The sequence below is a fragment of the Nelumbo lutea genome, chromosome 6, assembly GCF_056320005.1.
Source record: "Nelumbo lutea isolate HS-2025 chromosome 6, American lotus-T2T, whole genome shotgun sequence".
Classification (NCBI taxonomy): Eukaryota; Viridiplantae; Streptophyta; class Magnoliopsida; order Proteales; family Nelumbonaceae; genus Nelumbo; species Nelumbo lutea.
This window is the reverse complement of record NC_142689.1, coordinates 71,819,376-71,891,464: the sequence shown is the minus strand read 5'-3', so window position 1 is coordinate 71,891,464 and position 72,089 is coordinate 71,819,376. Positions and strand designations below refer to the sequence as shown.

Sequence of the window (72,089 nt, the reverse complement as noted above, 5' to 3'; positions counted from 1 at the left end):
CTTACATCCATGGCGGAACACTTGGCTTCGATCTTCGGCACCGAGAAGGACCGGGTGAACTGCCCCTTCTACTTTAAGATCGGCGCGTGTCGCCACGGCGATCGTTGCTCTCGTCTCCACAACCGCCCCACGATTTCCCCCACTCTCCTCCTGTCCAACATGTACCAGAGGCCCGACATGATCACCCCCGGCGTCGATGCACAGGGCCAGCCCATCGACCCCAAGAAGATCCAGGAACACTTCGAGGATTTCTACGAGGACATTTTCGAGGAGCTCAGCAAGTTTGGAGAGATTGAGAGCCTTAACATTTGTGACAACCTCGCTGATCACATGGTAGGTAACGTTTATGTCCAGTTTAAGGAGGAAGACCAGGCAGCCGCGGCATTGCAGGCATTGCAGGGGAGGTTTTACTCGGGGCGGCCCATTATTGTTGATTTCTCGCCGGTGACGGATTTTAGGGAGGCAACGTGTAGGCAGTTCGAAGAGAACAGTTGCAACCGAGGGGGGTATTGTAATTTTATGCATGTGAAGCAGATAGGTAGGGAGTTGAGGAGGAAGCTGTTCGGGAGGTACCGGAGGTCCAGGGGAAGGAGTCGGAGCAGGAGTTCAAGCCCACGATACCGGAAGGATTATCGTGGCGAACACCGTGACCGCGGGGACTACCGGGTCAATGGGTATCGGGGCGGAGACAGGCATGGAAGGTATGATAGTGATGGAGGTAGGAGGTATGATAGCGATGGGGGAAGGCGGCGACATGGGAGCCCGAGGCGGAACAGGAGTCCGGTTAGAGAAGGAAGCGAGGAGCGGAGGGCACGGATTGAGCAGTGGAACAGGGAAAGGGAGGAGAAGCAGTAATTTCAGTTTCGAGTTTCTGTTTACTTACTGCTTGTTTCTGTCTGTGGAGAAGCTGATTGGGAACTGAGCTGGTTTTGTTCATTTTCTACAAATTGGTAATGACTCGAGGCTAAAAATACTGTTTATTATGCTCATTGAACATTACAAGTGGCTTTTTTTTTTCTTTCCTTTTTTCCCCTTTTACATGATGAGTGATAATCAGGCAGCTCATATAATGGTTTGTATGGGTAATGGATAGGCTATTAGAATTAGATAAGAAAATATCTTCTAGATAGTTCAGAGATCTTCTTTCTTTCGCTGATACATTTATGCTAGAATTAAGACTTTATGTTTGCTTTTATATCAGTTACCAAAATTGGTAATACCCGTTAAGCTACATCAAGACCTTAACGATGTGCCATCTTAGATGGCAGTTACAGTTAGCATTAAAATGCACCTTTTTAGAATCCTACAATTACAATCTTATCTATTTTCATGTCACGTTGCTGCCAACTGAGACCCTGTTGGATATTCTGGTTTGAATATCAAATTAATGGAACCATTTGGTTATGGAGTTCTGGAAACCAGTGGTTCAAAAAACCATATCCTCATGGCATCTGTTTTTCATAGTTTATCCTCATGTCATCTTAGTATTTCAAGAGAATGACTGATTCAACTGACTTGAAATTTTAGAAACATTTTTTTGAAAAATCAATTCTAAGCAATGAATTTGTGTAAAAATGTTAAGGAAAACTAGAATAGAATGGTTTCACTTCATTTCCAGCAGCTTCCTTACATTGACTTAGCTGCTAAAATAAATTATATGTTTTGCGTATTGCATTCTCAACGCGGCCTTAATCTGAAGTATTTGGGGTGGTTTTGTATAAATCCTGATTCACCCATAATATGGATTTCTAACCTCTTTTGATGTAAATCTACTTGGTTGCTGACGGAATAATAGGAATAATCTTGACTATTTTATTCATGGATTCGTAACTTCTACAGCTACCGACTGTTTGATGGATTCATGTAATATCTTTTCAGTTGATGTTCTTGTAAATCTACTTAATTCCCAGTTCCGGACGCTCTTTTGCTATGTTGGCAACTCTTGCCTCAGCTCAGCTCAAATCCTATTTATTTATCTTCTATCAATGTTGCCTGTTTGATCTGCTGAATTTCCTGTTTCTTCGTTATCTTTGTTTCTTTCATACTGTGTTCCCATAACCTATGAGATAGTTTTCACTTTTTGTTGTACTCGGTGATCTATTTCCAGTTTCTTTCCCCCTTATCTTGCATTTTCTTTTATCACCATCATATGGTGGTATAGGAATGAACGCAAGCATTCATCTAGTTCTTTCCTCTATTTTTGGCCGGTGGTATAGGAATGAATGCAAGCACTCGTCTAGTTTCCGAAGGTAGTGTGCATTCTAATGTTTTTCTTGACTCTTGAGATTTTAGGTCTTGCTATAAGTTTCTGATTTTATTTTCTTTTGCTATCTTCTAGAAATAAAGAGGCTGGCATAATTGAGTCCCCCAATTTCTGTGTTACCTGGATTCCCATGCCATCTGCCAAGCTGACGACATGCCATGCCCTGACTCTGATGCCTCTATGCTCAGAGCCTGTAGCCCGGAGCTTTGATTGAGCTGCTTCCACTGTGTCGTTTTGAAGAAGCTACTTAAAAGAAGTTTCGTTTCACTAGAAAGCCATTATTTTGTCTGAAGCAAAGCATATCTGGGCTTTTCCGTTTTTTTTAATCAAATATTGCTTACAGGCTATTTGGGTGCAACCCACCTTGCAAATAAGAATGTAACATCGAATCTGGCTTACATTCGTATCTTCTGAACTGAATCTGATCAAAATTTCAAAGTAAAAAATGTTGTCTACAAAAAAAAAAAAAAAGGAAAAATTCCACTTTGGGATAGTGTCAAGTTAGTACCCGAATTTTTAACATGTCACTATAGTATCTAAATTTTCAAGAAGTGTTAACTTGGTCCTTGCAATTAATTGACTGTTGGTTATCTATTTAAAATGTTAAAATTATCTATTTCAAGAAGTGTCAAGTTAGTACCCGAATTTTTAACATGTCACTATAGTATCTAAATTTTCAAAAAGTGTTAAGTTGGTCCTTGCAATTAATTGACTGTTGGTGACACTGTTCATTATCTTCTACCTTGAGACTGAACCAGTTATTTTTTAAAGAAAATGAGAGAAAAAAATTTGAAATATGATAGAGGAAAATAATAACCGAAAGCAAAGAAATAACTAGACAATAATGTGTTTCAGATCTAAAAGTAGAAATCAGTCATTAGCTTAGAATTTTAAATACCTCAATTAGTTCAGTCTCAAGGTAGAAGACAATGAACAGTATCTTCATTTGAAGGGTAGTTTTAATGTTTTTAATAGATAATTGACAGTTATTCAATGGTAGTGACCAACTTGATACTACTCCCAAAGTTCAAGGTACTAAAGTGGAAATTTCCTTAAAAAGAAATAAAGAATAGTATTAATTAATTTCTCAACTCAAAGCATCATAAAATCAATAATAAGAAAACCAATACATTGGGCAGATAATCAATCCATTCTCCTTAGCATTTGAGCCATCCAACATCAGCCCCTTCATGGGATCTGATTTTGCAATTGCCATTGTAGTTGAAGCACAGAATAAAGCGTATCCCTGTGCAGCCGTTGCATGGGCCACTGGAGCGATCGGCCAGGACTCCTTGCAAGAAGTACAGGAGCTTCCTTTACTCGTGCAAGATCACCATTTCGTCAGCTTCTCTGATGTATCTCCCCTTTGCAAAAGCGGTAAGCGATGAACAGATACCTATCGTCAGTTATTTCTTGCTGCTGTCGGAGTTCAGTTGTGCTCAAAAATTGCCAATGGTCTCTTGTTCCAGGTTTAGGGCTCGGTTGAAAAAATAGAAGGGAAGTTTGAATGATTAAAAAGTATTTTATCTTTTTTTCTAACCGGTGACCAAATCGTATACACCCACTTAACGGAAAGACAATGCTAATAGAAATGGCTTCATTCGAATAGGTGAGGTGCATGCCTCCTATTAGAGGGTATACGCTCACCGTGGACCTACAGGTACATTGGATTCATTCTCATCAGGTACATGGTGTCTTAATGTTCAAACTTTCATGTCTTTAAAGAGGATAAGTCGGATGCGACTGGTTGGTTTAATGCTGGTCATGGGGAGGAAAGCAAAAAAGAAGGCAATTTAGAATTTAGAGTATCTGTAACGTTTTTCTACAAGGTTTCTTTTTATTGAAATGATCTCTTTATTTTGTATTTTGTGTCAATTCTCACTTTGATCCTCAAAAGAATGTGTCAATTCAATACTTAAACTAGATCAATAGTTTTCAGATATTACAGAACTCAATCCAAATGTGTTCTGCATCTCTTTCTTCTCCATTCATAATTCGAACCAGTTTCTTGAAAGCCTTCATTTCAATATGATTTCATGGTGTTAAAAAAACAGATCAGAACCATTAGATATCGCCAAGAGCTAAACGCCTGGAACGCTCCACTCTACAGTAGTGTGGAGCCCCTGTTTTATCTATTTCTTCTCTCGTACCAACCAGAAAAGGAGCTTCAAGGATATGGTGAGGGGAAAAAACCCATGAGAGATGCAGTGATGTTATCTGGTTCACTGGTGTGGAGAAGCTCTCACCACTGTAAGAAACCCAATTGTAGTTTATGAACCACAGAACCTCTGATATCGAATTAATGCAAATGTAATTGAAAGAATCAATGGATGAATGAAGAGCTTGCATTTGGAATTTTACCCATTTGTCTGTGTTCTTAACAGGCTTAATTGAGTCTTGACGTCCCCGCTCACTCAGATCACTAGGTGAATCTGGCAGTTTCTGGTATTCACCCCATTTCAAGGACTAGACCATAATTGGCATGACTTGTGAAGGCCCACATCTTCCAGATAGTCTGGATTTACGTGAAAATTGTATAGAGTAAAATGATAAAAAAAAGATATAGAAAAAACAAAACTTTGATCGTCTGCTATGGCGCCGGTTAAAAAGCATATCTCTTCTTACTAAGTATATGTTTGGTCGATGCTGCAGTCAGAAAACGGTAGTGCTGATGTGTGGGTTGAAAGCACTGTTTCTTCAGAAACGGTATCTTTTTTTTTTTGTTCGAATTGTTGCTGACAGGTAGGATGTTTGTTGGAATAACAACAACTTTTTTTGCTTGGTACCAATGCTCCAGGAAATGTTTTATATATTTCTACCCATTATCTAGTGCCACATCACTGTTCTGTTGGCAACAATGAGCTGCAGATCTAGGAAACGCCAAATTTGGTGTTGCTCCAAGCCATACTTTCCCGATTTCTAAGACATGGCTTGAAGCACCATTTTCTATGAATAACGTGCTTCCTGGAACACCGTTTTTTCCTATGTGGCACAGATGTGTCGCTGTTGCTCCAGAAAATGGCAATGATGCCAAACAACTGCTAAAATCATATATAATAGGTGGTAATGGTGATGTCTTCTAGAATAAAAAGAAAATAAATTGAGTATGACATTCTCCAATAGTTTTTTGACGATATTTCCTTTTTCGATGTCGTCCTTCGCATATTAGAACCTGTAGAAAAAACTGGTTAATAAAGAAAATTATACGACGCTCAAAAGGCATTTGTGTCCTTTTATATGTCATTTAACGGTTAGTTAATGGTAGGTACTAAATTGATATGCTTTGAAAGTTTAGGCATTGGATTGATAGTTTTAAAGTTCTGGGACCAAAGTGAAACTAGGCCCAATGTACAAGGTACTAATATGTAATTTTCCCTAAATTTTATGTGTTTATGGACCCAGATTTTTCCTCAAAATATGTTAACTTTCTTTATGTTACTTTAAATGTGTGCGTGTGTGTGTGTGTGCAATCATTAGGGCTGCATTTGGTTGCAGCTCAAATTTATTTGCACTAGCACAAATGCATGGGACTGCAAATATAAAAAAAAAATGCAATTTCTTGTTTAATTTCGTTTTGGGTTTTACTTTATTCTGTTTCATGTCTTAATTTACTTCGTTTATACTGCAATCAAACAAAATAAGATAAATTTTACAACAAAAATATGTCAGAATTTACACTCAAATCATTTGCACTGTCATGGTTTTGCATCAGTACAAATTCATTTACATTTCAACCAAACACAGCCTAAGGACCACATGATGCAAGAATGATGCAAGAAATCTGGATCAAAGGACCAAGTGCAAAAAGAAGAAATAGATAAAGCCTTTTAGCCTGAAGATGTGCCACATGGTTCCCTGATCTTTTAATAAACCACACTGAACAGTGAGGGAGTTCATTCAGAAGAGCCCTACAATCAGCATATAATAATATGCTGCATTGCTGTTTAATACGCGAAGGAGCATCCATTGAGACTTCCAACAAGGAATTAATCACAATAAGAGCATCTCCCTTAAAAATGACATGATGAAGATGCAGATTTAGGGTTAGCTTCAGGCTTTCCTTTAAAGCTAATACCTCAATCTCTACATGGGAGCAAATTGGAAAGGCAATAGAACAAGCTACAATTAGAGACCCACAGTGATCCCTCTAGCTATGATTCCAGCACCACCTCCTTTAGTGTTTGAGGTAGGCCTATCAAAATTTAGGGGGTATTACTTCCAATGCAGCACTCCAATAGTTAAAACAATTGTAAAGAGACCAATGTTCCTTGAGAAAGGAGATGAACCAGTCTCTGAACTGTAAGACAATAGAGAAACAAGTGGTCCATGGATTCCTCATGCTAATGACAAATACTGCAAACCACATCAAAGTTGTTATACAGTTTGATGTGGTTTGAGAGATAAAAGACTGAGTGAGATATCTCCAAATGAATAAGTGTACTCGTGATTGGAGATGTTTGAATCTCCATAAACTTTTCCAAGTGCTCTATGTATAGGAAAGCTATGTTTGACCTGAAAGATATAGCTATTGTTCAGTACCAATGGATTGTTGTAACTTTTAAGAGGGATCCCTGTTTTTGGTATTTGAAGTTGATGACCAATTCAGAACTGACTTTCTTTTAAACCAAGTGCTTTCATGGAGCTGGGAATCTATAAGTTCGGTTCCTAATGTCATAAAAGCTTGGTGGTTTCTTCGACTGATGGGGAAGATAATTAACTTGATATGGGGACCTAATCTCCAAGGGGAGTGTTTTTAGCACACGTTCGGTTTGGTAGTGCATTAGAGTGTGATATCCTATATTCATATTGTTGTAACTTTGACTCTCAAGAGCATCACATTTTGAGAATAATTCCTCAAATCGTTTTTATGGAACATGGGTCCTCTAGACCCAGGGGTTTTATTGTTCAGTCCAAGGTTTTAAAAACCGGATTAGATATGGAACCGTTTTAGGGACCAGTTCTTGGGTTAAATGATCTGATCGTCTGGTTTGAATGGATGGTTCATTTTAGTTAAAAAGTAAAAGGTTAATAATTAAAATAAAAAACAGCCAAAAACTATTGTTTGAGTTGATGGATCGTCGGTTTGACCGCCCGAATAAGTGGGTCATTGATCAAATCAATGGTTTTTGACCCAAGAGCGGTTTTAGGGTGAAACAGAACCAATTGCCTAACCAGTTCCTGAGTGAACCAGTCTGATTCGATTTTCAAAACCATGGTTCAGTCCACTCATAAACTTTAATATAGTTGGAACAATAACTTGTGGGGGAATGAATCAAAATTCAAGGGGTAATGAATCATAGGTGGCGTCGTTGAAAAATACTAAATAAAACCCATTATTTTGAAGGGAGGGATACCCTATCAGCGATGCTTAATAAGAGAGTTAAAAAGTGGATTAGGGACATTCAATGCCTCTGCACAATCTCTTCCTATCCATACATTGTACATATGTTAAACATTCACATCAAAACAGACAAGTGAAAAAGGATTCAATGGGTCTCTTGGGCCCAATTATTTTCACTTATCTGGGTATGTGAGTTTATTTAGACAAGCATTTTCTAGGTAAAACTTGCATGGGTAAATTTGGTACCAACGTTCTCGTGCCATATAAGTTACATCGTTAGTTAGTGCAACTAAATTGCTTACCCTATGTAACTGATACCCTCTATTATGTTTGGCTTATTGTGGAACCCAATATAGTGGCATTGGAATGTAGAGAATATAGTCAATTACCCATTTAACCAATTTATCCTCCGGTAAATACCAACAAACGTATGGGGCCTTGGTGTTATTCAAGAAAGTTCACTTAGATATGGCGCTAGTCAGGGTAACCCGAGCCCCAGTGGTAGTAGAGATGTGGTAACTAGTGAGAAATTGTCAAGGTGATATAAGGCCGGCTTTTCATAAATTTTAGCCCTTCACGATTTAAAGTTGTGTGTTGACCATAGTTATTTGGATATTGAAGTGGAGAGTGACAATAAACTCTGCATTCTTGGACTATCTCAAATACTCTAAGGTCTCGTTCGCTTTTTAGGAAGTTACTTATTCATGTTCTTTTATTTTCTAGGTGAATAAGAAAATGATCATTTTATCTATAAAAACCATCATTAAAAAAGATAATTTTGCCCATCCAAGTGCTAGTGACCTTCCCCCAGGTGAGAAAGTTACTTACCCACTTGGGAGATGGGTATCACTTACCCGAGTATATGTGTCCAAGAAAATAATATTTTTGTGGACCTCACATAAATTTGAAGAAAAGAATATGGGTATCTTAGTCAATGGGAACCAAAATACCATTGACCAACTTTCCCCCTCTCAAAATCCAAAAAAAGAATGGGCCCTGAGAAAGATCAATTTCCTCATCATATCCATCACACTCTACATAAAGGCAACAGATGAATCCAGATTCAATCCTCACAAAATTTGTACTCACACCAAACTCACAACACTTGCAGCCCAGAACATTTCTCCATGTATTAAAAAAAAGTATGAAGATGTTCCAAATGTACGGCTATAAGTGTTGTAAGCACAGTGTGAGTATAAATTCTGTGAGGACTGAACCCAGTTTTGCAACAAATGTATCCGTTATGTAGATAACAGAGGTATAAATGAAGAGAGATGGTATTGATTTTACTCATATTCTCATGTTCCTATAGCTCAGTTTGGAAGGAGTACAAAGACAAATATATAGAATGCAAAACCTTGTATTTTGTATTATTTTGGATGTATTTGAACCATGGTTTTCAAAACCGGACCGGATTGGATGGTCAGACCGAAAAAACTGAGAATTGGACACCTGATCAGTTCCATTTTCCCAAAAATCGGATTTTCCTCCAAAACTGTTGATTTTGGTCAATGAACCGCTGAACTGGGCGGTTAATCATTCGAACAGTTTTGACCATTTTTTATTTTTTGTTAGAACGGGCCAAGCGCTCGGTTCGAACGGTTGGACCATTTGACTTGATAATCAGACCCCTGACCAGTTTAGTCACCGAGTCAGTTTTAAAAACCATGATTTGAACTCTACATTTTTGTATTTGTACTCCTTCCAAACTAAGCTACAGGTCTCAAGCATCAGCTTAGAGAAGAAATAGGGTTGTTTGGTAAGTCTTTTTTAGAAGATCTTCTAGCAAATGTGACAATCAAAAGACCGTTCATTAAGATGTGAGCTTTTGCATTAGGATCTTATCGGCTTAAAGACCATTCATTTAAGGTGTGTCTTTCCATGCATCTTTCCACGCAAAGACCATTTGAAGAAAAAAAAAAGGCGAAAAGCTCTATTTGGAGCTTCCCGAAAATAACCCAAAATGGACTTCTCATGTCTTTTTGGGGCTACGGCTTTCGACGTTTAGATATTTTCCCAATCAAATAGGAAAAGACAAAAATGTGGATTGTTCGACTTTTAAAAAGCCAACAACCCTTGCAAAAATATATGCCAAATGGGGCCTTATTTAAAAACCTTCAACATGATTGTTTTGTTATTGATGTTTTATAATTTCAATTCCTTTTCTAAAGTTGTACCTTGGGTGGGTGAAGAGGTTTAGGGAGGGACTTTTTTTTTCTTGACCTAGGGCAAGGTGGGTACATCTCAGCATAAGGTGCCGGTTAATGTAGGATGTAAGGAGGGATAGATGTACTCAGCCTTACCCGTGTAGAGGTGTATATTTAAGGCGATTGTCTCTCCACTTGAAAAAAAAAAGGGTAAAAAATGTAAGCCGATGAATCATGATGCCATAGTTTTTGAATCATTGTTGATCCAGATGGTTGGACTGTTTGACTCAAACCATCTAAGCAATCGATTCTGTTTCACTCGTGAATTAGTCCTTTGTCAAAAACCATTGACTTAGTGACATGTTGACCTAGATAGTTGAACTGTCAACATGTGTTGCCCTCAACAACAGTTTTTTTTTTTGCCATTTTTTCAATTTTTTTTTGTTTAAATTACAATAGACCATCCATTCAAACTAGATGATCAAATCGTTGACCTAAACACCGATGGCCAAAGCAATTTCGGTTTTGAATAGGTTTTTAAAAACATGGGTGTAGGGGTGCAAATGTTTTATATGATCCGAGATTCAATCCTATTTGGTCGGATTTTGATCACCCCTTTTCAGATCGTTGGATTAGATAATAGGATTTGATTAGAAATTGGATCGGATTCGAATCACCCCCTATCCGATTTGAAAAGATCCAATCTGTTATATATTATATATTTATAAATATAAATATATGTTACTTATTTGTTTATAAATATATTTTTAATATTATATTTATATAAATTTGTTATATTATTTATTTTGTTTTATAAAAAACATGTATATATGATGAAAATAATTAAAAATGCTTGTATTTTTTGTTTTTACTTTATTTAAATTAATATATTTTATTTTTCTTTTAATAATTTATTAATTTTTAAAGAAAATAAATTGGATCAAAGATCCCACTCACCGATAGGATTCAAGTTCAAATCAAATCCTATCTCATCCGATCCGATTGGATGCAACATGAACATTATCGAATCAGATTATACGTCGATTCGAATCTGAACCGATCCGTTAGCATATATCTACATAAAACTGTTTAATGTTTCGTCTTCTCGGATAGATTGGTATCCAGCTGCTTAATATTTCTACCTTTTGATGCGGTTTAAACCAACTTACATTAGTGGGCTTTTTTTTGAAAGATAACTTACACTAGTGGGCTTGGATTGGTCTTAACCCGTTATCAGAAAGCCTTGTTGCCTTGTTGGGCTTGGATCCAATTTTATCTTTCTCTTCTAATAAAATGGAAAAGAAAATAAATTCTCTGATTTGTTTTATTGGTCGAAGTATCCCCAAGACTCGTTTCTATTGGTCGAGTGATGCCAAAACTCGTTTCTTAGAAATTGCCTTAAAATTATTATTTTATAGCTTCCTTGCTGAAGAAGAAAACGTGTTTTACTGTTTTCTCTTTCCTTGCTTGGCTGCTCCCTGAATAAATTCTCAGGTACCCGCCATTTCTGTAAATGTGTTAACATAGGTTTTTTTTTCTTTTATTCTTTTTTTCCTTGTTAATTTGTTTTTTAATTCCGCCATGAACGATGGAGAAGTGCAACCTGATGATGGTCTTCTGGATCAAATAGATTGGGTTAGCTTCTTCGACAGCATCCCAGATGATCTTAACCAGTTGGCTGAGTCACCGCTTGGAGATTCCGTTTCGATTCAAGAACCACCGAGTGCGTTACAGATTTCTGCCTCGACATGGATAAACAATATCGAGCAGCTCTTGATGGCGGACGACGACGAGGAGTCCCGCGAGGAGGACCGTCGAGGACAGTGCGAAGAATTCTTCGCCGATATTGATTTTCTCGTCGACGGGTCTGCTGATGGGTCTTATGAAGAGAGGGTTTTCAAGGAGGGCGGTTCGACTCCTGAGTCCAATGTGTCCGACGACGGACGAGAGAAAGAGAAGAGCGTCGGCTCCGAGGTGAAGAACGGTCGAGATGAAGCTGACGATGATCCGATCAGCAAAAAGCGGAGAAGGTATGTGTGATTATTAGGGTTTATGCGATTTGTGGATATTAGGGTTTATGTTCGGTGGATATTTAAAAAGGAGTTTCCTTTTTTTTGGTTCCTTTACTACATATTTCGTTGTCAATTTTAGGATATTGATGAGGAATTTGGTGTGTAGTTTTGTAAAGTAATTGGTGACTTCTTAATAGTTTTTATGGACACAAAGATTTATATCCAGTATAAATGACCTTCCTGTTCTTTCGTCCATCTCAATGTCCTGATAGGGAAATGTATTTTGCTTTTTGGAGAATTGTATGTTATTACTACCACGTATATAAAATGTTAAATTCTGAATGGGTTCTGTGCATGCTCGAGTTTTGTATAATTGTATTCAGTGAAGAATGTTCTTGTACTGTAATTTTGCATGTATGTTTTCTTGATGTTGGGGTTGATTGCAAAATATTTGAAGTTGTAAGAAAATCCATGGATTTAGATTTTATTTTAATTAGCTTGTGCTTTCAGTTATCATTTTGCAATGTACCTTGAGACAGTGCGTGATTCATTATCTAATTCAAGAGTATGTGTCACAGAAATTAGCCTAATTCAATAAATAGAAAAGAATTCAGTGATAAACAAGAATAAAAGGTTGTGTTCCCATTTTTTTTTTCAGATGCCCATTTTGGTTTTAAGGACCCATCATTTCCTTTGTTTTTCTTTTGTAAATTTCAGGCAATTGAGGAATAGAGATGCTGCAGTGAGATCAAGAGAGAGGAAAAAGATTTATGTAAGAGATCTTGAGATGAAGAGTAGATATCTTGAGGGGGAGTGCAGGAGACTGGAACGCCTACTGCAGTGCTGCATTGCAGAGAATCAAACACTCCACCTTTACTTGCAGAAGGACAAGGGTTTGGGTGCTCCCATGACCAAGCTGGAGTCTGCTGTGCTCTTATTGGGTAAGAAAGCTCTCCATCTCAAACTTTGGGCTCTATGCTTGTCTCTGCATCAATGTAGCTTCCAGGTGCCCTCAAGCAAAAGCAAAAACACAAATTCGGGGATGATTAAACTTGTAGGTTGCTGCATGAGAGTTTTGGTACATGTGATGTGGCTTTTTTTTATGGAGAAAATTTGGGAATTCTCACTCTTTGATGGGAGAGTGGATGTCCTGCCCCTTTGCCATTCCCAATGCATAGTTGCAGTTTTATACTTATCTGATGTGGTTGGTTTGAAAGAAAAGGAAATACAGTCATCATTTCTTTCTTTAGCTGTTTAGCATACAAAGCCATAGGTTGTGGATCAGGATATGTAGTAGGTGTTCGACAATATGGTTTTTTTTTAAAACAAAAACGATTGCCATGTCAACTAAATTATATTGCATTTTCGGACTTCACAGTTGTTTTTTGTTTTCAAAAACAAAACCATCCATGTTGTCCAACACCCACCCTTGGGTCCGTTGAAGTTTGATAAATGTCCTTTTGAGTATCGATTGCAATTTTTTGTTCGTTAACCAATTGCAATGGATCGTATATACCTTGCCAAGGCCCGAAGTCATAATTAGGAACATCATTTCTATAATGATTAGTGGATGTGGAGACATGGGCCCTTACTAGTTTTTGGTATTTGGTTGTTGGCAGAATCCCTGCTGTTGGGTTCCCTGCTTTGGTTCCTAGGTACCATGTGCCTGTCCTCTCTGCCCGGACAGCTCCAGACCATTCCATCGGCAACCGCATTGGAAAACGTGGGCATCAAGGATCAGGAAATCGTGTCTCTAAGAAGAGGAGCAAGAAACGAGGTATTGGGGTTAGGAGCTTTACGTCTGTTCTTCAAGGGTAAACGATGTAAAGCCACGAGAGCAAAGATTAAAATGAATTTGCCTCTTCTTACAGTTTTTGTTTGAGAGGTTTCTTGCTTTCGTTTGATTCTCCATTTTTCTGCTTTTTTTTTTCTTTCCCCTTTTAACATTATCTCCTTTATGGGTATGGACGTATGGTAGAATACTAGTTTCGCAGTTTAGAACTTCAACTACATGTATTAGCGTATTACAATCTTGTTTTCCTATTTTGCTCTGTACATAGAACTGCGCAGTTTCCATGTTAACTTGTTTTGACTTCATTGGCTGCCATATTCTTTGGGATTTACATCCACTTGAGCTAGTTATACTTCAATGGTATTTTCTCATCCATTACAAATTCGAAGAGTTTTTCTCCATCACGGTTTTGAAAAGGTTTAAGCATTGAGGTATAGGGCTTACACCTTGAGACTGGGCACTAAAATTTTGCCTAAAGGCTTATGCGTTTGTTAGGAAGAAGCATAAATTTCAAAGTGTGAGGCATATAAAGGTGTAAGCCTCAAAAACCTATCACAATTGGGTTATTTAATAAAAAAAAATGTTTTATGTTTAATTTTTGAAGTTTGAAGCATATGGGAATGACACCTTGATAATTATGGGCCAAATAAAAAGATTAAGAGCTAGATTGGCTCCATGGGCGTTTATTGATGAAACACCGCCAGATATAGAGGTGTAAATCGGACCACTTGCGGCCTGGCATGAATTTAAACCGGCTTGGCATAGCCCAGCACGGTGGTTCATGGGTTTGTGCTAGGTTTTACACGATTGTGTGGGTTGTGTTGTGCTTAGGGTTTAGGTTTAAAGTATTGACATGCTACTACGTATCAGTTATATCGGTATTTAAAAACACACTACACACTTTTTTTTTTAGGTTTTTTTTCAAATCTTGGTTTTTGGGAAATTAAAAATAGGTTTTTCATTAAAAAAAGGTGGGGTTATGATAGAAGTCGATGAGTTTTGGTTTTACATGTAAAATCAAACTGGGGTGTAAAGTTTATCTCGATAAAAAACCACAAGAGCATTGTTTTAAGGTTATGTTTGGTTTGAAGGAAAATGTAAGGAAATGTAAGGAAACCTTTACAAACATTATATAGGTTTCTTCGTTTTTCCTACTTTGTCAAGCCAAATATTACCTAAATGATTTAACTATAACAAATATGTTCAGACTTCAGTAACATTTTGTTAGACATTTAGGGCAAATTTCTTAAACTATTCTTATGATTTAGCTAATTGGCTAAATCACCCTTATTGTTGACATATTGTCCTAAAGTATCTATACTTCTAACAATTGTTTAAAATCTCCCTTACTGTTAATTTTTCATCATGCTCTGTTGACATGTGACATCACATGGCTGGTATATTTTCGAAAATTTCTAAAATTTCCATCTGTTTCGACCGCTATGGGTAGGGATATTCTCAATCCGAGCGAACAATGTTAATCCAGTCTGCAACATTACACAAGGAGTTGCAGAGAAAAAAGCACACTACAGCGAAGGGAACAACCATTGGTACATGATGCGATTGTAAACAGTACAAAGAAAATCACGAAACGTGTTGGGCCTGAGGGGTAAATTACAACAGTTCTGGGTAATATTCTCATTACCTGAAACCTCTGCAACTTAGGGGGTTTCAGCTCTCAGGTGGTTCTCCCGTCCCGTGCCCAAGAACGGAGTCTTCCAATCAAACATCTGTTTTTCTAACGTTGTAATAGAAAGAAGAAAAACGTGAGGCTCAAAGAATGGGCAAATATGGTTTTGGCACATCAGTAGAGAGACGTATTGTCTCAGAAAAAAAGTTAAACAGAAGTAGTAATAGATCATTCATCTAATTTGACCGAGACAATCTTAATGTTCTTGAAAATTTCATCAGTTGGGTTTTATTTTGAAATTTTGAAAAATAGTGAAGGGTAATTTCAACATTTCATTTTACTGTTAGTACTTAACGACGATGTCAATTAGACAATAAGTGTATTTTAAGACAATATATAAATAGTAAAGATAGAATTGGTCAATTATCCAAACCATAAGAGTAGTTTAAGAAATTTGCCCTATATCATCTATCATTATTGCTTATTGCATTGGCTGAAAATTTTATCTGCAATTCTTAACCCTAAAAACTCTCTTCCAATATTTGATTTTCAAGAAATTTGACTTTATCTTTATTGCATATTTTTCTAATCTTGTCTTTCTATTTCTACATATTCTACACATGCTTAGTCACGATAACAGAAAATTATGGCAACACCATATTTAATTTCTTTGTTCGCTATGCTTAAGTTCAAGGTTCTAGTTATCACAAAGAACCAGTGAATTGATTGATGAATATCCTTTCTTATTGTATGCTAATTAGAAAAATTGATTGATAAATTTCCCATCTTCAAGTACCAAGGCAGACTGAAGTAGTCCTTTTTAATTGTCAGCTTGGCATGTTAGTTGATCAGGGCGGAATGTTTTAGCAAAGTTTTTCTCTATACTTTTTTCCTTCTTTTGATTAAGGGCAACTATGCTTCATTTGTCCTTTCAACAATTATTAGAAGCAATCCACCAAACACTCAAAAGAGAACATACCTCTTCAAGGACTTAATCCACATTAACCCATAGGATGAATCATGTTATACTAAAGATTGCCCATACAATCTATGCAACTAATACAACAATAGATGCTAGTAGCGTCTAAATTTTAAAAACATGCAAATCAATGCAGAATAAGGTTTGGAAACATCCAGTAGTTTTTAATTTTGATGGGCAATAGAAAATTATTGTATGATATGTAAGAATGATCAAAAGGTGCATACAAATCTTTATACTCAATGAAACATATAAGTCCAAAGCATCCTGACCCTCAAAAGACTGGCTAATGTATAACGTAAAACCTTCAGCTCAAAAGAGGAATCTTCATTCTATGGTTTGCCTGTCGATAGATCAGATTTGATCCAATCCAAACAAACTGGGTTTGGACAACCATTGTTATTATCGTATTGGATTGGACCATGCTTAATTATCCATTCTGTTATCAGATTGAATTGGATTTATATCAGTTTGGATCCATAAAAAAACAGTCCATTAAAAAAGCAAATCTCTTTCAAAGGTTTAAGAACCCTACACCCTTAATGTCTAACAAAATGTTGCCAGAAATAACATTTGAACTTTTTATTATTTCCCACCAGAAACGGTGCCCCCAACTCGTTGCTCTACGAGTTGAGTTAATGAAGAACAATTATTACTATTTGATTGAGTGAAATGAAGTGAGCTAAGAGCTTGTGGAATTCCCATAGTACTTTACATACAACTTGGAGTCAAGGTTCAAACCAAGGAAATGAAGTAGGGGTCCAGAAATTAGAGGTTTGTTGCTCTACTGATGCTATAGTTGACAATAGTTAGAGGTTTGTTGAGGACAAAGGAAATGAAGTAGGGGCCCAGAAAGAAGAGTTCTATGATTGCACACATAGAGGACTCCCTTTGGCTTTTCTTTGTTTGGTAGATTAGTAGTAGGGAAGGATGGGCGTTTTCACGACTTGACTCTCATCCCACAGAAGGCCAACACAGGGTAAAACATCAAGAGACCAATGGAATCCACATGAATACAACTACAATTGTTAACTGGGTCGACCTGAATACCAGCCTAGCATCATGGAAAATCAATGCCCTGGGGTACTTCTCCCTTGGTAGAGGGTGCCAATTCCCCTTCTCATGTTCACTCACCAAGCAGAACTCCTACTTCAACATAAGATGAAAGCTACAATTAGTCAACTCAAATGAAATCCATTGTGCATATAGCAGATTTATTAATTAAAAAGAGAAAGTTATTTGTTCAATCATGAAATATTACTAATGGTGATGATTATGAAGACATTTATTGAAGCTTCAAATAATCCCAAATACATCACAACCTAGCTTTATATGTTGGCTTCCAGGTTAAGTGCAGATTGGCTTCTCTCATTCCTTTGAGAGCCTTCACTTGCAATTGACAGATTTCTGCTTCTGTAAGGGGTTATGCCAACAGATTTTTGTAATGGATTGATTTGTAATTTGCATAAAAGATTCATCGTTGGATCTCACATTTAGACACTATGGACATATACGAATGATTTCAACTGTTAGATATGCTTTTTATACAAGACCCACCATTGGATCTCAAAATCATCTATTTGGTTTCAAGTATGAATAATTAGGACCGTTAGATCAATTTGATCACACTTAATCACGAAGAAAAAATGCTATACTGAATCATGCTACCTGTTATTTCTTGAGACGCCCCACCAAACAACCATACAACAAAAAATGTTTATTTCTGCTAATGTGGCAAGTCCTTATGGGGTGTTACTAGAAATGCCCCACCAGCAGTCAAATGAATAAATGTTTAAAGTGATGTTTATTGCAAAAATGTTTATTTGACAAAACACCCCATCAGGAAATGTCCACAGAACCAAACATATACTAAAACGAAAGATAGAGCAAATAAAGTTTCTAGTTTCTCTTAGGGTTTTAGAAGAGTTCAATGCAATAGGAGTCTAGGGAAAAAACTTTCATCTAGAATTTCTTACTTATAGACATCTATTTTATGGATGTTTGTAAATTCTATCATTCTTAGTTTATCGTATGCCCCTTTTATTATTTACTAGCAAGGCATGTGCTTTGCACATGGCAATTTTCTAAGTTTCTATTTTTTATATTTTTTATTTTATATCTTGACAGCAAAATTTGATACATTTGACCTAAAAGGGAAAATTGTTGACCTCATCGAACATGAAAACAATTTCACTTTTGGGTTATCTTAAATTTTGTATTTCATTCCCATCATCAACAAAAATAATCTTTTTTTATCACATTTGTTTTTTAATATGATTAACATAAAATATTAGAGATGTACCCAAATGTTTCATACAAAATTTTAATTTTCTTTTCATAATTTTTGTTTTTATCTTTTTTATCTTTATTATTTAATTATGATATCAAGAGTTGATACATTTGACCCGAATTGTTGAATTGATCACCTATTACAAAGTAGGAAAACAATTTTATTTTTTGGTCAATCTTAAATTTTATATTTCATTTCCATCAACAAGAAAACAATCTTGTATCACTCATTTTATTCAATACAATTAATATAAAATATTAGTGAATTTTTTATTTTATATTTTTTTTTTATCATATTTTTTATTTCTTGTTATTTAATTTGTACACCAAATGCGTTGGCACATTTGACCCAAAAAGGTTGAATTATTGATTTGCCACCAAATAAGAAAACAATTTTGTTTTTCCATCTGTAATACTTATTTTTCTTTAATATGATTTGTTTAACTTTTTTACAATTTTTGTATTATTTTAAAAGTTTTATTATTTAATAATGACATCATTGGTTAACCCATTTGATCTATATAGCTGAATTGCTTACCCACCACCAATGATAGTTTTGTATTTTGGATTGGTTTAAAAAACATAGGTTTTACATTATTAAAAGCATTAGATATAATCATATGGATCTAATTTATAAAATATATTAGTGAAAAAAGCTTAAATATAGAATTTAATAAAAGAGAATATGATTTAATACCTTAAGTACAAGACTTAATAAGAGGGAATTGAATGAGATGAAAAGTAATAGTTCAATGAAAAATAACAAGAATTAGTACCTTAACAAAAGAATTAATGAAAGGGAATTGAATGAGGTAAAAAGTAATTGTTCAAATTACATTTTCTGCACTCGTAATTAGAGAGGGACCAAACTCAAAAAATAGGAGTATTTCAGTCAAATAAAAACTTTAATTAATCTTTTTTTTTTTAGGCTTATGCCTTACTATGCTCTTTTTGAATCAGTACACCTCAACACACCTTTACCTTTTAAAACCTTGTTTGCCATGTATGATTTTGTCTCTCATATCAAAAATAACTTTTGCATCAAACAAACCGTATGAATTTTTAATTTATCTCCGATTATACATGAAAACCTTGAAGAACTAAAATTTAAAACAACTTGTCTTCCTAAGAATAGTTTATGTTCTCACCCTCAAGGTATTTCATGTAGCTATCCTAATCTAGAATACTAGATATAGATTGAAGTATCCTCTTCGTTTTTAATTAATTTGATTTTTAATGAATTGAACACTTTAACATTGTTGAGAGATGAGAGAATTTAACTCATGATTTAAAATGTTGATACGATACATCCAACTTGGTGGAAGAGTTTCAACAATAGTAGTACTGATGAAATTGACAAATTCCTAAAGGCTTCTTTGGTACTATGGCATTATTGGAAAACACAATGCAAAGTAGCAATGAAAGGCATCGGTTTTTACCCTCATCTGATCATTCGGAATATCATGTTGCACTATGTTGAATTGACAACACTTAGATCCTTGGAGGTGATGCTCAAACCACATTGCCCCCTCCTTAGGGGTGGATTGGAACCAAGCCAAGCCAAATATCTGGTTATACAAGCTTGGCTCGGCAGAAAAACATTATGCAGAGCTCAATTCGAGGTAGAGGCATGAGATCAAATTCGGCTTAACTCAAAAGATTGTATATTTGAGTTAAACTAGGCTCGAGCTCAATAGTAAGTCAAAATATTCATAATATATATATATATATAATATTTATTATTATATATAATATAAACTTGATTAGGTTCATGGGCCTCATGAATTGAATTTTATTAGTCGTAAGTTTGATTCGATTAGCAAATAAGCCTACATACTAAGCTTGAATTTTGCTTGAATCTCAATTTAAACTTAAGTGAATTGAAATTTTCATGACCTGAACTTGAATAACTCATGAAAATCTTAATTTGTATCCTATGCACGAGTAACCCACCTCTTTCAAGTGCTCATCCACGTTGATGGATATGCCCTCTCTGGTTTCTTGAAAAATGAATGTAGATGGTGCAATAAGGGAAAGCAACTCGGGAGTTGGGATTGTTGTCAGAAACAATAGTGATGAACTTTTCAAGGCATTTGGTCTCAAGGTGGATTTGGATAACCTAGAAGCCATTGAAAAGTTAGCTTTTCGAGAGGGGGGATCTACTTGACTTTAGAGTTGGGAATCAACCTCATTTGTTTAGAGAGAGATGCACAAAACATTGCTGACATCCTATTGAACTTAGATTCAATGTTTCCTTGTCACTGGCGGATCTATGCTGAAGTGAGTGAGAGCAATTTCATTTGTTTAGAGTTGGGAATTGTTTGGGTCAGGGCTGAGCTGGTCCTAAGAGACACGTGATTGCTTGGTCATCGCCCATTCAGCCCGGTCATGTCGGCATAGCTCGGCCAGCTCCACGGCATACATGGCCTCCGCGACCTAGGCTGAGCTACGTTATTATTGTGGCCCCCCATCTTATCCTCTCAACCACGTCAGCTACATGTTATGTTGATGAGCATAACTATAGATAAGGAGAAGTAAGGAAGGCAACTCCACCAGGGAATAGGACTCTATCCCAAATATCTCGACGGTCAACCTCATCCCAACAACCCAAGAAACCTAATCCGACCAAGACATGGACCTTTGGCTATAAAGAGATACTTTGTGGCCAAGGTAAGCGATCCAACTTCCTACACCCATACTGTTACTCTGCTTGGACCAGCACTCACGTAGCTTGGCCCAACCATCCACTACTTCCTACTAACTTGAGCATCGGAGTACCTACCTAGGGATAACTCCTCGGGCCTCTGACTTCTCCTTTCTTGATCACAGGTCTTGAAACGCGGCCTCGTCCTTGTAGCTCAACACCATCCTATTGGCAAGGACTTTTTGGTTGCTGCTCCTCAATTCATGCACCACATCGGATTGAGTAGCATCAGATTGGCGCCGTCTATGGGAAACGCACAAAAAGCCTTTCCTAATTTTCTCTCGCCACGCAATCAAGAACCAATCAAGAAAGATGCCAAGAAGCGTTTCGGAATGCTCAACAAACCGATCCCCATCTCAGGGATCTCGCTCTCATCACAGCTCTTCAAGACCAAGTGCCACCGAGCTCCCCAACAACGTTAAGAGCTTGAAAGCACCTTGGCCAATAAAGACCTCGGTCAGCAGAAGATCGTGGTCACTAAGGCAGAGACCTTGGCCAACAAGGAGCAAAGACCTCGGTCAGCACAAGATCGAGGCCACTAAGGCAGAGACCTTGGCCAACAAGGTGCAAAGACCTTGGTCAGCACAAGATCAAGGCCACTAAGGCAGAGACCTCGACCAACAAGGAGCAAAGACCTTGGTCAGCAGAAAATCGAGGCCACTAAGGCAGAGACCTTGGCCAACAAGGAGTAAAGACCTCGGTTAGCATAAGATCGATGACACTAAGGCAGAGACCTCATCCAACAAGGAGCAAAGACCTCGGTCAGCATAAGATCGAGGCCACTAAGGTAGAGACCTTGGCCACCAAGGAGCAAAGACCTCGGTCAACACAAGATCGAGGCCACTAAGGCAGAGACCTCGACCAAGAAGGAGCAAAGACCTCAATCAACACAAGATCAAGGCCACTAAGGCAAAGAACTCAACCAACAAGGAGCAAAGACCTTGGTCAGCATAAGATCGAGGCCCTAAGGCAGAGACCTTGACCAACAAGGAGAAAAGACCTCAGTCAGCACAAGATCGAGGCCACTAAGGTAGAGACCTCGACCAACAAGGAGCAAAGACCTCGATCAGCACAAGATTGAGGCCACTAAGGCAGAGACCTTGGCCAATAAGGAGCAAAGACCTCGATCAGCATAAGATCAAAGCCACTAAGGCAGAGACCTCGGCCAACAAGGAGTAAAGACCTCGGTCAACAGAAAATCAAGGCCACTAAGGCAAAGACCTCGGCCAGCAAGGAGCAAAGACCTCGGTCAACACGAGATTGAGGCCAACAAGGAGCAAAGACCTCGATCAGTAGAAGATCGAGGCCACTAAGGCAGAGACCTCAGCCAACAAGGAGCAAAGACCTCGGTCAGCATAAGATTGAGGCACCTATGCCAACTTTGAGCTGCTTAGCTTAGACAATGCGCTCAACCAGACTTCAACTTCAAATTCCTCAACCGAGAACCGAAGAAATCTTCCACGCCACACCGCAGTCGAGCACTACACTCCTCAACTTCAGAACTGGGGGAGTGGTGTTTAGGTTATGATTGAGCTGGCTAGAGTGCCATGTGGTGCACGTGGCCTACCTTATCACCTCGGCCACGTCAACACAGCATCACCTCCGCGGCCTACCTTATCACCTTGGCCACATTAGCACCACATCACCTCCGTGGCCTACCTTATCACCTCGGCCACGTCAGCACCGCATCACCTCCACGGCCTACCTTATCACCTCGGCCATGTTAGCACCGCATCACCTCCGTGGCCTACCTTATCTCCTTGGCCACGTCCGCACCGCATTACTTCCATGGCCTACCTTATCACCTCAGCCACGTCAACACCGCATCACTTCCACAGCCTACCTTATCTCCTTGGCCACGTCAGCACCGCATCACCTCACCTCTAAGGCCTATCTTATCACCTCGGCTACATCACCTCCACGGCCTACCATATCTCTTTGGCCACATCAGCACCACATCACCTTCGTGGCCTACCTTATCACTAGCCATGTCAGCACTGCATCACCTCCGCGGCCCACCTTATCCGTTTAGCCACATCGACACCACGTCATATGGATAAGTGCGACCAACACAGGCTATGCAACACACGCCGTGCAACACAAGCATAGCTCGGCACACAACACTGACTCAGTTGATCTTCGAATGGCCTGAGCCCACAACATGTAGCTTGGTAGTGTATCGCTGACAAAGTAAACTGCCTCGGCTGCCATGGCCCGAGCCTAAAGCAGAGAAGAACGCCCCGTCCCATCAGGGCCTGAGACCGATCATTGAACTCCACACATCCACTAACTAATAGTCATACCAGAGCTAACTGAACAACGGCCAACCCTCAAAGAGCCAAAAAGCTCCTGATACCAATAACTGAGTGTCCCGAAGATGAGAGCTCAGAACATACTCCGGCCCCAATAACCAGAGACTGAAGATCTCGACCAATCCCAGACCTCAGCCACGACATGACCGAGGAACCCAACTGGTGAAAGAGAGAGAGAGAGAGAGCCCGCATTGCACCCCAACTGGGCACTCCATTCTTCAACTTCAAAACTGGGGGAGTGATGTTCAGATTCCGAAATGTCGAGCATCAAGTTCCAAAGTTGAAGAACAGAGAGCCCTTCCTCGGCGTAGCATTGCCAAGCATTAGAGAGCTCGGCGCAGCACTGTCGAGCATTAGAGGGCTCGGCACCTTCCTCAACACTAAAGCCCGACCTCCCACAAACATCAAAAAGCCCTTCCTCGGCATCCATCCGAGCTAAGCCCCCAATTTCGGAGCTCGGCACACCATGGCTAAGCATCACAATGGCCTCAACACCGAAGCTCGGCCTCCCATCGACATCAGAAATTCCTTCCTTGACAGCAGGTCGAGCTAAGCCCTCGACTTCGAAGCTCGGCACACCATGGTCGAGCATCACAGTGGCCTCAACACCAAAGCTTGGCCTCCACCAGGGATCAGAAGGCCCTTCCTCGGCTCCACCAGGAAGACAGACCTCAAAGCTCAGCTCAACAGCTCGGTGCCCTACCGAGCTACACGACTGCACAACACTTCAACCGAGCACTCCCCCTCCTCGGATCCAGAACTGGGGGAGTGGTGTTCGGATTCCAAAGTTAGAATTCTTCAAGTTTTGCAGCCGACGATTGACGGACTCCCCAGCCACAGCCCACATTGTATGGACCTCACACTCTGGCAAACACCCAGGAACATCAAGTGGACCAGACGCTCAACCAAACTTCAACTTAGAGTTCCTCAGCCGAGGAACAAAGCATCTTGTCGCACTACACCTCAGCCAAATACTTCATGCCTCGACTTAAAAACTGGGGGAGTGGTGTTCGGGTCATGGCTAAGCTAGTCTTAAGAGACATGTGGTTGCCCGGTCATCGCCAAGTTATCCCGGCCACGTCGGCATAGCTCAGCCAAATCCCCGGCATACATGGCCTCCACGACCTAGGCCGAGCTACACTATTATTGTGCCCCCCCCCCCATCTTATCCTCTCAACCAAGTCAGCTACACGTCACACAGATGAGAATAACTACGGATAAGGAGGAGTAAGGAAGACAACTCCGCCAGGGAATAGGACCCTATCCTAAATACCTCAGTGGCTAACCTCATCCCAACAACCCCAAAAGCCTAATCCAACCAGAACACGGACCATTGGCTATAAAGAGGTACTCCATTCTGAAGGTAAGGAATCCAACTTCCGACACCCATACTATTACTCTGCTCGAACAAGCACCCACGTAGCTCGGCCCGACCATCCACTACTTCCTATTGACTTGAGCATCGAAGTACCTACCCGGAGATAACTCATCGGGCCTCTGACTTCTCCTTTCTTGATCACAGGTCTTGAAGCACGGCCTCGTCCTTGTAGCTCGGCACCGTCCTAATGGCAAGGACTATCTGGTTGTTCTCCTCAATTTGCACACCACCTAAGATTGAGCAGCATCAAGAATGAACTTCATTTGTTTATAGGAGATGCACAAAAAGAATGTTGGAGTCCTATTAAATTCATATTCAATGGTTCCTTGGCATTAGCAGATCTATATTGAAGCTAGTGTGAGAAATTTCCTTCACTGAGACTTGAAAAAAAAAATTACATAGTTATAAAACTTATGCATAATTTTAAGTTTCTTTTCATAATTGCCCCACTTATAAAATAGTAGGGGATCAAATAAATTTTTCTTTCTAAAATGAGGCCATTTTTTCAAAGGTGAATAAGTAAGATATAAAGAAAAAAAATAATCAAGAATGGCACCTGATGGAGGATGATTTGACCCGACCCCCTGAGACGGTGACATATGGACCTGACTCAGCATGAGCAACAGCTCAGCACCGCAACCTAACTCCGCAACCTAACTATGACTATGTAACGAGCCTATAGGACAACTCGCTATAGGGGGAGCTCACTATAGCACGAGCTCGAGGTCCCCCGAGCTACCAAAAGGGTACTCGAAGACTACCCCAACTCGCGAGCTAGGGTAACCAGCTCGCTCCAACACTTAGGCAGAAAGACTACCCCAAAGACAATCCTGATGAGGGTCACCTCGAAGTACCCCTGGGAGCTCGCTACGAAGTAGCTCGTGACAAGATAGCTCGCTACAAGGTAGCTCATGACTAAGCAGCGCGATGCTCTCAAGGAAGTTTCTATATGATAAGACCAAACCAGTCAGACTGCGCCACGTCTCCTGACTGACGGTGCAGTCCCTGCCCACTCGACAGACTGTACCCACATCTCTCGACAGGTGGTGGCATGCCTGTCCTCCAGGGACGTGTCACCCATCCAATTGGGTAGTACCTTGCAATGGTCACCTGCGCAGCCTTGGCAGGTAACGGCTGTGATAGAAGCCCAGTGGCGGTTACGCCCAAATTGACAAGAACGCCTATATAAGAGATCCCTAGTTAAAGGGAAGCTCTCTCTCGAACATTTTGAGATCTGATATGAAACTTACTTGCTCTCGAGCTAATCTTGAGAACTTAGTGATCCAGCGTGACCTACACTCTTAGCATCTTTACACTCTTTACTTTCTCCCCCAGCGTTCTCACTTAAGCTTCGGAGTATTCCCACCGAGAATCCTTCATCTTCTTCCTCTCAGGTGTCGTCCGTTGCCAGCTAGGAGCCAGTCAACAGCCGACTAGGAGTGCCCGGATCATGCCGCATCATTTGGCGTCGTTTGTGGGAAACACTTGAAGAAGCCTTCCTCTAAGCTTTTGTAGTTTTCTTTTTCTGAAAACTCAGCATTCATGGCTTCCTCTAGCAACGCCGGACGTGGTGCCAGCCAGAACGCCTCTAGGGAGCAACCCCAACTTCCTACTGTATATATTGGGTAGTTCACCATCCCCCTCTCTGTGGACGGAGTCCCAGTTTGAACGTGCCTCTCATAGTGTCACCCGTGGTCACTCCACTCCCTTCCACAGATGGAGCAACCTTTGTTGAACCCTCGGTTGTGCCCTCAATGGCCAACCCGAAGTAGTTGGAGGACTTAATGCAGTGCACGCGAGCCATGCAAGCTCAGATACAACAATTTCAACAATTCCAACTCTATCAACAATAAGTGTTGCACCAGGTTTCCCAATACCATTATCAACAGCAGTTTTCTTCTTTGCCTCAGGCTCAGTCATCGCTTTTCCCTCAGCATCCGGCCATGAAGCAGCCGGAGTGAACGACCCCGCCGGGGAGAGGCCTCTCAGGCCTAGGATCCCACCAAGAGCCAAGCCTCTTCCCATAGTTAGAAGGAGAGGCTAGCCACCCCTGCCTCACAGCCTATGGACAAGTCGGGGGCCTCCCAGCCCACCAAGCCCGTATCGCCCTAGCCTTCGCGGTTCAAGCTCCCGCTCGCAGAGAATCCGTTCGAGGCCCTGGCCGTAGACCATAGGCAGGGCCCTTCGGTTCAAAATCACCACTAGCAGTATGAGTCCGTTGAGCTCAGCGATACTTAAGCATCAAGCACCAATGCCGAGCCAACAAAGCAGCAGCGAAGATGCCAGCGAGCTCGCCGAACTGCTACCCAAGTCTCTCCCGAGCTCAAAGGAAAAGAGGAGGTATGCTCGGGTGAAGTGAAAGCTATCCCTCTCCTCTCAGTTTCTTCCCCATTATCTCTAGAACTCCTTGTTGTCCCCATGCCAAGGGACTTCAAGCTCCCTCCACTGGATAAGTATGATGGATCTTTCGATCCAAATGATCATGCTGTCTTTTGTGGCTTGTTCCGGTCGTGCTATCTCTGACACTTGTTAGATAGTGTATGCCCTGAGCTCCAATAAGAATGATACATCTTATGACATTTAATGTAAATGAATAAAGTACATATTTGATTCATGTTATTATGGTGTGTTTCTATGTAATACCCTTAAACTAGACACATATGAGACTCGTGTTAGTTTAGAATCTTCACAACCATTGGATAGATCTGGGGAGATTTATCTTGCCAAGGCTGACACTGATGTGCCGCCAAGTCATTTGGATAGATTGTCTCAGCTACCAAGGTGAGACCTGAGATACATGTAGTGTGGGTTTTCTTGAAACCCGAAACCGGATCAGAATTCTAGTATTGCCCTATACCTTGGAGATAGATGGGCAAAACTGTAATGTTACACCTGACCCCTAGACTTGGTTATGATACTGCACTAGGTGTCGGATTTGACTGTCTTTGATATGCCAATCAATGAGATCCTTAGAGGGGGTCAAAACCTGGGTATGTTGGGACAGTCTGAGAATTCATCTGAATGGGTGATCATAGTGACAAAATCAGCCCCTTTGTCAGACAAAGTGAATGATCAGGGATGCACTCTCTCTGATGGAAACCAAAGCTGTCGGCAACCGATTTCAATCGTTGAAATTTGTTTTGCAATATATATATATATATATTTCAAAATGTTTGCAAAAGGTTTTAATTCCCGGGATCCATGTGAGTAAAGAGTGCAACATTGTTCCTTGCAGCCAAGGGAGAGGTCTTCTCTTGTTGGGCAGTGTTTGATCATTATGGGCTAAGAGGTTAAGTGTAAGACCATTAAGGGTAATACCTGATGGGCTAATCTTGCATCTGCCCACAGTCCTTGTGCTTTTATAAAGTGGCTTGACCTAGGGACTATTTAGTATAAATGTTGGGCCCATTAAGAGCCCATGGTGATGAGCTCAGGGGTTCACTGTCACCTACAATGAATTCGGCCAGGCCTTGTAACAGAGGTTGGGTTGAACCCATGTGGCTAATGTATCGATCAATGTTTGGGTCCCACACCATACAATGATACCCAACTGGGCAGTAGTTTGGAGGATAAGAGAGCACATGGACTTAATGGGCCTAAAGCCCAATTCGAACTGGTTTAATATGATTAATTAAATAGGGGTGATTCTGGGATTTAGATCAGTAGATAGGATAGGGAGTTATCCTTATCCACTTAAAGAGTCTAGATCCAAATAAAAATTTGGATTAGAAATCTCCTAATGTGATTAGGAGAAGCTCTCTTTAAGGCTATAAATAGAGGAGGGTGAACCCTAATTCACCCAATCAGATTACAAATTCAAGAGAGAAGACAGCTCCAGTTGGACTGACGTCATCTTCTACTCTTGCCTTCTCTTATTGTTGCCGTCATAGCCAGTTTGATCTCCACCTGTAGGAAAGATAAAAAAAGGTTCTTGATATCAATTTTTTGAGAAAAACTGATCTGAAGTCGTGCTCACTCGCCCTCCATCAGATTCTTGGTGAAGAATCAGGTTCTTACTGAAGGACCACCCTGTTGATACTGCTCCACCCTACACTGTGTCATCTTCAGTGGGAGCAGTCTTTGGAGATCTCCTTGTGCATGAACACCTTCATTGGGAGTTACTGCCACTCTGTATCAGGCATTTTTCTCTCCTACTTTTTGGTTTCAGATCTGGTCTGGTTTAGAGTTCAAGATTGATCCTTGAAAATGTAGTTTTCTAAAATAGGGAATGTGATTCCCACATGGGAGAGAGAGAAATTTTTGAAATTTTGCCCAACCTACCTGTAAGGTTCAGCTATCCATATGATGGATCTCTCATCCCTTCACTTGGCTCTTTTCTTTGAACATCCCTCCTGTCTTTTTCTCTCTTATTTGGTGGATGGAGCTGCACTGGTTTGTTATTTCTTCTATTCACCATTTGTCATTTGCAAAAGTTTCTTTCTTCTCTTTTATACATTAATTTTGTATATTTTGTTCTTTTTAAGAATTTATCTATATGCTTTCTCACTTGGTATTGTTACCAATTCTATTCTATGTATTCATACAAATTTCTTGATTAAATGAAATATACCTTACTGTTGCCTTCAATATATATATATAAAACAGGTTATTCATAAAATATATATATATATATATATATATATATATATATATATATATAACAGGTTGAAACTAAAGTAGGATTTGATATGGTATAATCCACGTTGACCTAACACATGACAAGCGTATTATGTAGTGTCGTTGAGTGTAATATCATGACAAAGTGTCCTTCAATCTAACGTGTCTGCTGTAACACTAGTGTATATGTATAGTCTACTAGTTATGTATTGATGAAATATATTTAAGAATAAAACATTTCATGATTTTGAGAGTTACATCATTAATTCAATATAGTTTTCTTAGGAGAAATACAAACTATATATGCATTTCATATTCTTTTTCATAGAGATCACATGCCTTTTTTAGGTTTCACTTTTCCAATTCATTTTCTCACTTTCAAATATTTCGTCTTTTTTCTAATTTAAGTTTTACTTCCCCACATTCAAATATTTCAGCTTCATCCCAATTTGAATTAGGTTGAAGAATAATTATTTAGGCTTCACTTTTCCAATTCATTTTCTCACTCTCAAATGTTTTGTCTTGGTCCTAGTTTGAATTAAGAAGAAGAAGAATTTAGGTTTCACTTTTTCAATACATTTTTTCACTTTCAAATATTTTGTTTTTCATCCTAGTTTGAATGATGAAGAAGAAGAAGAAGAAGAAGAAGAAGAAGAAGAAGAAGAAGAAGAAGACTTTTTCTTTTATCTAATCCCTCAAAATTCAGTAAGTCTACATATATTGGTGTTCAAAATGGACTCGGGATCTGTTAAATACTTACAAGTTGTTTGATTGTTTTCACATCTATACCTACAGAGCACCACCACCACCACTTATTAGAAACATCTCTCCATGAATGACGAGGGATGTGGAAATCTTCAAAATGCAATACACTTTATAACATCATTATTTTTAACCTTATCATATATTATACATATTAAATGTAATTATTATCATATTCCCAAATTACCGTGGCCGTAAGAAATTTATGAGCGTGGTATTGCTGACAAATTGCTTATTATTAGGTTTAGCTCGATTTATCCACACGGAAGAATCGTGACATTGAATTTTGAGATCTTGGGATTGAATTTTGGGCAGAGAGTTTGGATGGTTGTTGTTTCACGACTGATGTGAAGTGTTATAATTGATTCTACAGCCAGCTGAACGTCTATTATTTTCCACCCGCTGCTTGAATCATAAAATCTAGGGGGCCGGGGAAAGAAAACTGATGAGTCCTTGAAATTAAACAACGGACTAAAAAACCAAAAGGATTAAAGTCTTATACATCAAAAAATAAATAAAGGATTAATGTAGAGACGAGCAAAAGCAAGAATCAGAATGAGACCTTCGTAGCATAACTTAATTTTCATGTCGTTAGGCATTTGTCATTCACGGGTGAAAATATAATAGTTAAAATCATAACTAAAAATTTATTAATACATATTAAGTATGATAAAGAAAATATAATTTAGGATGAAAATATCTACTTGACCTCAAGTTGGGAAGAACTTAGATTTAGACTATTAGAAAGTGATTTGATTGATATTTGACCATTTATATAAGTATTTCTTTGTTATTACTTTCTTATCCAGTTTGTATGTGTGTGCCCTTTTTTGTATTGTCTCTAATTTGTATTTTTCACTACTTCATCAAAAAATATAAAGTGGGTTGTGCCGTGTTAATACAACACAATTTTGTGGGTTGTCTATGCTTTAACAAGTCGTGCCATGCCGACACGTGGTCCTGGGTGGGTTGTGCCCTACTTTGCCTGAAACTCTTCAAATGTTAGGCCTGTAGCACAAGCATAGGCGGGCTCAGCCATACGCCGTGGTGTGAGAGGCATGATCTTTTGTTAAAAATTAAAAAATAATAATAATAATGAAAAGTTATATAAATTAGCAAAACAGATAAAAAATTGAAAAGATCTTAAAAATTTATTCTATGAATTTTGATATATACAATTGTTTATATATAAAATTAAATAAAATATAATATAATTTAAATAAAATAGTATAATAAAATTATATATATATATAAGGACTTCAGACCTAACCAACATGGTCCACTTTTTTGTTCTCTATCCTAGAAATCGAAGTATAATGAATGAGGGGCAAAGAATCAGGATTTTTTAGGATAATCATTCTTATCCCCCTCCTAAAAGTGTAAAAAAACCCCTTTTTATTTATAAATGATATAGAGAGATAGAGATTAGCCTATCAACAAGTAGTACGTCAACACAGACGCAATACACGTACTTAAAAGGCTTTTAGCCTTTAAGCACACCCACAGGACACAGGACACAGCTGTTGGATTGGGAAAAAATGCAAATGAGGACTGTGTCTCCAGACTAACATTGCATATTCCAAAGTTTGTTTGTTTTGATACCGAAGCCAAAAGCCAAGTATAAATTTGGTTTTGGCTCTTTTTGGTGATGGCGATATCAGATATTCCATTCATTACCTCCACTTCCACTTTGGCAGTTGTGATGTTTATCGTCAGGTGGTAGGTCTAGACTGGGGAATGGCTGCGTAAGCCAAGCCGGCTGAGCCGGCCATTTAGAAATTATTTTGAGTGAGTAGTAATTTTTATGGTTTTTAAAATCGGATGCAGGAATCGGTCAGGTAATTGGTTCAGTTTCATCTTAAAACGGCTTTTCCGTAAAAGCAATTTATTGGTCTGAATGGTTGAATCATTAAATCGTTAATCGGATGATAATTTTTTAGCCAACTTTGAATTGAATGCTTTTTCTATGGGCATATGGTACCCCCAATTGTCAGTTTAACCATCGTCAGGTAAGTTAACTAATACCGTTGGATTGAATTCTTTCCCCTTCCCAGTGTAACAAATACCGTTGGATTGGTTTTTTCATTAATTATCAATAGAATATATGTATCCGTTTGATGCAAGGGCCGGCTCTATCATGACCGAGAGAGGATCTGGTGCGCCTCACACACAGATCGTATTATGTATTAATAACACTTCCCGTACTTTTTAATAAATATTCATGTAAAATATTCTCAATGTACGATGGATGTGCCTGTAAAAGGGCCCATTTGTGAGGAATAGATCAACATTATGGCCAAGATTCATGTTTCTTGGCACGGGAGTGGGAAGGAGCCGGCCCCGAGCCTGTGGCTGTGGTCTTGAACGAGCCGAAGAAAGAAAAATTAGTTGAGACTCGAGGGAGCTCATGACGAGTGTGATATTATCCAGAACGACTGTTTGGTAAGCCTGTGGGCTCGATTTCATTTTTACCAAAGTACCCTTCACGAATTTTAATTTTGTTCTCATTTATCATTCGTACACATCTTTGTTTTTCTTTTTTCTTTTTCTTTTTCTTTTTTTACTATATTATACATCTCTCGCGAAAAGACAATCAGGCCTTTAATTATCGCTGATTATTGATTTTTTTTTTTTTTGTGTGTGTTTTTAAAACCCACGACTTCTAAAAAAATATCTAAACATCTAGAAAGGTGTCCAACTTTGCGACAACAAAGTGAATGCTGAATCAATAAGATTATTTTATATTTGATAGTAAGTAGTAAAGATATCAGAAGATACCAATTTATTAACCAAAGAGCTGTTTCAATTTCCAATCCGCCATTGACACAGCTGGTTGGACCGTCACCAACTTAAGGAATCCATGTCACTTTACCCTCTAAACCGCCCATCAAAAAAATAAAAAGCTAATTGAACAGTGATCCACTAAAACTATCAAACCATTTGGTCGAGTCAATGGGCCTCAGGTCACATATTAAATTTCTTTTATTTTCAACAAACGAACTTTCAATCTAATATCCAATGTTTTAGACTTAATAGCTTTTTAAGTTATTTATTTTCTACATTTTTGTTGTATTTATTTTAATTTCCATCATTTATAACAGTAATTATTATTTGTTAAACTATTTTTTGTTTAGCATAATTAATGTATAACATCAAATACATGTTTCCTTTTTTCAAGTTTGTACTATTTTTATATTGTATTTGTATCTATTTTTATTTTTATATTTATTGTATTTTTGTACGATTTTACCCAAACACTTGATTCACTGACTTGCCACCTAGGGCCTATTCATTTTTCAGATTTTGATAGGGGCAAAGTCAGTTCAATGGAATTTTTTATTCTTATTGACCGAGATATTCATGTTCTTTTTTCATATTTATGTGGGGTTTAAGAAATATTCATTTTTCCTCGATATCAATTACCCAATCCATCTCCCAAGTGGGTAAGTGACTTTCCCACAAGGGGGGTGGGGGTGGGGAATTGCCAACACTTGAACAAAATTGTCTCTTTTAATAATAGTTTTTTTATGATCAAAATGGTCATTGTCTTATTTACCTAAGAAATAAAATAATGTTTTTTCACATTTTTTTTTTGTAAACAAAAAAAAAAAGAATGGGGCCTCAAACAAAAAGCAGTTTCTTTTTTTACAGTTTTTTCTTTTTTTTTTTTTAAACAAAACAAAACAAGTTGAAAGAAAACAACAACATCATCTACCATCTGCTAACAAATACTTCAGCAAAGGAAGACCACAAGCAGCACGACTAAAGTTATTGTTCTATGGCAAACAAAAACCAGCAATGCAATGAGCAACCTGGTTAGCATTCCTGCTAATCCAACTGAAGGACATCCTTCAAAATCTACTTTCAAAAGTCTCAATATCATAGATAATTGGAAAAAAAAGGCATCATTGAGATATAATATACAAGAAGTATATTGCAAATACATGGTTAAGAAATATAATATACAAGATGTATATATTTGTATTTGTACCCTTCCCAGACTGACTCTTAGAATCCAATTCCACCTGAAGATCTTGGATTGGATACCACAAGTAATAGCTTCAGTCATACAAATCCTTATCAGTAGTGCTTCTAAAGATAAAAGGCCTATATGGAGCTCATTTATCAAGAAAGGGTTTAACTATGATGCCAAAATGACATGACACCACAAAAACTTATAATCAATATTTAACCAACATTATAAAAGTGGTAACCAATCATGCAAGTTTTCATCAAAATTCATTAGGGTTTTTGATTGTTCAAAGCCTTTCCGGCATCATGTCTATTTGACATCATAGATTTTTCATTAAAAAAAATATTACATCATGCATTGGGTTAAGATTCAAAATATTAGTATTATGTATTGTATTGGTAAGGTTAGATATAAATATGTATTGTGATACATTTTGAATATACATAAACACATAAGGATATTCCCACGAATTTTGGGGTTTTTCTACAACATGATTGCTTTTTTTTTTTTCAAAAACAACCATCCATATTATCAAGCACCCCCTTTATAAATATATTAATACCATTAAATCCAATGTTTGTATAACTATAAATAAGATACAAATACATAAAAAATACATATAGATTATACCTTTTTTTCTTCTAACCAAATACAGTTTAATAGTTTATATAAAGAAATAATTAATGTTAATATAGTGAGACATGTAAATGTCATACGACTTTAATAACAAATGCATCAATAAGTCCAAAGCACGAGCATTCATGTATAATATTATTTATTTACATTACATGCAGCCTCCACTTACAATCTGCATCCAATTAAAATCGAATCAGATGCCGGTTTAAGCCCATCCCATTCAATTAAAATCCTGAGTCCCATTAATTAATATATATGTATATATTTAATTTAATATATGATTCATATAATTGTATATAAAACAAAAATATACTCTCGGCTTGCTGGTTAATATTTTCATCTGTAAGGTTTTAGTCACTAATACACCCTTCCTCTACCAAAATTGTTATTGAAAATTTATGATGCAAAATGTTTTTCTTTTTCAATGGAAGAGTCAAAATGTTTCAAGCTGCACAATTCAGGGGCAGAACATCGAGGTATGGATTTTCGGTGAATATGTTCTGTTTGGTAAAGGATAGGAAAAAATCGAAATATAAGGATACTGTGGTCATTATATTTATAAAATAAAAATGGCAGTTTGGTAATCCGCAGCTTTGACGCGAGAAACTGGTGGCGTATTCTATAATAAAACACTAAAATATTTTTTGTTAAGACACAGAGACAGAAACAGAGGAAAACATTGCAAGGAAGAAGAAAAGAAGTAAGAACTACTGAACTACAACTATGGATTCGGATTTCGGCGTTCCCAGAGAACTCTCAGATCTGCAAAAGAAACGCGCTTTGTATGAGCCAGAAGTCCCTCCTTGTCTCCAGGTACTTCTCTCTTCCTCTACAATCTCGTAGTGTTATTTTTTTTTTTTTTTTTTGGGTTCTCTGTCAAGAATTTGCCTCTTGAGTCTTCACCTGCTCTTACCGGTTTCTTACAAAAATCACCTTTTGATCTTACTCCCCTCTTCTCTCTCTCGATATATATCTTGTATTATGGATCTTGAGTCAAATCTCTGGAGAATCCAATGATGCCTTCTTAGCTCCTCTTTTAGATTTCGTAAGAAGGTTTACATCGGTTCTGTTTCTAGTTTCTTCTTCTGGATACATTCGTTTGGTAGTTGTTGAGCTACACTGCTTATTCTCCCTTTTAGTGTGGTGTATTCCTTGTTGATTTTAATTTTAATTTCTTGGCTCTTCACCGGTTTTTATTCTCTTTTAACGGTTCACTAATTCCACTGGTGATTCGATCGGACTGAATGAGGGGCTTTTGCTCAAGAGAAGGAACTGCGTGAATGCATGCATACTCACTTCATTGTTTAGATAGTGTTATATTCCGCTTATCCTTTTGGATTCTTGATTCTGTAGCTCCCGTACATGCTGAGTTACTCACTTTCTCGCATGGCTAGACACATGACGTTGTATTTTGCTCCCAACAGGGAACAACAGTCAGGGTAGAGTTTGGTGACGCAACTACGACTGCCGATCCTGCTGGTTCCCTCGGCATAATCCGGGCTTTTCCGCACACGTATGGTCAGCCTTTAGCTCACTTTTTAAGGCCAAAGTCTCAGGTTCCTGATGCCCAGATAATTACAGATCATCCAGCAATCAGGTATATTCTCGATGGTTTCTTTCCTCCCACCTCTGCTGCATTATTATTGGAAGGGGAAGTCACTATTACGAAGGTGTTGGTTGCTGTTGTCTTAGTGCTTTATTTAAAAGAAATAGTCGGAAGTTAGTTGCTGTTATAACTACTGCTTTTAACACAAATTTACTTAATCATCAAAACAGCTACTAACTTGCACTGAATTGTTACTTACAGAGTGGGAGTGGTATTCTGTGGGAGACAATCTCCTGGAGGGCATAATGTCGTATGGGGTCTTTACAATGCTCTTAAAATTCACAACCCTAATAATGTTCTGCTTGGATTTCTTGGTAAGGCAACATCGCAACAGTTATCCTTTTGAGGTTTTTCTTAGGGGATTTTGATTTTGTCATTTTCTATCTGTTCCAATTTGGTATTGTCGTGATAAATTATTTCTAGGTTTAGACAGTGTGCATGATGTCATGGCCATGGTGTCATATCCTCTACTTCCCTTGCTTATTCATTGAGACAAATGGTAGGATTTGTAATTTGAGCTCAAGGAATACCATTTAAACACCATGTTCTCTTATTTTTGCTACTTATTGTGCCGGAGTTGTAAACCCAATTTTATTCTTTACTTACATGCTTTCCCTACTTTTAAGATTTGATTTTTTTAGTGTGTATTGTATGTGTTTGTTTCTTGTTTATCTTCTGGAGACATATGGCTTATGAGATTGCATTGTAAAAGTTGTCCCACTGCCAAGTAATGCAGCAAATAGCAGCACTATTATTGTGAATCATACGACTTCAACATCACCGGGCAACACAAAATTGCATTTTTATTTTCTTAGCTAGTGGTGTCCATAGTTGTAGTTATTGCTTTCAGGGTTCAAATCTCAGAGCATCACATAAGGATCGGTTGACGATCACATTAAAACATTCTTGCCATAATTGAGTTTTTCTTCCTACTTGTGATGGCAGGTGGTTCTGAAGGTTTATTTGCACAGAAAACTCTGGAAATCACAGATGATGTTCTATCTTCATACAAAAATCAAGGTGCTTTTGGTTGAGATACTTTCCTATAAAACATTGCTTAGCGTTTTGATGTAACCTTCGGGATTTTTTTATAGCACTGGTACATTTATACTTGTAGGTGGATTTGATATGCTTGGCAGGACAAAAGATCAAATAAGAACAACTGAACAGGTTAATGCTGCATTAGCCTCATGCAAAGCTCTAAACTTGAATGGCCTTGTCATCATTGGAGGTGGGTTCAGTTTTTTGCTTCTTGATAGACATCAGTTTACAGGCAGAAAAAGGAAGAAAGAAACTTAATAGTATCTTATAATTTGTTATTTTAAAGGTGTAACGTCAAACACCGATGCTGCTCAGCTTGCAGAGACATTTGCAGAAGCAAAATGCACTACAAAGGTACTCTCCGCACAGGCCATTTCCATGGTGAAACTGATATGCTTTCAATTTGAAGTGCCGGAATCTATTGGGTCCATTATCTTTCCTTATCCTTCAATTCTGACTGTGTTATGTTTTCAAATGCATTAGTATGATAAAAATGTGCCCCTTTGCACCTAACATTACATTTTAATTGAGACAGCCTTTTTTCTCCCCTTGTTATTTTATTTTATTCTATTTCATTCTTTTGCTATTAAATGTCTGGCTAACATAAATGTTTGGGCTGCTCAGGTGGTAGGAGTTCCAGTTACATTGTACGGAGACCTTAGAAACCAATTTGTTGAAACCAATGTTGGATTCGATACAATATGTAAGGTATTACTCATGTCGACTTGATGCTTGGTGTTAACTGGTAGTTTAAGAGCAAGTGGCTAAATTAAAGAAAATGTAGTTTTAAGAGTGGCTTTTTTATCTTCCACCCCCCCCCCCTCTTTGGTGCCTATTTCTTATTGCAAGGTGTTGCAATTTTGATTATGGTAGAAAATTGAAAATTGTAGGATGGGATATTTATTGATTATCAAGGTTCCAAAAAAAAAGTTTGGTTCTTATATCGGCAATTGGTCATGAATCTTGAATAGGGATCTGTTTTATGTTTTTTATTTACCTTTTCTTTGTTTTAGTACGTCGTTCAAAACTTGATTTCCCCTCTTTCTTCAGGTTAATTCCCAGCTCATTAGCAATGTCTGCACAGATGCACTTTCTGCTGAGAAGGTACTCTATCAATTTGTATAATGCAATTATTTTACTTTCTCCTAGTGTTAGCTGCCTACTTTTATTACACAAGAAATAGTGAATGTTATTGATTAAGAAAGAAATATTACACAAGGAATAGTGATTGTTGGAAGTTATTGATTAATAAAGCAATATGATAATCGTAAAGAGGAATTAACATCACAATGAGAACAATTAGGGGTTGTTCAGGAAATCTATAAAGTTATGCTTTCACATGTAAAATATGTGCTTTTGGTATGTAACCATAAAAAAATAACTCTGCATTTGGTATCTGTTTTTTATTTCTTTTTAGAGGATGCTCTGGATTCATCTTCTTCATTTTTCTTCTTTTAGTACTATTATTTTATCCGACTCATGGGCCGGAGAGCATCACATGTTGCATTGGAATGTGCCCTTCAATCACATCCAAATATGGTGAGCTTCCCCACCTGATGCTGCCGTTGAATTGATATTTCTTCATTTTGCATTCTCTGCCAGCCTTTTTGATAAAGTTGCTTTGCCACAACCCGTCCACAGGTCATCCTTGGTGAGGAGGTAGCTTCATCAAAGCTTACTCTTTTTGACATAACAAAACAAATTTGTGATGCAATTCAAGCAAGGGCAGAACAAGGTTAGAACTTGCAAGTTAAGATTTCACTTTCCAAGCATCATCATTGCCATTTCTATTGCTAGTCGTATTGTTTCTTATTTTTGTTATTTTGGATAATTAATTAATTTGTTTTGAAGCAGATAAGTATCATGGGGTCATCTTACTGCCAGAGGGACTTATAGAGAGCATTCCTGAAATATATGCTCTTTTGCAGGTAGCCTACATATTTACATGATAAGCTGCACTTTTATATGACTTTTGTTGATGGATGTTTTTAGCTTACCTTAAAGTTGATAAGTGGTTCTTTTGAATAAATTGATCCGAGCTTGTACTTTGGTATTATACTGTAATATCACAGGAAATTAATGGGTTGCACAAGCAAGGAGTTTCTGTGGATAATATTTCTTCACAACTTTCACCATGGGCATCAGCCTTGTTTGAATTTTTGCCACATTTTATCAAAAGAGAGGTTCTAATTTTTTTCCCTACTTTACACATTGAAAGGACATCTTAGTGCTTATTTTAAACTACTATGAGAATGAAGCTCATCTAAAAGATTCTGTGGTGCAGCTGCTCCTTCATCCTGAATCAGATGATTCAGCTCAGTTATCCCAGGTATTGAAACTCGAGATCTTGATGCTGCTTTAAGGAAATTGTGTTTATTTTGTTCAATCTGGCTTTATTTCTAAAAGTTTCTTTCTTCTTTAGATCGAGACAGAGAAACTTCTAGCACATATGGTGGAGCAAGAAATGAACAAGCGATTGGTAAGTTATTCTCTGTACCTTATATTTTATTTACTTGTGTTTCTAAAAGGAAATGACTGAAAAGGGGCAGGGGGTTTCCAATCAGTGCTCTTTGTCAAGGGTTTTTTTTTTTTTTTTAATCAAGGCATTTTGACATACCGATGTTTCTGTTGATCTGAGCAGAAAGAAGGCACATACAAGGGGAAGAAATTCAATGCTATCTGCCACTTCTTTGGTTATCAGGCCCGTGGGTCTCTACCATCAAAGTTTGATTGCGACTATGCCTTTGTATGTCTTCACAGAATTATTGATTTCTCCTGTTACCCAGGTACTCTGTTATCTAAATTTAGTAATCAGAAGCTATATTCATGCAGGTTCTTGGCCATGTATGCTGTCACATTCTATCTGCTGGTTTGAATGGTTATATGGCTACTATAACCAACCTGAAGAATCCTGTAAACAAGTGGCGATGTGGAGCTGCTCCAATGACAGTAAGGTCCCCATCCTGTTTATATATTTTTATCCTTGGTCCTTGGCTAAAGATGCCCAATAAGGACAACTGCTTGATATAGTGAAGTGTTTTTTATAAGCTTTCTTTTTTTTTTTTTTTTGATAAGTGGTGTTTTTTTATAAATTTAGTATTGTTTATTATGTCTTGCTAAATTCAGTGGAACTTCTAAAATAACAAATACTTTATTGTTGCATATTCATTAAGTTTGCTCTGGAAGTAGCCATGCAGCTATCTGGTGTGGTATTAAGCAGGCACTATGTTGGCTATGGATATGCCAAGCCTGTACAAGTATTTGGGTATTTGGGATATTGGCTATGAATCCATCATATCATCAAATCTCCATCATCATCATCCAAGCCTTATCCCAACTATATGGGGTCAGTTACATGAATCTTGTTTTGTCATCCAAATACAAACATGAGAATTTGGAAAGTTTTAGTGCTGGCTGTCAACCTGATGCAACCCTCCTTTATCCAGGCTTGGGACTAGCGGTGCAAGACAAGCTCACACTGGTGGAGTTTTTAATGATAAATAAATGGTTATGCTAATGTTTAACAAAATAATAAAACTTGCACTCATCAAAATGCATTACTTCGAGAGTAATGAATGTAAAATTATATAAGTAGTGTGGAAATAGTGGTACCATCCATGTTGTATAATCTGTTGGTATTTCTTTTTCTGTTACTATATCTAGTTATTAGAACAGTTAACGCTTCAATTTACAGCTTCACTCTTTTCTTGTAAAATTGTTTCTGTTCTCCATGGTGTAGCTCATCTTTTGATGCTTTTTTTTTGTCAAATGGAAGAGAAAAAGACTTCTTATGATGCTTTTTTTTTTTCTTTTGTCAAATATCAGGCAATGATGACAGTAAAGCGATGGTCTCATGGTCCAGGGGTTGCTTCAATTGGAAAACCTGCTATTCATACTGCCAATGTTGATTTGAAAGGCAAAGCATATGAGTAAGTTTCTTCGGTGATGATTTAACCCTTTTTTATTGGTGTTGATGATGATTTAACACAATGGTTAACTTGTTGAAATCTTGGTGAGCATAGGGCAAATGTGCAATTTTAATAAAATAAATTTTCAACAAGCTTGTCCTTTTCAGGCTGCCACACTGAATTCTGTTGTTCATGTGTATTCTCTTTGTTAACTGAAAAACTTGCTTTTCTATGTGGTATTAACCATATCAAGATGCGGACTGTCTGAAATACAGGAACTTGAGCTTCTGTGTTAGCCTGTTAACTTATGTACTCTGTCTAGCTCTTTGTGGCATATGCAATAATTTAATATAAAGGGGTGGGTTACTCTCTATATTTGTTAGCATATAGCAACTGTCTAGGTTATGTTTTCCAACACCCTTGTCCCCTTTTTAATGCTCTGATTATTCTTTTGTGCAATAAATCAAACATTACGCTTGCTCTCCTGTTTCATATAGTGTGGGATTCCTAGACTACCAATGAAGCCTGAAATCAGAAAACACTGGCATGACAAGTTGTATTGGGAACTTGTATTTTTGTTATTGTGGTATTCCCTTGGTAGGAGGGACAGTACTTGAAATTTAACCCCAAGAATGAAGGTTAAGATGATTGGTTAAAGTGAATAAGAAAGTTTGTCTTTGAGGTAGAAAGGATCCGCAATACCTAATTTAAATCGCTGCCGCAACAATGTTTCTTGTTGACGTTCTTTTTTCGCAATGGTTATAATTATTGTGTTCATCCTATTGCTACTTGTGAGACTGATACATTTTTCTTCCTTTTCCCCTTGATTTGGGGGTGGAATGGTTACAGGTTACTGAGACAAAATGCGGCCAAATTTTTGATGGATGATGTGTACAGAAATCCAGGACCTCTTCAGTATGAAGGCCCAGGTGCTGATGCTAAGACAGTGACCTTGTGTGTTGAGGACCAAGACTACATGGGCCGGATTAAGAAGCTGCAGGAGTATCTTGACAAGGTTACTGTGATTCCCATCTTTCCTATGATATTACTTTTCTCTCAACCATAAATTTCTGATTTGACAACTAAATTTTTTTATTTTCCTTTATTTATTTTCGTTTTGTTTTGCAAGCATCTGTTAGTTCTCTGCTCAACATCAAAATCTCCAATGATAGTACTATATTTATGATACTTAAATTTCACCCCGTTCCATTATATCAGGTGAGAAACATTGTGAAGCCCGGGTGCTCTTTGGATGTTCTCAAAGCAGCATTGAGTTCCATGTCTTCTGTCACAGAGGTTCTCTCTGTGATGTCTGCTCCTTCGTTCAATAGCCAGGCACCAATCTAAGACTAAGAGCTATAATGTCTCGCTGCTCTTCAGTTGAAGTTGCCGGTACTTGCTCAATCAATAACAAGGGAAGCCAAATTGTGTTTCTACCCTTCTGTGATGCCCTTAAATGTTTATTATGTGGCTCGAATTTCAAGAAAATCAGGACATTTTTGTTGAGTGTAACTTATGGCGTTTCTCTTAACCCTTTCTTGTTACAGTACTTATGTTTGAAAAGATTTCCACCTTGGGTCTTTTTGGTGTATCTATTCAGGGAAATAATACCCAAACGTTTGGTGGCATTTAATAAGGAATGGTGAAATTTTGTCATTCGTTGAGTACTTGAATGTTCTTAAACCTGGGAAATATACGAAATAGCAAGTTCGATGCTTCAGGCTTCAGCGTTGAATCATTGTAATGGCAAGAACTAATTACAGAGGTCGATGCTTTTGTCATGTCATTTATGTCTCATGACGCCATCCATTTGGTTGGATCATTATTAAGGTAAATTTCGATTGGGTATGTTGGAAACTTTGTAGTTATTGGATGTGAGTGTGGTGTTAAGCTTTATGTACGGGGTTTGCTTGGAGGACGAAGGAAGGTTAAGGGTAAAGCGTAAATAAGGTTTCTTTTTATAGGGAGAGATTATGAGGTCCTGAAATGAAGGAGTCAAAAGTGTTTTATTTTCATTAAAAAATAGAATATTTGATTTGGTGTTAGTTGTTAAAGGTCACCATTAGGGTTTTGCCACGTCTTGTGAGATTTCTGTAGGATGAGGTTTTCTTGTCTGATGATTCTCATTATACACGTAGGCTACTTATTTTTGTAAGTCTCTTAAACTGATGTGGCATAGACAACGTCAATACTACTCTTACGTACATTTTTTAATTTTACTAGGCGTTCTGTCATGAGTGACATCATTAAATTACGCATTTCTTTGTTCGTCTCTAACCTGTAATAGCTGTGAGCTCATCACAGGTTTGTGATGGCTTTGAACTTGTTCTTATGATGGCTCTTGAGTTTATCGCAAGCTCACGATGGCCTTGTGCTCATTGTAGATATCTGGTGATTTGGTCTTTTGCGAGTTCATGGTGATTCCGAACTCATCGCAAATTCATTTCAAACTTTGAGTTCATCGCAAATCTGTACAGGCTTTGAACTTAGTGCAGGTGTATGCAAAGTCATGGATTCATCACAGGTGTTTGTCATGGGTGTCTGGCATCGGTTTAGCATCTTCTAGTATGGTAGTTGTGAATCTTGTGGTGATCACAGGTACCTACAGGGAACCGGATTGGAAAGTAAAACAATAGCGTTTTTACAGGCCATTCTAGGCCAATGTGGAGATACAAGGCTTAAATTATACTCTCCAGGGCATTTAGGTGATTTTTGGACCAAATGCCTCAAATCCATCCTCAATTTATACTGTGTTTTGCCACTGACACAATCCGTGGTTGTAAAAATGTCTGTATTTCTGCGCCAAGAGTCTTGAGTCATAACATTCAATTAAAATGTGCGTGCCGAGTGAGAGAAGGGATCATTATTTTTTTAGGCATTCCATTCATTACAACAAATCATCCAGTAGGCCTGAGAAACTCAGGAGGAAGAGACCAACTTGCAAGGTCGATGCATAGTACATCCAAACTTGGCAACAGTGAGAAAGAAGGGTATATCCTACCGATTTGTTTTCAAATTTTTCAAAACTGCAAATTTGTTTTCAATAAACCATTATCTCTTACTCAAACCAACAAACAATAAATCCCACAGCTGAATTGTCTCCCACAATCAGAATTCAGAAGACACATCATGCACCAAATTGAAATTTGAACAAATCATGCACATGCTGCCTTGGGGCAATCCAAGCCAGTTTGGTGCGGACACATCCTGGTCTGCAACCAATTTACAACCGCTATTTCCAACCTTTTACCCATTCTACTTATTCGTGTAGATTTGAGTTGTTCTGAAGGAAACTGAACAAGAAATAACCAGACCAAATTCAATTTACAGCTTCTGCTCACTAAGAAAATAACACTTGATTTGCATTTGGCGTTTCCTTACTGAACCCAAGAGTAATAATAAAAGGCTACTTCCTAATTAATCAAGAAAGAAATGCAAAAAAAAACGTACTAATATGGAAAAATATGGTTCCTGCTCCTCAATCAAATGCAAGCCTGAAAACTCACTTCTCAATGAAACCCTTCATGTTCTTCAACCACCCTAAATACTCTCTGTTATCCTTGTTGATCATGTATTCTTGCAAGAAATTCGTCAAGGAGCTTCTGATCCCTCTAACTTCTAGGTACTTGTACAAAGCTTTTTGCAAATTCTCATCCAAATCCCTGATAATGATAAAAAGCAAAAAAACTAGTTAGTTCATTAATAATCTATTCAAAAAAAGTTCATTAAGAACTGTTGAAATTGGAGCAGGTTGGGACACGTTTATGTGAACCAAGGCCTAATTCCAACACAAAGGTTGGGTCACATTGTGCCAAGTTTTGGCTTAACTTCCTTTTTCTTTTCTTTTCTTTCTTTTTATTTTATTTTTTTTTTTTTTTGGGGGGGGGGGGGTGCTAAAACAAGTGATTAAAGTCAGCATACACCTATGATTTTTTTTTGAAGAAGTATTGTATTATGTATCAAAATGAATCAAAATATACAACCATAGCATACACCTATAATAATATAGCTTGGAGTAGTTTTAAGAATCATTGACAACACAAACTCTATCATCTGTTTAGTTGGTAAAGAAAAATGAAAGCCTCCATTTTTTACATTAATAATAAACTTTACGATTTAGAAACTAGGAATAAGTACCCAGAAAAATTCAACCAGGTACCAATTTCTAGGTGCCTACTGGAATATATATGATGTCAACAAGATTTCCACAATTGCACAAAATGGAAAAAAATGGCAAAACTGTACGAAATCTAAAAGTTTTCTTTCTCTTTTGTCAACAACTAAGAAAAAATTCATTGAATTTTGAAGTGCAAATGCCTAAACAAAATCAATTAAGGTCTAGGGAACTAGAAACTATAAGACAAAAGCTAGGGATGGGAAAGATAACTTGTATTGATTTGGCAGTATCAGGAGGAAAAAAGACTAGTATGTCATGTCAAACAGTAAGAAAGCTAAAAGTTTTTGTTGACAACTGAGAAGAAATTCCTTAAATCTTCTAGTGCAAACACCTAAATAACATCAGTTAAGGTCTAGGGGACTAGAAACTGTAAGCCAAAAGGTTTCATTTTTTATTTTAATCCTAATGAAACAAATGATAAAGGAAAACAACAAATTAGTTTAAAAATAACTTACATAAACTGTGGCCCCTCATATGCAATCTGATTAGATGAAGCCTCAGGGTTCTTCATTAGCATGCTATCTATGGTGATTTCATCTGGATAGGCAGTGCAAGAGAATTCCAATATGGGGCCTTCTCCTTTTGCAATGGTGACAATCAGAGAAATGTTTGTCTGGCTTGAGCTCTCATCATTTTCATCCTCATTGCTTTCATCCTCATTATCATCATCTTCTTCTCCAGTCATGTCTGGCATATGGACTTCAACTTGGATGCTCTCTCCAGAAAATTCTCGCTTTAAGGTGATAGTCTGTTCCCCTGGGTTGTCGATGATCTCAAATGGGAACCCATCAGGCAAATAACCCCCCTGAAAGGAAAATAAAATGAGAAAAAATAGACTTAGGTGTCATTCATTAAAAAAAAATGTAGAGTTAGGCATAGTACATTAAAGGAACTCAAACGCTAACAAACTAAGTATTAGATGGTATTGCAGGCCTCAAGAATGTTGATCACAATTTCAGAGATGTCAAAGACTCGAAATCGCATTTAATGCCTAAAAAGTTAAATTGGATTTCAACACTTGACATGTTCGGTGTTTAAACAGTTGAAGTTCCCCTTTGTACCTAGGTTTCTCAAGGAATGAGGCTTGTATTCCATAGCAAAAGATTTTTTTTAAAAGAAGTAAAGAAGAAAGGGGAAGCACATAATTGCAGTTTTTCTGCTTATCAGTAAAAAACCTAGATACATTTAACAATGTGTATTTTGTTTGGATACCAGAAGAAGCTACTCTTTTCCAGTCAATAGACTCAAGATGTATGTAATAAAAAATACATTCTTTTAAAAATATTGTCACGCTAGATTCATGGCCCTTGTTTTCAGGACTGATAATGTGGTTTGCATGTCTCTCAATAAAATTCTTTAATTTCTATTATTGATAAAAAAAAGTATTAATGGACAGATCTCAACTTTAAAGTTGAACGAGTAGGCTTAGTAAAGGATTTGAGGTAGCTACCCTATACAAACTTCTCCTCAAAGAATGATGAGAAACCCCTTCTCTAATAGACTACTGTCTAGGCAATTTGGAAGGAAAGGAACCATTGCATTTTTGACAATAAATACTCTAATTTGAAGGAAATTATAAGTAATCTATTTGGCTTGCTATGTTCTTGGCTGGGTGTAAGAAGATTATTTCAGGGGGTACAACTGAATTCTTTTACACAAGTTGGACCTTTTTTCAGATGAACTATTGTATATTCTCAATGTACAGGCCCTCACTGTACATGGGCTGATGAACTTTTGTTTAATCTTCAATACAATACTTTACCTTCTCCAAAAAAAAAAAAGAAAAGAAAAAGAAACCCCTTCTAATTCATGGATATATGGAGCTTGTTATGGCATGAACAATTAAGATAAAATGAATATGTTTTCCATAAGTGTCACATGCAGTAAACTGTGACCAAGAAGTGTCTATGTGGAATTGACATTTTTTCCTATCAATGCCAAATTGCCAATATGCTCAGCATGTTAAGGCACTCCAGGTACCACAATCATACTAGCAATGCTTCTGCAGAAAAGTGCAATTGTGAAAGCAGTTTTTGGGAAAGAAAAAGAAAAAATACCAAATTCCCCCTGCCTATAGAAAATATCCACATCAACCAAAGAGGCTTTCCATGGGTCTAGAGAACAATAACATTAAGGAAGAACAAAGAAAACTGACAAATATAATGGGATCCAAATATTGTATACCTAAATCAAGTCTCAACTCAATAAAAATTTAAACTTCAAGGTCCTGATTTTGGATTTGCATTCTATTTTTTCAATTGTAAACCTTCATTGGCTCTTGTTTTCATCATCATTTTTACAGAAGTACCTTCAAGTGATAGCATCTAACTATAGCTGGTTTTCGCAGCTTTCCTCCATTCATCTTTAAAAAGGGTGGCACCTTTATAAACCCATCATCCCCTCCTTTTCCATAAAAAACTCTTACATTCATGCATAATTCAATTATCAAGCTATCTAAATAAACTTGATTTTGATTTATACTCAACTAAGAGCTATCCCAACCTCAAAAGTCTCCTGCTCCACCAATCTACATTGTATCTAAATGAGATGGATTTATTTTAAAAAGAATCATTAACGGGTGTCACTGTGTCTAGTTCTAAATAAACTTCCTATTCATATGACAATGGCGAATTGGTCTGGAACTGCATCTAAGTTGATTTACATTAGTCTGTAATCTGTATCTAAGCTGCTGATTTGGGATTCACATGTAACATGTATAAGAATGCAGAAGCATTCAAATTCAATACCATGTCAATAAATTTGTGAATTATATACATAGACAGACAGGTAGATAGATATAAATGCAAACATAATATGGCATTTACATATAGAAAAATCCTTGAAAATCTATTCTACAACCACCAATAGGCAATCCACCAAATCCAACAATTTCGTTCACTTGCATCCATGCACAACCACGTATATTTCAGTTACAGACATTTGTGTGGTTGAGCTTGATATTCTGCGAAAACAATATTGCTCTAGCGCAGTTTCAATCCACACCATTTTAAATGTATCTTAGGAGTGTCCTGCAAATTGCATCATAGTATACTATGCATCCATGCACAACCACCAATAGGCAATCCACTAAATCCAACAATTTCATTCACTTGCATCCATGCACAACCACGTATATTTCAGTTACAGACATTTGTGTGGTTGAGTTTGATATTTGCGAAAACAATATATCTCTAGCGCAGTTTCAATCCACACCATTTTAAATGTATCTTAGAAGTGTCCTCCTGCAAATTGCATCATAGTATACTATGCTGATAGTTAGTAGCTGAAGGAAAACTCACCAATAGCTCGGAAAAATCGGTCCTAATTAGACCATAAACAAAAACAAACCATCAACCTAATTAACGGAAAGACGCAGTTGTCAAGAACTCGTGTGTCTTAGCGGTCGGTCAAGAATAGACGCAGTTGTCTAATGGGCATACCTGAAAATCATCGTCCGGGTTCTCGGCGCATTCAATTTCGGATTCAAGGACTCGTGTGAGGTTTTCGTCGGCTCCGATCCTTTTGGTGGCAGTCGACGCGAAGCGAAATGGGAGGAAGAGGGACGACCTTAAGGAATTATGAGAGAGCTTTGTCGGCAACATACACGAAGATGAAATAGTTGATGAAAAAGAAGAGACCAGAGAGGAGAAGAAATGGTGTTGTTTCGGTTTGAGAGTATGAGCTCCGGAGAAGCGAATGGTTCTGCGAAGAAGAAAATATGTAATCGAACGCATCTTCACTTTACCTGTTTTTCTTCAGGAGAAAGAATACAGAATTCTCTTTTCTTAGCCCTTCCGTGTGGTGTGGTGTTGCAGACTTGATGCCGGGGCAGGAAAGTAGGGTTTAAGGGTTTAAGAAACAAGGCGGAAAGGAATGACCAGAAGGGAATGTGGTAACAAAAACACCCTTTATTTTTGGGTTAATTACTTAAACTTCCCTGTATTTTATGACAAATATTCTGAACCCCTCTACTTAGACCGGGTGCCAAGTAGACTTCTTCATGGGCTGGGTAGCCCGACAGGGCGGGCCGGGCCCATGAACAGGAATGATCTAGACGGGCTTGAGCATGTATTTTAGCCTACGGGCTTGACCTCGGGCCTAAAAACCTAAGCCCAACTATTTTACGGGCCAGGCTCGGGATTTGTTCAAAAAGCCCGGCCCGGCCTGACCCGACTTTTGTATAAGTTAAACCCTAACCCTAAATATTAATCCCTCTCTTACCACTCATCTCTTTTTCTTAGCCAAACAAACTCCCTTCTCAATCACAGACTCACATAGCCAAACATTCTCAGGAAGACAAAACCGGTGCAACCAGTGAACTCTAGCGGTGACCGGTGAGTCCTCTCTCTCTCTCTCTCTCTCTCTCTCTCTCTTTTCATTGTTCGGTTGTTCCTCTTCTCATTTCTCCTTCCCACTCTTAGAATCTCAGCTCAATTCATTTATCAGACGTGAACTCGGGCACCAGCAGCGAGTCTTTTCTCTTTGCCCTTTTGTTCTATTCCTCTCTTATTGTTTGGTCGTCAGCGAACGCAGACACAGACACAGTCACCGGCGGTGAACACAGACACAAGCAACGGTCTATCTTTTTGTTAGATCGGGCTTCGGGCTCGGGCCCAGGCTTTGGGCTTTTTATTAAGAATGGGCTCGGACCCAAATTATAGGCCCGTTGGTCGGGCCAGGCTCGGGATCGGGCCTAACAAAATCTTGTTTGTAAAGAGTAAAAGCCCGGCCTGAGCCCGGCCCATGAACAAGTCTAGTGCCAAGCCATCTGTATTGAGAACTTATCAACCAAAGATTGTCCATCAACAACAATATTGGAGAGCATATTAAACAAAATACCCAAAAAATCATGTATTAATTGTATGGGTATTTTGGACATTTCCATATTTCTTGTCAAGGATTTTGACAAAGGAGTTTTCATTAATTTTCCCTTAAATTTACATGCTCTAAGCATATTGTGTGTTTTTTTATTTTGTCTTGAATTAGGTTTATTGAAAAAACACCACCACATCAACACCACTTAGGGTTTGTGCATGAAACCATTGTTTGGTTTCAATGTCTATCAAATAAACATTAAAAAACAGAAATGTTTGGGTTTATGTGCATGAGTTGTTGGGGAGAAACTTCAAATTCTTGTTTCTCCCAACGCCACAACATTTATTGAAATGCAATGCTGGCCTAGGCACTGTAAGTTGAGATGGAAGATAGCTTTAGAGGGTGTTACTTGAAACATCCAATCAAACAACAAAAAACACCAAACAATAAAGCATTTATTTGAGAAACAACCCATTTATAAATGCCCATGAAACCAAACACATACTAGATAACTACAAGCAAATACAATATACATTGGCTGATGAGTTTTACTTAAGGTAAACTTTCTTAAACTGCACTTATGGTTTAGCTAATTGACTAAGTATAACTCTGCTGTTTGACTATTCTCCAACGCTACCCCTAATGTTTCAAAATATTACTGATGAGGGCATATTTGGCCCTCCAGTGAAATTGTGACACGTGGCACCTCGTGACAATTAGGAAAACACCCAGCCAACAAACTTACGAAGTTGGTGACCCACCTGGGCACCAGTCTGGCCGGCCTGGCGTGACCTGCGCGCGGCCTGCGTTAACTGCACACGGCCTGCGCGAGCTGCGTGCAGCCTGCAGCCTGCGCGACCTAGCCGACCTGGACCAGCCTAGCGCAAGATCTGGCCAAGCCGCCCATAAGGCGCCCACCGACAAACCTGGCTAGACACTGACCCGCCAACTGACACAGGCGCCAGCTTGATGACCTGGTCTAGACACTGACCCGCCGACTGACACAAACGCCGACCTGACGACCTGGCCTAGACACTGACCCGCCGATTGACGCAGGCGCCCCTCTGACAACCCGGCCCAGGCGCCGACCTGGCCGCCTGACACAAGCGCCAGCCTGACAACCTCGAGGAGTTCACCACCATACCCCGGTTTTGACAGGATGCGACGAGTCTTACTATTTGGAGGCTTTTCACCCACCTAACCCGCGAGGACTCCGGTATAAAAAGACCTCACCCCCCAAAGGGGAGGGGAATGAAAAAAGGTAAGCAACCCCTACTCTCTAGCTCTCTCATATTATCTTCAAAGCTCTCTACAATAAGAGTGCTAACTTAAGCGTCGGAGAGCCCCCACCGGGAAAATACCCCCGGGACCTCTAATTCAGTTCTCGCGGGTCCTTCAGCTTCTGCCGCCTACAAAGAGGAGGAAAAGATGGAGTTCTCGCAGGTCTCTCAGCACCCGCCACCTACAAAGAGGAGGAAAAGATGAAGTTCTCGCAGGTCCCTCAGCTCCCGCAGCCTTCAAAGGAAAGAAGACCACCTCATGCTGAGGGCAGTCGGATTGCGCCGCACCAGGGAGCTCCAACATTCTCTAAGTCATCGGCCGCCTAGTAGGCAGTTCGCCACCGAGCAGCTCACCACTAGACAGTTCGCCACCGAGCAGCTCACCACCTGACAGTTCGCCATCGAGCGGCTCACCACCGGCAGTTCGCCACCAAGCAATTCGCCACCAGGCAGTTCACCACCAAGCAATTCGCCACCAGGCAGTTCGCCACCAAGCAGTTTGCCACCAAGCAGTTCGCCACCAGGCAGCTCGCCACCAAGCAGTTCACCACCAGGCAGCTCGCCACCAGGCATATCACCACCAGGCAGTTCGCCACCAGGCAGTTCACCACCAGACAGTTCGCCACCGGGCAGTTTGCTCCCAGGCAGTTCTCCACTGAGTAGTTCGCCAGTAGGCAGTTCACTACCAAGTAGCTCATCACTAAGGCACGCCACCACCGGGTCAAATAACGAGGTACTTAGCCAAAAAATTTTACATCACAAAACATTGGTACGTGGCCGAAAACGGTTACATCAATTAGTGTCATCTGTGGGAACACACAACAAAAAGCTAAGTTCTCATCCTACAAAAGCTAAGTTCTCATCTTGCCAAAACCAAGTCCTCACTTTTTAGAAATTGAAGCTATCGCTTTATAGTTCTCATCTTGCCAAAGCTAAGTTCTCTTCGTGGCTTCCGCGGGAGTTGGCGGCCAACTGACTACATAGGCGCCCTTACTGGTCGAGCCTTCCAAGGCTCCCGTGTGAGCTGGCAACCTAAAGTTAGTAGTGTTGCCCCCTAAGGTCAAGCCCCTAGTAGCTTCTTGTAGGAGTAGGTGACCGGCATTACGAAGCTGATGCAGGCCAAGCCTACGGGCCACATTACTACTTAAGACCTGGTCGCCTCTCCGGCACGGGCAAAGTTAGAAAAGAGTAGACCACTGGTCACTCCCAAAGCCTACGGGCCACATTACTACTAAAGACCCGGTCGCCTCTCCGGCACGAGCAAAAGTCAAAGAAGAGTAGACTACGAGTCGCTCCCAAAGCCTACGGGCCACACCAGTAATTGGATCAACACTTACTAGCTCATCGACTTACGGGCCAAAAGAAATCTACTCCCTTCGCTAAGTTACTATCAGCTCGGGAGTGGGGGGCTATTGATGAGGGCAGATTTGGCCCTCCAGTGAAATTGTGACACGTGGCACCTCGTGACAACTAGGGAAACACCCAGCCAACAAACTTACGAAGTTGGTGACCCACCCGAGCTCCAGTCTGGCTGGCCTGCGCGGCGCACGCGCGGCCTACGCAAACTGCACACGGCCTGCGCGAGCTGCGTGCGGCATGCAACCTACGCGACTTGGCCGACCTGGACCAGCCTAGCGCATGATCCGACCAAGCCGCCCATAAGGTGCCCAACGACAAACCTGGCTAGACACTGAACCGCCGACTGACACAGCTGCCAGCTTGACGACCTGGTCTAGACACTGACCCGCCGACTAACACAGGCGTCGACCTGACGACCTGGCCTAGACACTAACCCGCCGACTGGCGCAGGCGCCCCTTTGACAACCCGGCCCAGGCGCCGACCTGGCCGCCTGACACAAGCGTCAGCCTGACGACGTCGAGGAGTTCACCACCATACCCCGGTTCTGATAGGATGCGACGAGTCTTACCGTTTGGAGGCTTTTCACCCACCTAACCCGCGAGGACTCCAGTATATAAAGACCTCACCCCCCAAAAGGGAGGGGGATGAAAAGGGAAGTAACCCCTGCTCTCTAGCTCTCTCGTATTATCTTCAAAGCTCTCTACAATAAGAGTGCTAACTTAAGCATCGAAAAGCCCCGACCGGGAAAATACCCCCGGGACCTCTGATTCAGTTCTCGCAGGTCCTTCAGCTCCCGCCGCCTACAAAGAGGAGGAAAAGATGGAGTTCTCACAGGTCTCTCAGCTCCCACCACCTACAAAGAGGAGGAAAAGATGAAGTTCTCGCAGGTCCCTCAGCTCTCGCAGCCTTTAAAGGAAAGAAGACCACCTCATGCTGAGGGCAGTCGGATTGCGCCACACCAGGGAGCTCCAGCATTCTCTAAGTCATTGGTCGCCTAGTAGGCAGTCCGCCACCAGGCAGTTTGCCACCAGGCAGTTCGCCACCAAGCAGTTCACCACCAGGCAATTCGCCACCACGCAGTTCGCCACCACGCAGTTCGCCACCAGGCAGTTCACCACCAAGCAGTTCGCCACCAAGCAGCTTGCCACTAGGCAGATCGCCACCAGGTAGTTCGCCACCAGACAATTCACCACCGAGCAGTTCGCCACCAGGCAGTTCGCCCCCAGGCAGTTCTCCACCGAGCAATTCGCCAGTAGGCAGTTCACTACCAAGTAGCTCATCACTAAGGCACGCCACCACCGGGTCAAATAACGAGGTACTTAGCCAAAAAATTTTACATCACAAAACATTGGTACGCGGCCGAAAACGGTTACATCAATTACCATTGTTGTTAAATATTTATGGAAGGGTTGGAATCTCAATTTTACCCTTCCATTAAATCTCTCATTTGTCTCTCTCATTCTCTCTCTATCTTCACCTTTGCACAACGAAGTCATCGTTGCCACAATTATGTCCCTTCTTCTCCCCTCTCTCTCTTTGTCAACACACTTTGTTTTCTAACTCAAATCCCACCCAAGAGGATCGAAGGTTGTATAAACAAAAATGGAGAGGTCTAAAGAAGGGAGGCTCTTGAAGAAGAGCCAACATTGCCTGGATATGCTTGGAGGGAGATGGTGGTGGAAAAGGCTTCTTAAAGAACCACCTTGGCATAAAATTAGAGCTCTGTGCTAGAGATTTCTTAGAGAGCAAATAATGAGCAGGACCTGAGCCATAAAAAGGGAAAAAAGGAGATTTTTTTCCTACTTCTACCTATGCTTTTTGCTATTGTTGTTGTTGGTGGTGGTGATGCTTACTGCTTTCTACTTTCTACAAATTAGAGCTATGCTTGCTACTTCTACCTATGTTTTATCATTTCCCCCATTAAAAGAATTCTCAATAGGCTTGGGGTTTTCCTACAATCGCTCTTTTCTATTGGCGTAAAGATCAAGTCTTGGGGAGGGTTTCGAAGTGCAGAGCCCCATTTCCCCTACCTAAACCCTAATCTAACACATCTCTCCCCAAATCAAACCAGTTCAATCAAGGACCTCTCTCTCTCTAATACTCTCAACTTTTTTCTCTTAGAAAGAGAAAGGGGAAGAGGGAGATGGCGAGAAAAGAGTCAAATGAATGATGAGGAAGAGATTCAGGGTTTTAAAGATCTGGGGTTAAGATCATGGAAAAGATAAGTGATCTCATCTAGGATTTGCAGAGATGAAGAAAAGGAAAGAGGGTTGAGTGAATATCTCTGCGGGAGAGGATTTTTCTAGCTTGGACATGGTCTTCACGATTTCTTCTCCACTGTCGTCGATCTCTCTGGTGGCTCCATTTGCTCTGGATGCTATGAGAGATGTTGTTGTTCTTCTGTCCTACACAAACAAATAGAGTGAAGAGAGGTCGGAGGAGGGTGTCTTGTTTTAGAAAGAGAAGAAGGAGAAAGGAAGAAAGAGAATGAAAGAGGGAAGAGAGAGAGAGAGGTCAGAGGAGGAAGGGGGTGTTGGACCTACTGATCGAGAGGAAGGGAATGAGGGTAATATTGGGTTTTAAAAAATTAAATTCACGTAGTGTCACGTGTGTACAGGTTTTGATGGATGTTATTGGTAAGGGTAGAGATAGTCATTTGTTAGAAACAGTAGGGGTAAGACTAGACAATAGTCAAATAGTAGGGGTATACTTAGTCCATTAGCTAAACCATAAGGGTAGTTTAAAAAATTTGCTCTTTACTTAAATGTTAGTTGACTAACTTGAGTATGAATTTGTCGTGAATAACCCCAAATATCGGGTTAATGGTGATTGATAATAGTTTAAAGAGCATGTCGACCCTTGATTGTTGGCTCAGAAACTGGTTCCCTTTTGGTTCATGTGTGCTTTAAAGCTTCAACATTTTATTGTCTCCTTTGAACTCGCTATTGCATCTAAACAAACACATCTTCATAATCACATAGTTTTACTTAATTAAACAAAAGTTTTGATATCAATGACAAAGCATTAAAAACACTTGTTATTTCTACCTTAGCCATCACTATTTCTTGTGTTGTAGGTTTGAGTGGTTGAAGAAAAACAAGGTGAGACAGGAGGTATAGACATGTCATAATAGATTGATAAAATTATGGTTTTTAAAATTGGATCAAACCGAATGATCGGACCGAAAAACTGGGAATCAATCAAGTGACCAGTTCCATTTACCCCAGAAGTTATTTTGCCAAAAATCGTTAATTTGGTCAACAAACCGCTGACCTGAGCAGTCAAACCATTTGAATCATTCGAATTGTCCAATGGTCTAGCCTTTTTATTTGTCAAAACAGGGCATTTGTTCAGTTTGAACGGTTGGACCGTTCAACACGGGAACCGGACCCCTAACCATTTCATTGTCCGATTCGGTTTTAAAAACCTTGGATAAGATAGATTATGGTGTTGATAACAACTTATGTTATGTGGGTTCCATGCTCTTCCAACAGAATGGTTGACACTTGACAAATTGGCTAAAGAAGGGGCACCAAGGAAGAAGATATTTTTGGGATAGATCCCCCAATGGGAGAATGTATTAAATCTAGAAGAGGTGGCTAACAAAGGCTAGCAACCTTATAAGAAAATAAATTACTACTTGTACTCTTTTTGATTCCCATATTAAATAAAATTCAACATCTTTGCAAGAAAAAAAAATTCATTCACTTGGCAGACGATTTAAAAGATGTTTAAATGAATGAGAGGTGGAACCATTGTTGGATATGATGTAGAACCTATACTTGGTAAAATCAATCTAACAAAGGGATAGAAAAGGGTGTGGAGGTGGGACAGATAATGAGCTTTTCAAGTGCAGTCCCCCTATAAGAAAATCTGATGTACTTGAACTCCTTCAAAGGTTGCCTTCTTGTATTGGATTAATGCAACCTTATAAAAATGCCGCACAACTGATAGTCATCTAGAAAGGGATGAATATGGAGAAGAATGAGTGTTGCTTTTATTCAAATCAACAACAAATGGTCAACAACCCTCTTTTTGGAACTATTGTCTCACTTTGTAATTCTAGGTTTGGCAGAATTGTTGATAAGTTGGCATTGAAGGGGCTGAGCAAATGGGGAATGGTAGTATATAGTATGGAACCTTTTCCCTTGACTACCTTGTAGTAACTTCTTGATTTGGAGGGTCTCTCTATGAACAGTTTAATATGGGTTACAACCTTTTGTACAATCACTTTATACAGTAATTTATTGTACAAGGGTTCTATTATTTTTGGATAAGCGTTAAGCAATAGATTACTTTTATCCTTTTCAAGAAAGATTAAGAGAAATAAGGGAATTTCACCCAAACTACCTTTAGTAATAGAATATTAATTTCACCTCTAGAATAGGTATTTTGAAATTTATAAAAAAAAAGTAAGCTCATTTCTTAACATATTATATATTACCATCTTAAATTTTTATTTCAAAAAGTTGTCCATTGATTCCCTTCAAGAAACATAAATAAGGATATCTTTGTCTCCATATAATATGCAAGAAGGTGACACTCAAACGTAAAATGGACTTATGAAAAAAATTAGATGTCATATAAACACTTTTTGTCACTTGAACTAAGAACATGATACGAGGGGTGGTTGATAAAAAAAAAATGTGAATAGAGGGGTGGAATAAGCAACTTATTCCAATATATGAGGGATTAGTAAGTTAAAAAGTGATTTACCAATAAAACATATATATTTTGTCTTGCATACATTTCTTAAGGCTATGTTTATTTGCGGTGTAAATGCAAATTTAGATTGAGGATTATAACAATAATTGGTTCATGAGAGTGTAAAATGCGAACTAGATGTTGAACCCACTTTTTCTTTGTGTTTAATAAACCAATGTAAACACGATCAGGGTGAAACTTAAAATCATTTAAAATCCAACGCTTTCTAACAAAGAGGTTACAGTCCCTGCCGGCTAACTGAGAGAAACCAACTTAATCGGCATAGGTAGATACAACATCACACAGAGAAAAGAACTATTCACCAGAGTGGAGTGGAGTAGAAACTTAGTAGTCCATCGAACAGCAAAGGAGAGTACCTTCTAGAATGGCCTGAGAGGAATCGAAAAGCCAGCCACCAAAGCCATAGCTTGCACCATTTTTGAACCTCATTCTTTGCTTTCTCATGTTCTTTGCTACTCTTCATAAACAATTTTGGCATTTTAGGTGGCAAGGTCAATATGACACTTAGCACCCGCACATTAGGAATATCTCATGTCCTTGTACATTATCATTCATGGGGAGATATTGCCAATGTATGGTTATAACATGTTGTGAGGTGCACTTTGTGAGAAGTAAATCCAAATTCATCTTTTGCACAATGGGCAAGCATTTTGTTGTAGCAAATATAATAGGAAGGGGAAAATGGAATTTTTGGTTTTTTGAACTCAGAGTGTAGTAGTGGTGCATAATTTCTTTTGAAGAAGTTGACCAAATTTTGAAACAAATGGTCAAAACATGATCAAAATGATATACTGTGGCATGCATGTACACCCACATATCCACACCCTAACTCGGCCTAGCCCGACTCAATTTGACATGCACGTGTGTGAAAAACACCCCAACCCGCACAAGCATGTGAATAGAGTATATAGTTATTTTCCTCCTATAAGTCTCTACCTATAGACATATGAAAATAACTTATATGCTCAATTCTACTTCCTTTTCCAAACAATGTGGGATAAGGATTCTTTACATGCTTCAAGAGGCTAAAGGAGAAAAAGTATAGAAAGGGTAAAATCGACAAAGACATAAATTTAACACAAGAGAAGGAGTTCAAATTCTTATATTTTGAATCTTCCCTTCAGATACATAAATCCAACAATCCCCCACAATATTTAAAATACATGAATAATTCGAACATTAAGGTGAGAAAAGTATTCGTGTGTCTTTTTAACTTCAATTAACATTTAGGTATCGCAGATTATGTTACAAAGTATGGGTAAAGTTAGATTCCTTCAACATTTTCCTCTTTAGTGTAATTAATTGTCTGTCAACCAGCTTAACTCACCAATTCCTTAGGCTCCATTTGTTTGCAATACAAACACCGAACCGGAGTATTTATATACCCCGATTCACGTTTGCGAGTGTTTGTTTAATATGTAAAAAAGTAATGATTATCAAAGCAAAAATGTATTTTCTAACATTTTTGTAACCTGAGAAGAGAGCATTATTGTACCTACTTTTTTATATAATTTTGTGTTCTTTTGATAATTAACTTTTTGACCAAAGGTAAGGCATTGGAGCATAAGATAGTTGGAGCATTTAATGATGGGCCCACACTTTGCACCGATTTCAAACAAATAAGATGAATGTAAAAATGGTTTAAATGTAGATATGTAGTGTACATATTTGCATTTGCATTGCAACCAAACGTAGCCTTAGTGATTCTTTTGTTTTGAAACATTTTAGCCATGTTTTCCTCTTGGTATCATGAGTGTTTTGGAAAATCGACCCTTAGAGCTCTCATAGAAGTTGTTACAGTTTGCATTCATTTAGGTTGATTATTTAATGTGCACTATATAATACACCTTCTGTATGAACCAATTAAGAGTTACATTCACCCTCCCCATCTTGTAGTAACAATGATTTTACTTTAATATCTGTAATGGGGAACATAATGATAATGCTTTCCCAAATCATCTAATGATTCTTTCTTACCTAGTGAACATAATTCCAAGGATTTCATTTCACATAGGTTGGGGGTCAATCATCAATGACTTGTGTAATGGGCTTCAACCCCATTCTTATTAATTCTTTTTAGACCTTACAATGTCTAGAACACTTGTTCTTTCATCAAGGTATTATCTTATCAAATTGCGTCTTAAGAGAAGTTTGGCTATCACAATGGGGAGATATAGATAGAATTGGTCGTGGTCATAATTAATGATACATTTGTCAGTAAGTTCCTTAGCCGCTCTACCTCAGCCCCTACAAATTCCAATGCAATAAATTCATTTTTGTATTTGTCAAACTTGTATCACAAGATTGTTTTGCCGATTTCCAAGAGATTGCTCAACCTCCTAAAGTAAAGACATATCCACTAGTAGATATACTATCATTTGAATCTAAAATCTGATTTACATTAGTAAAGCCTTTTAAAGCATAAGAAAAACATGAATAATGCAAATCATAATTTATGGTGCCCTTTTATTTTAATAGTCTTATCAAAGCTTCATAATGTTCATATATGAAATTATGAATATGTTGGTTTAGTTTTTCAACTATTAATATATCGAGTACTGTAAAATTCATTTAAGAAACAGATCCAATTATACTTGCATACTCCTTTTGCAAAACATATTTTCCATCATTTTTTCTTAAATGAATACTATAATCAAATGTTGTATTGACTGATTTACAATCATAACGTCCATACTTTTTAAGTATATTTTCTACATAATATGATTGGGACAGGATGATATTTCCTTATTATTTATGGATTTTAATTCCCAATACTACATCAACTTCACTTATATTTTTAGTGTTAAATTTGGGCATTAAAAACCATTTTATTTTGTTTACTGTATCAAGTTTATTTCCATTAATAACATATAATTCATTTTATCATTTTAGCACTATGAATCTTTCAGGTTGCTTAATATAAATTTCTTCATTTAATTCCTCATTTAAGAAAGTTGCTTTTACATCAATTTGATGAAATACAATATGGTATATGAATGATATAGCAAACAAGACTCTAATTGTAGTTAACCTTACAACTTGAGAATATGTATAAAAAAAGCCTATGTCTTTTTTTTTTTGTAACCTTTTGCAATTAATCTAGCATTTAGTTTGTCTATTGTACCATTTTGGCTTTAATTCCTTCTTAACTATTCATTTATAATATAGTGCCTTAATTCTAAGTGGGAGATCCACAACTTACTAAGTATAATTGGTAATCAAAGAATCTATCACTCTTTATGGCTTCTTTCCAAAATACTACATTAAGGGATGTTATTGTTTCTTGATATGGCAATGGGTCATTTTCTACTAAAACTATGAATATTTTGTCTCCTAATTTTGTTTCTTTCATTTGTCTATTACTTCCCCTATTTCTTGATTACTAGATATAGTGTTTTTGAACTAAGTAGAGTATTAGCTTCTTGAGCATTTAATTTTTGTTTTAGATTTCTAGTGCAAACTTGATTACTTTTTTTTTTCAAAGAAAAAAGTATGCTTAACAAATTCTTCATCTTATGACTCAATTATTGTGTTGTAATCTATAATATTTTCTATTGTTTTAATTATGAGAAATCTATAGGCTATACTATAAGTTGTTAAGGATCAAATTCAACCAAAAGGTGAAGGTGAGATCCCAAGAAAACTAGTTGCACTCAATCCAAGTCTAATTGCCAAGCTTTCAGATAGGAATAGGGTTGGTTTGATTTGTTAAGATTTCATATCGGTTAGGAATAAGTTTCATGGCACCTTCCCTTGAGTTGTTATACCTTAACCTAACTAGATAGCTTATAAGTTGTTCAGAGATTAATGGTTCTTCCAATTCTCCCATGAATTCGAATTTGCTCCTCACACACTACACCGTACATGTATTGGGAACACCTCTCCATGAATGATATGTGAGTAGAAAATCCAAGTGTGCAGCTCCAAGTGCCTATAAGGTTGGTGTAAGGCATGCTATGTGAGTAGAAAATCCAAACTCTTCTCCACGTGTATATATCATCAATTGATAACACCTAATTGAGGGAAAACTATTTTTAGGAAGGGAGTTCCAAAAGTAGAGTTGATTGCTCTAAAGATTGCAATGGAACTAGCAAAAATGTTGAAGATTCAATGGATATATATAGTATTGGGGATCTTTGTAGATGTTTTATTTTTGTGATTCCTACTATTGTGCAATGCTTCAAATTGTTTTTTTTTTTATATGTTTGCTTGTTTGTTCCACAGAAGGGTGGTTCAGTTGATGCATTTGCTGATTTGTTCCAATGGAGATGCAGTTTCGATTCCTACTACCACTAACTTTGGAGGAGAGTATTAGTGTGATATTGTTTTGTTCTAAAAAAAACAAAAACTATTTTTTGAACTGGATTGTAATATGTAACATTTGCTTTTGTTTCATTTTAGATGTGGTGGGTTTGATTCATCAATAAACAATTGTTCTCAAAGACCTTTTCACTACTTGTAACTAGTACAAAATTAACAATGGGTACATTTTCACTAATTGTAATTTTGTACTACCAATAGATGGTTCACCCATTGGGAAATACTCATAAAGGCAATCATTTCCATACTGTATCTGGTGAATTTTGAATCCTAAAACATTCTCACTAGGAGGCAGAAGTTGTATTGTATCAGACATTCAACCCCCTAAAGACTTGCCATTTAACACCATCACACCATCATAGTAGAAGAGCTTAAATTCTACATGTTCTACTTAGTGTAATAGGCAAACCACGATATACCCCTTAGTTCATGGAGTCCACATACCAAGGGTAATGTAGGTGTCATGGTTTCCTAGTATCCTCAACAAGATTCCTAGAGGATTAGAATGAAAATTTTGAATGTTGAGCCATTGGTTAAAAAGGAAAAGAGTTAGAATTGGTGTAGACCGTAGATGACCCCACTCTTGTTGCTCTTGTTATTTAAATCATTATCATCATCATCATCATTTTATGCCTTTTATTCCAACTATATGGAGTCAGCTACATGAATCCCGTTTCACTTACTCATTCTATTTAAATCGATATCACTATTAAATTATTAATGCTTAAATAATTTCTTACTAAACTTCTACCCATGTCCTTTTTACTCCAAGGTTCAAAATTTTGATGATACACCTCATATCGAGCATATCGTATTGTCTCATTGGGGTTCCAATACACCTATTTACAGATGTTTTGGGACCCCCTCCTTTTTAATGAAAAATATGCCTAAATACTTTCCCAAAAACCAAAACTTGAAAAAAAAAATAAAGTTGTGTGTTTCAAAGTACTAATATGCCTCTGCCGATACACAGGGGTGTATTAATACTTTGAACCTTGTTTTGGTCTACCTTAAGCTATTCTAGCCCCTTCAACATGTAACAAATCACTTCTTTTAACTAGCATAGTCAGTGGTCTTGTATGCACATGCCCAAACCATATTAATCTGCTCTCTTTTATTTTTCTCACCCTACTCCTAGGTTCCAATTGATAACTTCATTCTTAATCCTATCATTTCTAGTTTTTCATTCATCCATCTTAGCACTTACGTGTTTGTCACTTTTTTTTGAACATGTTGTTTCTTGATTGTCCAATACTTATAATTATTTCATAGAAAATTTCTTTTAATAAATAGTATTTCATTCTTATTTTTAAATAATAAAATGAATATGATACATGCTTCATCAACAAGGTCATATGCCAATATATGGTCAAATGAGATGCCAGTTCATTATCTTGTTCATGCTTAAAGCCACTTACCTAAGGTCATTGCATCCACCCAATTGACAATTTAGATCTCATTATCAATGTTAACATCATGGACCATAAAAAAATCACAAAAAACCTACTTCGGTCCAAAAACCCTAACCATTCGTTTGCACACAAACGTCTTTTGTTCTTGCATGCTACTATCTTTGACACCATTAAGACCTCCAAGATCACTATATAAATCTTGTTGTTTCCTTCTGATAGGCTCCTTCCTCTTGAAAAAATGTTTTTTCTTTTTTGGCATAACTATTATTTCTTGGCGCAAGTCGAAAATACATTCATTGTACGTCGACCTCTCCTATTCTTGCACGGTACTATTGAAGGTATGTTCATCAACTTTCATCGTATGGCTCTTGTATGTGTTCTTTCTTAGGAGGACAGTACCAACTTTCACCATATCATCCTAAAGATAAAAGCTGTTGGATTCCAAATTTTAATTCTTGGGATGATATAGGCTAAGCTAAAAAAGATTCCATCATAATGGTGCTTGTACAAAAAGCCTACAATAGATTGTTGCAATTTATCAACCTTAGGTTGTGTTTGGACTTCGGGCGAGCGAGGAAATGGGATTGGGTTATTGAGTTTGGAGGACCAATTTCTCAACTTTCAAACTCCATTGCTTGGGTTCATTTTTGTAATGAAGTAGAATCTAAATTTTAATTAGTAAAATTAAATTTTTAATTCATTGTTTTTTGATTAATTTTGAAATTGTGAGGGAAGTTGGGGGAGGGGGGGGGAGAGAGAGAGAGAGAGGTTATTTTGAAGTTACACAACAAACTTTTAGAAAACTTATGGTGTTTGTCTACATAAAATTTTATTCTTGGAATATTAAAACAGTAAAATCTAAACTATTTCATTTTTATTTATTGAAAAAAAAAGTCTTGAAATTTAAAGATTTTGTAAATTTATTTAGTTCAAAATTTGTGATTCATATTGTATGTATTTAAAGTGTACATATTTGTATCAAGCTAAATGGGTCCTCCTTTGACCATTTAAATTTCCTCCAAGGGGATTACTAATGTTGGAACTTGGATAAAGGAACCAAGCAATGGAACTATTGATGATTTAAACTTTAACCCCATTGTAAATAAGCCCACCCAAGTTCAATGTTTGGTTGTAAGTAGTTTGTATACCATTGGATTTGATTTTCACAGAAGATCTATTGTTGGATCTCAAATTCGACTATTATAGGCAAGAATGAGTAACTTAGATCGTTAGATTGATTTAATGACACTCAAGTATCAAGAAAATATGCCACATTGAATCACTCATGTGGTTGTTTCTTGAAATGCCCCACCAAACAATTGAAGCTCAAGAAACATTTATTAATGCTCTAATGTGGAAAGTAACTTTATGAGATGTTTCTTGAAATGCCCATAAAATGTTCTACTAAACAATAAAAGTGAAAAAACGTTTAAAGTAGCATTTTTCAGATAAATGTTTATCTTATAAACACCCCCTCAAGAAACTGTTACGGAACCAAACATATATGAAATCTAAATTCAAAAGATTACAATTATCAATTATGTCATCCAAAAGTAACCAATGCTTATGACCTTGAGTTTTTCAAAATATTACAATAGTACTCCCAAAAATAATCATTACTCTCTTTTTGCATTGTATGCATAACCTTATGTTTTCAAAATATTAGAATAATACCACAAAAGTAATCACTATTCTCTTTTATTTTTATTTGTTATTCTTCTTGTTTCTCTCTTTTCCCCTCCCCTCCCATCTCATTCCATGACAACTTATTCAATTAATACCAATTTAATTTATATTTATTTAACATACTTATTTTATATTTATAATACTATATTCAAGTGAGCCTAGATTAATTAATTAATTTATAAGTTTTAATATTGTTTAACCTATTTAATTTAATAACTTTATTATTTTTGTTCTTATAATTTTTATTAATTTTTGTTTTCAATATTATATAAATAGCCATCCTTAAAATCCTTTTTTATTTTATTTTTTGTGATACAACTTTTATGATTTTTTATTTATAGAAATTATATTTTAATGTAAGCAAAAATAAGAAATGATGTTTTAAAGAAGACCCTATATTTTTAAAATATTAGAATAATGTCATAAAAAATAATCATTACTCTCTTTTATTTTCATTTATTATTCTTTCCTTTCTTTCTCTTCCCCCTCTACTTTAACCCCCCCTCTCTCTCTCTCTCGTCATGTTATAGGATGACAACCTATTTAATTAATATCAATTAATTAATTTATATTTATGTGACATAATGGGTTTATATTTTTAAATATTATACTCAAGTGTACATAGATCAATTAATTAATTTTAAAATTTTAATATTTGATGGTGCACAATCTGGTCACTCCTAGCTAGCACTTGCGTGGCTCCTGAAAGGTACTTGAGATGGAGAAGATAAGGGATCCCTGGGGGCTTGCCGGGCGGGAACACTCCGTCGCTTAAGTTAGAGTTATGTGAAAGATGCAAAGAGAGGAAGAAAGCTAAGAGTGCAGATAGTGTGAGTATCAGAAAGTTACCTCTGTCCTTTGGGATTAGGCTACTTATAACAGAACTCTGTCGAATCAGGCCCACCTGCCTCTGACAGGGCAAGTATAACCGCCACTGTCGTCCTGCCACAACCGTTATAGCCAGGGCTGAGGTGGCACGCGCGGGGCTGTCGTTGCAGGGTACGTACCTGTCAGGTGTAAGACACCTTCTAAAGGTGGCGGGCACAACACTGTCTGATGAGAGACGTGGTTGCAGTCTCCAGGTTTGTCAGGTATGGTGGTCGAGTAGGAGGCCTTCCGGTGATGTGCCGAACTGCTCTTCTCCGAGCTAACCCTATATCGAGTTACTCTACAAGTGGCGAGCTGCCTATGGCAAGCTACACCGAGCTGTCTGGCCCGAGGTGTCTCTACCTTAGGTTATCTAAAGGTGGATCAGGGTGTTCTTGTTTGGGGGTGGCCTAAAATCCACTGGGAGGAGCTCGGGCATTAGGAAAGGTCAGGGGGCCCCGAGCTCGGAGGTAGCTCGGAGTGCCTCAACCTTGGGAAGGAGGCACAAGCCAGGTGGATCTCGGTGAGTAGCTTAACCCGCCGAGTTGCCAGACTAAACTCGGTGAGCCCTTCCCACCGAGTTGCGGTTGTGCTTGTTGTGCTACCACACTGAGTCATTGCTTGAGCAAGGTCATACCCACGTGTACCCGTGCTATGAGGTCGGGCCAAATCACCCTCCATCAATATTCTTTAACCTAATTAATTTAACAGTTTTTATTATTTTTTGTTCTTACATTTTCATCATTTTTTTACTTTTAGTATTAGACTAATGACCATAGTTAAAATATTTTTATGGGAAAATTCCTTATTAGTACCATGTATTTTGGGCCCAATGCCACTTTGGTCCCTGAATTTTAAAACATGACAATTCAGTACCCAAACTTTCAAAATGTGTCTTTCTAGTACCTGCCATTAACAAACTGTTAAGTAGAATGAGAAAAAACACAAATTCCCTTCAAGTGTCATATACTTTTCTTTATCAACCATCCAAATGCCTTTATCAAAATTAAAACATTGTTCATCATCTTCTTCTCAACATGTCTGTCTCTAGTGTTGCTTTCTCTAGTGTTGCTTTCCCCAACAAGCAACCCATAAGGGTGTATGACATCCTATGGGATGTAGACGATTGGGCAACGAGAGGTGAGATTGTGAAAACTGATTGGTCGCAAGCACCCTTCATCTCTCTCTCTCTTCCCCCCTCTCTCTCTCTTGTCTCTCTCAAGCAGTCTCTTTTCAAGATCTGACTTGGGTCACCAAGCACTATTCCAATATCAATATAGAAGACGATGAACAATGTTTTTTAAGTGTAGTTTTAACATATTTTAAATCAGATGTCATCACATGATACAGGTAAATGATAGGCTCCTAATGGTTAGTATTAAATTGGCATATTTTCTAAGTTCGGGTACTGAATTGTCACGTTTTAAATTCCAGGGATCAAAGTGGCACTAGGCCCAAAGTACATGGTACTAATCGGGAATTTTTTATTTTTTATTGTTTTTTGAGATACAACTTTTATGATATTTTATTTATAGCAATGGCATTTTAATGTAATCAAAAGAAGAAATGATGAGAGAGAGAGAAACGAATTGTGTGGGACTTCATGTCATAATTGGGGGGAAAAGAGAGGGAAAGAGGGGAGAGAAATGGAGGCTATGTGCGACTTGATGGGGTTGGTGCTAGGAGAGAGATGGGGGCTATGTGTAGACTTGTTTATGGGTTGGGCCAGGTCAGTTCAGGCTAGGCTTGCCTCTTTATCAATATAAAATGTGCAGGCCCAAGCCCGAGCCTAGCCCAATCATCGGGCCTAGATCTTGAGCCTAAGCTTGACCCTTATATAAAGCCCGAAGTCCAATATGTACATAAAATGTCTTATTTTCAGTGTACATTTATAAATTAATATTATATTATTTTAGTAACAATTTAATAAATTAACAAACTAATTTGTATTTTATAGTAGTAAATTAATACTTATTAATAATTTAATAAAAAAATATATATTATATATAACATAAGTACCTTTTTAATTATATGTAATAGTGTCAGGCTGGGCTTATTTGAGAAAGTCTGAGCCTAGTCTTAAAAATGATCGAGCTTGGTATTTAAAGTCCGAGCTCGAGCCCGCAGGAATGGAATTTTGTCCAAAACCGAAAAATAATAGGTCGGACCAGACCGGACCAATCCATTGGGCTACCCAACCCATCATCAAGTCTTGTTGTGTGGATTTTATTTTAAAAAATTTAAATATTATTATTTTAATAAAGATAAATTTAATTTTCTTTTATTAATAAAACTTATTAAATAAACAACTCAATTAACCAATATTATTGGTATTGATTTATATATTTTTTGAAAAAAATAACATGACTTTTAGCCCCCTAACCAAATAAAATTGTTTATTTAAATACTTTTGTCTTATTATTACCCTGTACAACGTGGGTGTTAAATAAAAAGAAGTGTAAATTTCTGAAATCTCCTTTAAAGTTTTTGGTTGATGTTGAAACCTCTCTAGAAGTTTGGTAATTGTAATCACCATACCTGAACTTTCTAACATGGTTGCAAGTAGACCTCCTTTGTTAGAATTTTCTATAAAAGGTACAAAAATGTCCAAAATACCCAAGTAGTTACTTTTGACCAAAATATTTATTATTCTAAATTTTCTCTTCATATAAATCATTAGCCTAAAGGCCCAAACCCTTCCAATATCTTCTTTGAAATTGATTTATTTTCTAAATTTTCCCTTCACATCAATCGCTCAAATGTGATAATGCAACTTTAAATTCTCTATTTATTTTTGTTTATAAAGTTAGTATTGTTTTTTTTTTTTTGGTTATAGAAACCAGTCACAGTAGTAATTGCATGGATATTTTAGATATTTTTGTGTCTCCTTTTAAAAGATTCTAACATAAAGGGTCTACTTGCAACTTTACCAAAAAGTTCAGGAAAGATGATTGCAATTATCAAACTTACTTAAGAAAAGTTTCAGCAATTTAACCTAAGAACAATCCTTAAAATTTGGAAATCTCTCAGAGGTTAGTCAAACATGCAATCAATGCGTATCGGGAACATATGATTTTTCTCTTGTTTTTCTACTATAATAAAATGGAATCATGGAGGTCATAGTAGTAATTTCAAAACACATGTATTGAAAGAAAACCTGACGGAGTCCCCTAGAGAGAAAGAAGCTTTCTTCCAACCCATACTGCCTCTTGTTCACCTGAAACTCGGAAGTAATCTAAACCCCTGATTCCAAATTTGCCTCATCCATTTTAAAGCAGAAGTTGTCGCAATCGAAAGCACTCCCTAGCTCAAGAACCCATTCAAGCTTCCTTCTACCTCATTTCGAGTTGTTGGAAAACTCCCGTCAAGGCACATATGAAAGGTAAGTCTTTTTTTAGTTTTTTCTGGGTTGCTTGAGGTTTTAAAATGTTGGAGAACCATTGCTTGCAATTTTTTCTTGATTGAGAGTAGAGGTAGAGAAGTGAGGGTCTTAGGGAAATCAGTACCTAAGACCTAATAATATTACCTCAAAATCAGTATTAGGAGGAGTTGAATGTTAGACAGTTTTGTATGCCCTTAGCTTCAATCAAAATTGATGTACTTTATGAGTTTATTGTAAATGAATAAAAGTGCATATTTGATTCATGTTCCCTTTGTATGTTTCTGTGTAATACCCTTAAATTGGACACTAATTGAGACTCGTGTTAGTTTAGAAAGTTCACAGCTAGTGGGTCGGTCTGGGGAGACCTATCTTGACAAGACTGACACTGTGGTGCCATCAAGTCGGTTGAGGTGGCTTGTCTCAGCTACCGGGGTGAGACCCCAGGCACATACAGTGTGGGATTAATTGAATATTTGAACTGGACCAGATTTCCAGTATTGCCCTAGACCTTGGATATTGATGGGCAAAACTGAAAAGTTACACCCGACCCCTAGACTCAATTATGATACTGCACTAGGTGTCGGATCGGGGTGTCTTTGATGTACCAATCAGTGAGATCCTTAGCAGGGGTCAAAACCTGGGTATGTTGGGACAATCCGAGAATTCATCTGAGTGGGTGATCATAGTGACAGGATCAACCCCTTTGTTGGACAAAGGTAATGATCGGGGATGCGCTCTCACTGTTGGAAACCAAAACTGTTGGCAGCCGATTTCAACCGTTGAGATTTGTTTTGCAAAGTATATTTTATATGAGATATAAAAGTATATATATTATGGTTTCTAAAATGTTTGCAAAAGGTTTTAATTCCTGGGATCCATATAAGTGGAGAGTGCAACACTATTCCTTGCAGCCGAGGGAGAGGTCCTCTCTTGTCGGGCAATGTATGATCATTAAGGGCTGAGAGGTTAAGTGTAAGACCATTGAGGATAATACCTGATGGGCTAATCTTGCATCTGCCCACAGTCCCTGGGTGTTACAAGGTGGCTTGGCCCAGGGACCACTTAGGGTAAGTGTTAGGCCCATAGAGCCCATTTGATGGGTTTCAGGGGGTGCACTGTCTTTAACAGTGTATTCGACCAGGCTTTGTAACAAAGGCTGGGCTGAACCCATGTGGCTGATGTGTAGATCAATGCTTGGGTCCCACGCCATACAAGGAAGCCCAACTGGGCAACAGTTAGGAAGGTTGAGTGAGCACATAAGCTTAATGGGCCTAAAGCCCATTTCGAACTGGGCTATTTATTTAGTTAATTGAAGGGGCGAATTCTTAGATGGATTAGCAGACAGGATAGGGTCTTAATCCTATCCACTCAGAGAGTCCAGATCTGAATGTGATTCGGATCTAGAAACCTCCTAATGGGATTAGGATAAAGCTAATCTAATCTACAGATAAGATAAGGGTTTATCCTTATCACTAGAAGAGAAGGTTGATCCAAATATGATTTGGATAAGCACCTCCTAATGGGATTAGGAGTTGATCTTTTAAGTTAACAAAAAGAAGGAGGGGGCGGCAGCCTTGAGAGAGACCAACAAGAAACACATCAGATCCTCTTTAGTGCTGAAATCAAGAAGAGAGAATTCTGCAGCCTGTGAATACTCTCTTGCCGCCTCCCTGCTTTTGTCGCCCTGTTTGCCAGTTCGATCTCTAGATGTGGGAGAAGTCAAGATTGGATTTTGACATCAGTTCTTTGAGAAATGATTGAAAAGAAAGTTGTGCTCACGTTCCATTCTACTGTTTCTTGCGAAGGACAGAGTTCTTGGGGAAGAATACTGCTGATTCTGCTCCATCCTGCACTGCGCCATCTTCAGTGGGAGCAGTCTTTGGATCCTTCCTTGGGCGTGAATACCTTCGTTGGGAGTTATTACTTCTCCGTATCAGGTATTATTCTCTCACATTCCTTTTGGTTCAGATCTGGTTCAGTTTAAGGTTCAAGATTTATCCTTGAAAATATGATTTTCTAAATAGGGAATGTGATTCCGAGTTGAAGGGAGAAGAAGTTTTTTTGAAATTCGCCCCTTATTCCTCAATCTTTGGGCGTCTATGTGATGGATCTCTCATCTTTTCATTGAAAGCATGTTCCTCTAGATCTAAGAAACTCTTGTAACCATTTATGTTTTCTCTGAAAGAAACTAAGCCTCGACAACTCCCTTTTTGGACTGCAACAACAACTTGGAGAGAGGGGTGCCTAACACCTTCCCTCCCCCAATTCTTGGAACTCGAATCTTTTGGTTGTATGCCTTTCCCATGGAGGACAGAGTCACTATCAAAGACTTTAAATCAATATTTTCAAATTTGAAATGAAAGCCCATTTCATTTAAAAAATGGGCAGCGATTCCAAATCTTTTGAGCTAGCATGAGCTTCTTGGAGCTCACAATACCACTTGAACAACCTTTGGATGTTGCCTTTCCGGTCAATCACAAAAGCCAATGCAGCCCATCCAACTTGGACCTGATAGCCTTGTTGAAGAAGAGGAAGATAAGAAACAAAGATTTATGAGCGGAATTCTTCAAGCAAGCCTTGGGTGAAGAAGGATCCACCAAATTCATGGGATCAACCCATTAAAGATGGACCTCCATCTCTATGTTGAAGGCCCATCAATGGTGTCGCCATTCACC

General features: G+C 38.1%; 4 protein-coding genes across 6 annotated transcripts in view; 3 read left to right on the top strand and 1 right to left on the bottom strand.

Moving 5' to 3' along the window:
- Positions 1-2,661, top strand: part of LOC148849603 (splicing factor U2af small subunit B-like) — a 3,118-nt gene extending 457 nt beyond the window's left edge. The window contains exons 1-3 of one of the 3 annotated variants that reach the window (XM_088949661.1): positions 1-950; positions 2,162-2,249; positions 2,339-2,661. The exon at positions 1-950 is cut by the window's left edge and continues 329 nt beyond it. In XM_088949661.1, the coding sequence (XP_088805787.1) occupies positions 10-855 (846 nt within the window). In that variant the 5' untranslated portion in view covers positions 1-9 and the 3' untranslated portion in view covers positions 856-950; positions 2,162-2,249; positions 2,339-2,661. Of the gene's footprint in view, positions 951-2,107; positions 2,250-2,338 lie in introns of all 3 variants that reach the window. The other 2 variants (XM_088949662.1, XM_088949660.1) reach the window with 2 other exon arrangements.
- An 8,447-nt stretch (positions 2,662-11,108) lies between these two features.
- BZIP60 (basic region/leucine zipper motif 60) lies at positions 11,109-13,870 on the top strand. The gene is made up of 3 exons (XM_088948843.1): positions 11,109-11,781; positions 12,481-12,704; positions 13,383-13,870. The coding sequence occupies exons 1-3, from the start codon at positions 11,333-11,335 to the stop codon at positions 13,643-13,645; spliced, it is 936 nt and encodes a 311-aa protein (XP_088804969.1). The 5' UTR covers positions 11,109-11,332; the 3' UTR covers positions 13,646-13,870.
- A 21,525-nt stretch (positions 13,871-35,395) lies between these two features.
- Positions 35,396-43,046, top strand: LOC148849601 (pyrophosphate--fructose 6-phosphate 1-phosphotransferase subunit alpha-like). The gene is made up of 19 exons (XM_088948646.1): positions 35,396-35,648; positions 36,260-36,432; positions 36,643-36,755; positions 37,387-37,461; positions 37,559-37,672; positions 37,769-37,836; positions 38,107-38,190; positions 38,533-38,586; positions 38,941-39,021; positions 39,124-39,217; positions 39,337-39,410; positions 39,555-39,665; positions 39,767-39,811; positions 39,905-39,961; positions 40,124-40,228; positions 40,315-40,431; positions 41,308-41,411; positions 42,240-42,405; positions 42,609-43,046. Exons 1-19 carry the CDS (start codon positions 35,559-35,561, stop codon positions 42,735-42,737), a joined length of 1,854 nt encoding a protein of 617 aa, XP_088804772.1. The 5' UTR covers positions 35,396-35,558; the 3' UTR covers positions 42,738-43,046.
- A 1,649-nt stretch (positions 43,047-44,695) lies between these two features.
- Positions 44,696-49,420, bottom strand: LOC148849600 (uncharacterized protein At2g39795, mitochondrial-like). Its single transcript, XM_088950281.1, has 3 exons — positions 49,008-49,420; positions 46,023-46,372; positions 44,696-45,052 (listed from the first exon to the last, which is right to left on the bottom strand). Exons 1-3 carry the CDS (start codon positions 49,299-49,301, stop codon positions 44,893-44,895), a joined length of 804 nt encoding a protein of 267 aa, XP_088806407.1. The 5' UTR covers positions 49,302-49,420; the 3' UTR covers positions 44,696-44,892.
- Positions 49,421-72,089: the final 22,669 nt, after the last annotated feature.

Bases quoted from the DNA above. Each gene is read 5' to 3' on its own strand.
- LOC148849601 (XM_088948646.1), top strand. From the start codon at position 35,559: ATGGATTCGGATTTCGGCGTTCCCAGAGAACTCTCAGATCTGCAAAAG. The intron at 37,462-37,558 runs GTGCTTTTGGTT...TTATACTTGTAG, and splicing joins ATCTTCATACAAAAATCAAG to GTGGATTTGATATGCTTGGC. The intron at 41,412-42,239 runs GTAAGTTTCTTC...GAATGGTTACAG, and splicing joins TTGAAAGGCAAAGCATATGA to GTTACTGAGACAAAATGCGG.
- BZIP60 (XM_088948843.1), top strand. From the start codon at position 11,333: ATGAACGATGGAGAAGTGCAACCTGATGATGGTCTTCTGGATCAAATA. The intron at 11,782-12,480 runs GTATGTGTGATT...TGTAAATTTCAG, and splicing joins ATCAGCAAAAAGCGGAGAAG to GCAATTGAGGAATAGAGATG. The intron at 12,705-13,382 runs GTAAGAAAGCTC...GGTTGTTGGCAG, and splicing joins GTCTGCTGTGCTCTTATTGG to AATCCCTGCTGTTGGGTTCC.
- LOC148849600 (XM_088950281.1), bottom strand. From the start codon at position 49,301: ATGCGTTCGATTACATATTTTCTTCTTCGCAGAACCATTCGCTTCTCC. The intron at 46,373-49,007 runs GTATGCCCATTA...TTTTCCTTTCAG, and splicing joins ACCCGGACGATGATTTTCAG to GGGGGTTATTTGCCTGATGG. The intron at 45,053-46,022 runs GTAAGTTATTTT...TATCATTATCAG, and splicing joins TATGAGGGGCCACAGTTTAT to GGATTTGGATGAGAATTTGC.